A 68,274-nucleotide genomic window follows, 5' to 3' on the forward strand; every position below is an offset into this window, starting at 1 on the left:
AGATCCTTTTCCCCCTCCCTCCTGGGCCTGTGCTTTTTATAGATTGTGAAAGAATAAAATATTGAACATTGAAGGGTTGTCTAGAACTTGCGCTTGAACCGATTGAGAGATTAAAGATGTACTGTGCTATGACGTAAGCGGAACAGGATAGAATGGATTCAAAAATGATGAAAAATAAAGATTAGTTAAAGATAAGAAGATAAGGAGGATCGAGCTTGGCTAAAAATGAGGGGGAGAGAAGGAGGAACTGTGCAAAAACTGGTGAAATGGATATCAGGAACTAAGCTAAAAAGGGGTAAGTGAATATCAGGAGAACCTGAACTAGGACGGGTTTTCGAGGTGTTCTGCAGGATACCAGCCGAGTAAGGAGGAATTCTTAACCATGAGAGATTAAGAGGTATTCAGCTGGTATGGGTTGACAGGATATCAGGAGGAACTGAACTAGGACTGGATGAGCGGATATCAGGAGGAACTGAACTAGGACGGGGTAAGCGGATATCAGGAGGAACTGAACAAGGACGGGCTAAGCGGATATCAGGAGGAACTGAGCTTGGACGGGTTGAGCAAATGTCAGAAGGAACTGAACAAGGACGGGGTAGGTGAATATTAAAGAAACTGAACTAACACAGGGTGAGCAGATATTAAGAGAAACTGAGCTTGTACCGGTTGACAGGATATCAGGAGGAACTAAACTGACATGAGTTGACCAGATGTCAGGAGGAACTGAACTAGGATGGGGTTAACCAAGATATCAGGAGGATCTAAAAATGCCCAGGTTGACAGGACTTCAGGAGGAACTGAACTAGGACGGGGTTAACCAAGATATCCGGAGCAGGCGTGTACACAGGGGGGTCAGAAATCCTCTGCTCCCTGGAAAATACAAAATTAAAAGGAAACTACGTTTTGAAAGTATCACTTAACATGACAAAGACTAAGAATTTGTCTAAATTCACTTTCATACAAAATTTTAAGATACTTTAAACTAAATAAGATAAAGACAATTCTTTTGAAAGAAAGATAAAGGTAATTTTAGAATTCGAAAAAACAGAAGAAATTTTGTTTATTAGTGAAAATATAGTTTTTTTAATGATTCTGTGATTATTAATCTAGTTAGCTGTGATGGAGTCAAGTGATAAATTTATAAAGTTAAGTTAAAGTAAGTTTTTCGAGCAAAGGAATAATTTTTAGACTCTAAGGTAAGTAACACCCAAAAATTTAGTCTTTTTGGTGTATTTTCATGGTGTTAATTGACTTTTTGAACACAATAATTCCAGGGGGGGGGGGAAACAGCCAGGGAGGCAAAAAATCTTGCCCCCCCCCTTACTAAAATTCTGTGTACGCGCCTGATCCGGAGGAACTGAATATGGACGAGTTGACAGGATTTCTGGAGGAACTGAGCTTGGACGGGTTGAGCAGATATCAGAAGGAACGGAGATGACGGATTGATTGGATACAGGAGGGAACTTACTGGGGCGGGTTGAAGAGAATATCAGTAAGAACTAAAGGTACTAAGCAGCAAGAACGGGTTAAGAGGATAAAAATGATACGTGGATGAACAGACCAGGAAGTAGGATTTAAAAAGTGATAAACTTCAAATTTTCTTATTTTTATTTAATCTGAATATTACAACTTAAGAGTAATAGGACAGTTTTTAATAGAATAAAACATAAAATTTAGTTTACACATAAACAAAGGACTCATCGATAGTTTCAACTCTCTCTGATGTGCAAACTTTCTCAATGATTATCTTCTCTGCCTTGTAGCAGTATTTCTTCTTCTCCTCCTTGCAGGTCTCTACAGGGGTGTAGCTGCATACGTTCTTCTGTACCTTGTCACACACAGGACGAAGAGCTTTTTTATCACATTTATCACAAACCTAGAATATTAATTTTCTAGTAAGAAGGAATATTAAGACAAGCTAGAACTTACCTCTCTATTAACCGGTTTACACTCCTTAATGTAGTTGTACACTTTAGCTTTCTTAGGACGGGTTCGGGTCTCTGAAGAAAGAACATCAGTTAAAGCAGGAAATAAAGCAACTTGACAATAATGCCAATCCAAAAGATGAATCAAGAATAATAAGGAAAAATTATCCTTTTAAAAAAAATTCCTAAATAATTGTTTTACCTAATTCACATTTCTTCATAGGTTCACTGTGACAGTTCTGTTTCTCCACTGGGAAGGGGAATTCGTTGGAGAGCTTCTCACAGTACTTATCAGACCTGGGTACACAGATCTCTTCTCGAACCTGAAACAAAATTATAAATTCTTAATTTTAAAAGGACCTATGAGTTCTGGTTTTGAAAAAAAAAATATTTAAAAGCTTGTATTATGGAAATAAAATGGGATTAATTTTTAAAAAATCGAGATTACATTTATAAATCGTTTACTTTGTGTACATCATGCTAAATTGAAATAAAAAAAACATTCGCTGGAAAACCAAGAAGTACTTTAATATTCTCTTTCCTACCATGAACAGAAAATACCAACCTTACGAGGAGTATCATAACACTTCTTAGTTGGAACCTTTTCACAAGTTACAGATCCTTTTCCATCCTTAGGTTTAAACTTTCCACACTCATGATTAACAGAGAAGATACAAGTTCTATCCTTGACAATCTTCTCCTCAGCCCAACAGTACTGATAGTTAACATCCACACATTGATATTCATCCTTGGTGCTCACCTAGTTTACAAATTATTATTATCATGATAAATCAAATATTTAAATGAATATTAATAATATACTTACAGAAAGATCGTAAACAGTATCACAGACCCTATCCGAAACCTGTGTACATCTTTGAACAGTATAGGTTTCATCAACCATCTCATATTGAACGTTCTCTGCCAGTTGACACAATAGCTCGGTCACATTAAAACAAACCTTTTCTTCAAACTGATCAATTACAGCAGTACAATTCTTCTCAGACACGTCCTTACACATCTCCTTTTGCTGAGTAAAACAGGTTTTCTCTACATATGGAAGACATTCATCTACATATATAGTCTTCTCTACCGGATGACAATCCTTCTTATCTCCCTGCTTCCGGATTTCATCTGGGGTGTAGTAATCCGGATCTATCGTTTCATAGGTGGAGCGACCAGTTCCGGTTCCAAGAGGAACCACAGGTTTATCATTGTCTGATTTATAATCACCAGCTCCGTCCCAGCTTGCATCATAACCTGCATCCTGATATGATCCAAACTGTTGTTTAACAGGACCTGGAGCAGAACCAGAATAGGAATCAGGAGTCCCTGATATAGGAGCCGCAGCTTTAGGAGCAGGAGGCACAACAGCCCCCAGAGCCACACAAGGAAGAAACAGCAAGGAGTAAAACATCTGAAAAACGATGTTTCATTAAATTTATTTATTTATCAAGAAAATGACGTCTTGTAATTCTCATATTATGTGTCGCTGGAATTTTTGGAATTAGTTCTTTAACTAACTAACACTAACGGAAGATAAACTTCAAGGGACCAAATATTTTACATGTGGTGAATTTTAAGGTTTTAAGGGTGAATCAGTTACGCCCCTTTTTATTATTCAAATTACAAAAGCAATGTAAATTGCAATTAAGACCTTTTTACTCCGAACATTAAGGATTCAAAAGAAGTTTCTGCCACAGACTTAATTTTCTAATCCCTATATTTTAGCACCATTTGATATTTAACTCTAAACTTTATTTGATTTAATAGAATTCATAGTTTGAAATAAGGTCCACGATAATGGGTTGCCAAGACGTAGGGATTAGAAAATCAGAGTGTGTGGCAACAACCAAAGAGAATAGATATTAAAGTGGAATTTAGAAAATCCTTCGGTATGAATTTCGTTAGTCCCTTTCAGCCTGAAAGGGAGTTCAAAGTGTACAAATCATGTAAATGTTCACAAATTATATGCAGTAGAGTACATTAATACAGTATGTTCCCAATGACTATCCATTTTTTAAAGCTGTTAAATAAACTATATAAAATGAATTAGGTGAATAAAAAACATCATTTGATTTATAGTTATAACGGAAAATCATCGTTTGTGAAGTGAAAGGCATTCTAAGTGAAATGATCATTGGTCAATTATGAAACCAGCCTATTTCATAATTTGGTTTTCTTTTAACAATAGTTTTAGATTTTCTATAAAATGATGTTCCAGGGCCCAAAAGGTTATATAGCACAAATATGTGAAATACACCTGCAGTATGGAAACAGTACAACAAAATGGTCGTTTTATACTTTTTTCTAGTAAATTCCACTCTAATATGTATTCTATTCTCTTTGGCAACAACCCAATTTGGAACATAACTTCATACATAATTATTTCATAAAAAAATCTTAAATCTAGAATGTTTAACCGACTTTAATTTGATAAATTCTATTAAATTATATCTCCAGAGCTGAAAACTTTAGAATGAAATATCCAATTGGAAGATAACGTTGCTTCTCTGGAGTTTAAATTCATGTGGAGAACAAGCAATATTTAAACTGGATATTAAGAAAAAGAGTGGTTTAAGCCTTAATCCTGATATCCACCATTCTAAAGTTTTCAGCTCTGATCTCAGAAATTTAAATTACCTCGCTCACAACTTTCCTCAATGTGAGCTTACGCTAATCACTTAATTTTGTCCTTTCCTGTTTTTCACTTTTTAACGAATTTAACAAGTTAAAATTTAAAAATGTGATTTTTTTATTATCTCTCACATATACGCTTTCTGATATATATATAATAATTTATAAATAATTTACTCTATTCGAAACCCTATGATTTTGTTTTGCTGTTAATTTTTCGTTGTGTCGCTTAAAACTAATAAAGATTTATTTAATGATAATGATAAATGATGATTACCTCTCTCTGTCAATTAGAAATCAATCAGTTGATGACTGACTAATAATAATTTCTGTAACAAAATTATTTGTTTACTCTAAGATAAAACCAGTTCAGTACCGTCTTTATAATCATACTGCGATGTGTACTTCATTACAGGTTTTGGGGCCCTTGGGAGGGGGGGGGGGGGAGCAGGGGAAGGCAGGCGGCCATGAGCCACCACTATTTCCCCTTCCGTGCCACATATTAGCTTTTTTCTCTTCCGGCAGCCATGAGCCACCACTATTTCCCCTACCGTACCACCACATTTGACTCTTCCGGGCAAAACTACTTTATTAAATGATATATTTAGGGCCTTTAAAATGTGATTTTTAAAAATCCAGCCGCGTCACGCAAAAATATATATTTAAATATTTATATTTAAGTGTTAATATTAAAAAAGGATGATTCCTCTTAATGTAAACTGAAAAACTTTTTTTTTGCAAATAATTCTGATTTTCATGAAAAATGGCTTATTTTTGAGAGCAATATGAATACTAAAAATGAGGCATACTCTTTAGTTTTGAAGGAAAATGTGCAATGTATTAAGAGAAAATTGCTAAAAAACGTTTTTTTTATAAAATCTGTAACGCGTAAGTAATGTCAGTAAAAATTGTGATTTTAATAATATTTTCTTATTCTTCAGACTACTCTGAACAATTTTTCTCTGCTCCCACAATATGAAAAATTACTTAGTTTACCTACTAAAATCTATAAAAACGACCTCTTTTTTATGCATGAATATATTATAATCTTATGTAGAATTGAAAATAAAGGCTTGGGTTGTACTTTTTTGCGTGACGCAGCTGGATTTTTAAAAATCACACTTTAAAGGCCCTAAATCAAAATGTACCATTTAAAAAAGTAGTTTTACCCAGAAGAGTCAAATGTGGGGGTACGGAAGAGGAAACAGTGGTGGCTCATGGCCGCCTGCCTTCCCCCGCTCGAGGGCATCTTTTCATTACAAATACCACACAAATACAAATAAATTTAAATCATTTGGAAATGGTGGAAGGGATGGGGTGCAGAGACGCCATGAGGTAGCGAGAAGCGCGGAGACGGTTTTGCAGGGGTTTGAGGGCATTCTGCGTATCAGGAGGCTCCGGAGGTCATTTCGCGGGGCCCTGACCCCGCCCCCCCTTCGTGGTGGTGATTATGAAAAGACAATAAACTAAATAGCTTTCTATAATGGTTTAATTTAGGTTTACTGTCTGCTTAGTGTCCACTTTAATCAAAGAGAATATATTAATAGGGAGTGGAATTAACTCGAAAAAAGTGTAAAACGCCCATTTTGTTTTACTGTTCCCATACTGCAAGTGTACTTCACATATTTGTGCTCTATAACCTTTTGGGCCCTGGAACATATTTTCATTGAAAAAAGAGTTATTAAAAATTATTTAATTTTCTCTAAATCCTTTCATGCATACGTCGATAGAAATCATTCTAACATGTTTTTTTTAGTAAAAAACATGTTCCTTAATTAAAGGCGCGCAACTAGGGGGGCCATGGGGGCTCCCCCCTAGCCTGATTTAGGGGGAGCATTCCCCCCCCTTAAGAAGTCTTGCCCCCCCCTGTAGGGGGGGGCAAGAAATGACGACCCCCCCCCCCTTATGAAAGCTGAATTGGTAAGGTTTGCATGGACTTGAGTCTAACAAAATAAAAACCAACTGTTCTACTCTTTTATTCATAAAGATCAACGACCATTTAATTCACAAGATTCTGGGCACAGAGAATAGAATATATAGAGAGGAATTAAAAGAATCTCTCGGTATGAATTTTTTCAGTCTCTTTCAGCCTGAAAGGGAGTTCAAAGTGTGCAAATCATGTAAATGTTCACAAATTATGTGCAGTAGAGTACATTAATACAGTATGTTCCCTAGACTATTCATTTCATTTTCGAATTTTTAGGTGAATAAAAACATCATTTGATTTATAGTTATAACGGAAAATCATCGTTTGTAAAGTGGAAGGCATAGAGTCTATGTGAAATGATCAATGGTTAATTATGAAACCAGTCTATTTCATAATTTGGTTTTCTTTTAACAATAATTTTAGATTTTCTATAAAATGATATTCCAGGGCCCAACAGGTTATATAGCATAAATATGTGAAGTACACCTGCAGTATGGAAACAGTACAACAAAATGGCCGTTTTACACTTTTTTCCAGTAAATTCCTCTCTATATATTCTATTCTCTATGATTCTGGGGCTCCAAATTTTTGTGGAGGACCATTTATAAAAAAATGTGTAACTGAAGAGTTACCCAACATGGATGAAATTTTAGAGCCTAAATGAATTTATCAAAATTTTTGAAAATGTTATGCTGGACAGTTTCAGGTCTTCATTAAACTCTCATCCTTTTGTGGGTACCTCTGTAATGTAGAACAATTGCATATTCAAAAACAAGTAGAAACAGAGAGGGAGAGAAAATGGCAAACTAGAAAAACTTTAGCCAAGGGTGCATAGGGGGTAAACACCCCTGCACACAAATTAAAAAGAAATAAACGGAACTACATTGAAGGCCTGCATTAATCTTTTAACGCTGTATTAACCTGGAGAACGGAGGCTTTTTACCTATCCAGATCCAGATTTTGCTACTAGCAGCTTTAAATATACTTCTTAATAACAAGCCTGTTTAGCTGTTATTAAGTATCCGAACTCGTCGAAAGACGTTAATTCTTTCAAATTGAATCTGGTTCTATGTGTAAGCATGAAGAGAGCTCAGAACAGCTCAGGTTTTTATACATTACAACTCTCTCCAGTTTCTGGTGGCTGAACAGAACCCTGTGTGGAATAATATGTCAGTATACACCCTATACTTGGAAAAAAAGAAAATAATAGTCCTCCTCTTCCCCTTCCCTCTTGCCAGAAACAAGGAAAATGGAAGCATAGAAAGTAGAATCCTGATAGGTTGTGAACCATGCAATGATACTGGTTTATACTCTGCCGGTTTTAAGGAAAAGATTGATGTAGACGAGGCCGTATTCTAAAGCAGTGTGTGCGAGATAAACTTACAAAAATCAAGATTTTTTGTCGAAAAATATCCACTCCTTCCCTAACCTTTCTCATCCCATTTGTCATTATTAAGGCGGAATTCTGACACAATGAATATCCTCAGAATTTTCAAACCCCGCTTGGTGCAGTGACTTTTCTTCAACCTGCAAGAATATAGAGGACATTGAGTTTAAAGCTAACCTTCAATAGTCGCTGAATCAGACATTTCACAGATCAGAAAACAATATTAAAAACTGCAAATTCATCTGATATCTACTCCTCACAATTACATGTAACTTTCTATTTTACTTAATTTGATATTTCTGGCACCAAGATATAAAATTGACCGTTATAGATGACATTGTCATTTTTATAGATTCATATGTTGAATTCAATGACTAAAAATTAAAAATTGCATTTAATAAGACGATACCAAAATCGTCACTTAATTCCCATGTTTATTGGGACACCCTGTACCCACCCCATCCCAGTTAAAGCCTGAAACCGCAAATTATCATGATTGGATTCAATTTATTAATGGTAAAACATATTAGAATTCATGTTTAAACAGTGGTTTCATTAAAAATCACTAGCTCACAACTGAGAAAAGAAAACATGAAATAATTAACTAGATTTTATATTTAAATTTTTAATACTTATTTTGTATCACTTAAAACAAAAATGCTCAAATTAAAAGAAATACATCTTGCAAAAACGATTTGAAATTTAAAAGATCTTTATTTTTTTTAATTAGTTTTCATGAAATATATATTATGTATAAGTCATAGGTTAAATCAATAGAAACAGAAAGTACAGCAGAAGACTGTAAATTTAAAGATAAGTTATGGATTGATAAACTCTATCTCTGGTTTTTGGTTTACAAACTGTGCGTGTTAAGGTTCTACCAGTCTTATAGCAGTACTTCTTCTCCTCCTCCTTACAAGTCTCCTGGGGGTAGTAGATACAGGAGCTCCTCCTCAACCCTCTACACACTGGTCGGAGCACAACCTTCCCAATATTCTCACAAACCTTAATGGATAAGACAGAATAAGGTTGGAGAGAGGTATGGGGGGGGGGGTGATATCAACAAAAAAATCTCAACATATTTGCCGAATAAAAAAATCATTTCTAGAAAAATATGTGATGCAAGAATGTGAAAACCTGTACTGGGTTACCCACACAGGATAAGACTTTTAGAGACGACTGTACTTAGCCTATTCAGTCTTGTGAGTTATTGCATTGTATATCTACTCATTAAGTAACATTTAAAAGACTAATCGACAGGCAGAAGACAAACTTCAACTTTGTATATTAATATTTAAGGGGAGGGACCGGCTATGTAAGGTAGTTGAACTGAGTATGCAGTGCTGTTGAAAGCTTCTTTCGGATTCATTTGAGACATATTGAACTTTTTTAAGATCTGTAAATCCTGAGTTTGAGCGTAAATTCGACGTTCAAAACTCCTACTTTGGGGGTGTCTCAAATGAATCCAAAAGAAGTTTTCCACAACACTGCATACTCAGTTCAACTTCCTTACATAGCCGGTCACTCCCTTTAAAGCATTTAAAGTTGTCATTAAAGTCTCATTCCTTGTGGGTAACCCTGTAGGTAAGCTAAACTATGTCAAATTGTAGACGAAATCAATATTTCTGTGATGATCATAATAAATGCTTTTTGTCCTTAAAAATTAAAATATCTTAGGTTTCAGATCTTTTTGTTCGTAGTAATGTTTATTTACATGATTTTTTCAACCATATTGATTAAACGTTTAAAATCGTAAATTAAATTAAGTCAAAAAAAAAAAATTATCCCACCTTTTTTAGAACAGGTTTACAGTCCTCTGAATAAATATATGCTGCAATCCTCTCTGGGCTTGATTCAGGAGATATCATTTCAGAATCAGTAGGAGGGCTTGCCACCTTATACGGGTTGACGGAAGAATTCTCCGGTATAAAAGGAGAACTGCCAACCTTCTCCGGAATACCAAGAGAACTGTTTAAACTCTCCGATAGAGCAGGTGAACTGCCAACCGTCTCAGGGCTCGTAGAAAAACTCCCGACCTTCTCCGGGTCAACAGGAGAACGGGCACCCTTCTCAAGGTAGGAAGGAGAACTGCCATCTTTCTCCGTGTAGGAAGGAGTACTGTCAACTTTCTCTTGATAGACAGAAGATGTGCTCACCTTCTCTAGGTATCCAGAAGGATTTCCTTCCATCTCAATATCGGCGGGGGCTCTTTTAACCTTCTCTGGTTTGACTAAGGAGTCACCAGATTCCTCTTTTTCTAAACTGTCATCTCTCTCGGGATAAGATGAAGGAACTGAAAAAAAGTTTAATGGGGTTAATTCCTTAATTAAATATTGGTTGCATTGTCAAATCTAGAATTCAACCTGATAATAGTCAATGAAGTACCTAGAGAGCATAGTTGAACTGGAACCTGATAATATTCAATGAAGTACCTAGAGAGCATAGTTGAACTGGAACCTGATAATATTCAATGAAGTACCTAAAGAGCATAGTTGAACTGGAACCTGATAATATTCAATGAAGTACCTAGAGAGCATAGTTGAACTGGAACCTGATAATATTCAATGAAGTACCTAGAGAGCATAGTTGAACTGGAACCTCTCTGCAGGACTGTATCTGTGTAGGGTTGGGAATACGCTCAGTTAGTTTTTGGCAAACTCTGCTACTGACTGGTTCACATTTTTCCTGCCTAACCTAGAAAAAAGTTATAATAATAGATGTTTTCAATTATTTATTGAGGAATGAAGTATATGAAGGGTAATGGATCAAGAAAGGGGGGAGGGGGGCACGTTACAAAAAAATGATACAAACCTTTCTTGGAGTACTGTAGCATCTTGTGGTCGGTGTCTTCTCACAAACTGGTTCCTTATCTTCGTGTTTGTAAACATCACAATCATGTTCCACTGAGTAAATACAAATTTTCTCATCTTTTACCTGGTAAAAAGATTAAAATTAACAAGATTTCATGGAAATGCTTTGAGAGATTTATATATAAATATGGTTTGAAATTTGGACAAACTTTTCTGCAGACATTCCAAATTCATGATTTCTAAATCCTTGATTACACAATCCTTGATTACACAATCCTTGATTACACAATCCTTGATTACACAATCCTTGACAACACAATCCTTGACAACACAATCTCCTTGACAGCACAATCCTTTACATCACGATCCTTGAGAATACAATACTTGATTAACAATCCTTGACAACACAATCATTTTTTACACAGTCCTTGATTACACAATCCTGGATAACATAATCCTTGATAACACAATCCTTGATTACACAATCCTTGACAACACAATCATTGATTACACAATCCTTGATTACACAGTCCTTGATTACACAGTCCTTGATTACACAGTCCTTAACTGCACAATTTATATCACAAAATCATTGATTACATAATCCTTAAATACGCAATTCTTGTAAAAACAATCTTTGAGAAAACAATACTTGATTACACAATAAATGATTACACAGTCCTTGATTTAGTGATGAACCAAACCTTTCTTATACAATCTTTGATTACACTATTTTTGATTACACAATCCATGATAACACAATCATTGATTACACAATCCTTGATTACACAGTCCTTGATTACACAATCTAGATTATACCATTTTGATAACACAATCCTGGATCACACAATCATTAAATGCACAATCTATACAGAATCATTGATTAGACAGTCCTTAAATACACAATTCTTGTAAACACAATCTTTGAGAAAACAATACTTGATTACACAATGAATGATTACACAGCCTTGATTACACATTTAGTGATGAAACAAACCTTTCTTACACAATCCTTGATTGCACAATACTTTAAAAGAAACTCTAAAACTTACCTGCTCCTCTACCCAACAGTACTGTTTCTCTAGATCTACACATTGATACGTATCCTTGTTCCCCATCTTAAATAATGAAATATTCAACAAAATACTTGAATGTAATCGTTTAACTTGTAATCATGATCTGATAGTAATTCGAAACGATAAGTAAAGAGTTATATAACCTCTAGTAGAGAAACAGAATTACAAACAGTACGGGAACTGTTGGTACATTCAAAACGGGTAGATTTGTCCTGTATCTTGTACTCAACCCGTCCTATCAGCTGACAAACCAGATCAGTCACATTGAAGCAAACCTCCTCCTTAATAGTATCAATTTCAGCAGTACAGTTATTCTCCTGGATTTCACTGCATTGTTCTTTCTGCTGTGTATGACAGGTTTTTTCTGTAAAGGGAACACATTCGTCTACATAAACAGTATCCTCTATTATACGACAACTAGAATCTCTCGTCTCGTAAATTTCATTTGAAAAATATTTATCCGGGTCTGTAGCAGTGTAGGCTAGACGCCCTGTTCCGTAGATATGTTGCCAATTAATGTTCTCATAAGGATCTTCTTCATAAACATGTTCTATTTCATCACTAGGATTTGAGATCTGTGAATCCTTATCTGTTTCAGGGTTGAGTTGATCAGTTGCATGTTCTCCAGGTTCTCCTAATGCATGGTAATTTACTCCTAGTGTAGAGGCCCCTTTGTGGCCATTTGTCACTGGTAATTTAGGAGTTTCTACCGTGAAATCATTTTCTAAAGGTACTTCATGAGTATTCACTGTAAGATCATTTCCCACAATGACTCCATTAATCCCAGGTATACCAGGAGTTTCTACCAAAGGATCATTTTCTCCGGGTACTTGAGGAGTTTCTGCCGCAGGATCATTATCTCCAGGTAAAACCAGGACTGCTGATGCAAGATTATTTTTTTCAGAATCTCTAGATTCAGCTTGTGAATCAAACACTTTTGTGTTGGGAAGATCTAGGTTTCCATCTTCTACTGGAAAAAGTTCGTTGAAACTACGGACTTTGGGAATATCCCGTGTGTTATATTCTAACATTTCATTATTTCCATGTTCTCCTGGTATAACTTGAGGTAAAAACTGTTCATCTAGGTAGAGTGAATAGGCAACACAGCATATAGAGGGTAGAACTACAAGAACTGGAAACAGCATCTAATAACAAATTTAATCATCATTTAAATTTTCAATGTTAGTAATTCAAAATGATGACAAAATTAATGACTATTTTTTGAATTTTCATAGATATATTTGAAAGAGGAGATCAAAAATTGTATTGTGCTTTTAAACAATTGCATTTTGAATTGGTCTTTTAATCCACTTATCTTGTTTTATAGTCATTAAAATTTTAATTTGCTATCGCAACTTTATTGAAAAAAGAGTAGGGCTTAATCTTGCAAATTGTTTAGTACTATAGGAATTAAAAAAGGGTTTATTGTAAATATTATTCACCGATTTCAATTAAATTTCAACAATATTTGAAAAGAATCTTGTCAATTCTGAGTCATCAGAAGTTCCTTAAAAAAACAGTTTTAATTAGATTTTACCGAAAAACTAAACTTCCCCATCAGCTAACTTCGAAATTTTCACTAACTTTCCATTGCACAGTTGTACCTTAGAAATGTATAGTTTGAACTTTTATACTGTACACAACATGCAGTACACATTTCTTAACTTCTACTCATGCAGTACACATTTCTTAACTAAAATTGTTCGAATAGTTAACATAGTTAAAAAAGGGGGGCACAATGTTGCCAAGGGGGGGCACAAAAAAGTGCCCCCCTATGCATATGCTCTCGTACGCCCCTGAGGTCAGTCCTGTATTATTCAATAAACACTTACCCATAGTTTACACCAATCCAGACTTTAGATACGACTATATCAAATTATTTCGTCTTTTCTTATATTTATGGATTAATTGTTTCTTGCAATGTGAACTTTTTTACAATTCAATTGATTTACTATCTTTAAAAAAAGTATATTTAGAATATAGAATGCCAAGCTCAAAAAACAATCTCAAAGGAATTGAGTCTTTGTCACAAACTCAAATTTTCTAATCCCTATTTATTTACAACTTGATGGTGTAAACCTTTGATATTTCAAATTCATAATATTTGATCTATCAGTATAATTCATAGTTTGAATTATCTAAGCTCTACGACAATTTATAGTTGCACAGATATGGATTGGAAACTCAGAGTTTGTGACAAAGACTCAATTCCTTTGTCCGTCAATTTCCATGTTTACTGGAACACTCTGTATACCTGTGTCTTGTATTGCTCTCTAAGCAGGCTCTGACGAATAAAAAAAACCACCTACTTACAAATAACTTTTAACAAAAGATAGAAAATTACATTTAATAATTTATTTTTTCTTTCTTCGCACAATTAAATTCCCGGAGAACAATGATTCCATTTCTTCAAGAGATTTTCCCGAAGTTTCTGGAAGCACGAGGTAGAACAGGAGCCAGGCCAAGCTCGCCAGCCCACAGTACAGGTAGAATGCACCGTAGCGAGTTAACAGTCGTGTTAAACTATACACATTATTTTTTTTAGTGTTTTAGTTTAGGACTTTTATAGAAATATTTTAGTGACAAAAGCGTTTAAAAATATGATATATTAACTCTAAATAAAGCTGTAACCATGATTTCTAGTCTTAACAGCTAGTTGAACTTATTTTGGTAACAAGATACTTTTTTTAATTTGTTGACGAATTTAATAATATTTTGTTATATACCTTAGAAAAGAAATTGAGATGATGAGGTTAAAAATCCAGTTTGTTCCTGTAGATACTGATAACCAATTGCAATATTAGATTAGATTTTAATCAGAGAAATCCCAAAATAGGTTAAAAACCTGCAGAAAAAAATGAAAAGCATTTTTAAGGTTTTAAGAGATTACGAATATAAAAAAAAATGTCCTCACAACTGGTTCTGTTACGCGAGCCATGCTGCGTGTAGAAAGTCTGCTTGTCACCCCTGGGTATTTCTGAGTTCTCCCTGAAGATCTGTACGGAATGTATTGTGAAAGAACTAGTTTAGGAACTGTTTACAGTCCGACTGCGCAGACGCAAGATTTCTAGCGGAGTAGTAGTTATATTTATATTCAGTATATGTTTATTCGTTTTGCAAGTATTTTCCGTGTTCAGAATTCTGGGATCACCGTGGTAATTATTTTATATATATCTATGTTTATTGGTTGATTCTAGTATGATTGATGATTGTGTATTCGTTTATTGGTTCCTAGCCACAGTTTTTTAATGCCTGAGTGGATTATTTGTTATATGTGTATGATTTTCACTCAAAGCTTTTTCTGTGGGTTTATTAAACTTGTTTAGATTGAAGGCTCAGAGAAATAAACGTTCGGAACCTTACTATCTTCCTTTTTATTATGAAGAGCGTTGAGAGAAGGGAGTCTTACGATCCAATCCTGAGAAATACCACACGGTACATATATTAGGTCTTTAGGGAAATCGCTAAGTAGCGAAACAGGTTCTTGCATAACATTCTTGGCTAAATGATGAAAATAAATAAACTGAACTTATTTTAAATCATTTTGATTGTAAATATCTGGTTAATTATTATCTTTCACAATATACAACAGATTCCTGAGTTAGCAAAAGATCTGGCCCAGAGCGGGTAAATTTCTGAATTGACTGTCCAAGGTATTGGAGCCATACCGGCAGCAAATGCAACCAGATAACTTGTCAATCCTAGAAACATTGTTAATTATAGGTATTCTGTTAATCCTATGACTTTATTAATCTTAAGCTCGCCATTAATCACAACTATATTGTTAATGCTACATATGTTAATAATCCTAATTGTACGTTGTTAATCCTACATTTATGTTAATAATTCTAAGTACGTTGTTAATCCTACATATATGTTAATAATCCTAAGTACGTTGTTAATCCTACATTTATGTTAATAATTCTAAGTACGTTGTGAATCCTACATATATGTTAATAATTCTAAGTACGTTGTGAATCCTACATTGGTAAATAATAATATATTGTTAATCCAGGTACGTTATTAAGCCTATTTAAATTATTATTACTAGCTACATACGCTGAAAATCGTGGGCTTGTTTTCATTTTCGCATACCTTTATTTTTGCAACTTGATAATTCACAATACTACTACTATTTCTAACAGAATTATTAGTTTGGATTATCAAAGTTCAACGACATCAGGTTGCTAAGATATGTAGGAATTTTGTGGCAAAACTTAATTCCTAAAGGATTAAAACAAGATAAAACCGTATTATCTGTACTCAGAAATCAATGCTTAACACATGACTTAGCAGGAAAAATATTATTACTCAAATGTTTTTGAAAGAACAATATTCTCTTAATAACATCAAAGACTATAAATTTGTGAAGTAGAAACAAAAGTACGTTTACCTACAATGATTGTCCAGGAATAAACTGGTTTAGAAGGACAATAATCTGGAAACCAGTCACCAGCACAGCTGCTTACGTTATAGATACAGATAGACATATCTAAACATGTTGGAGATACATTTAGACATGTCTAAATATGTTGAAGATACATATAGACATGCTTAAATATGTTGGAGATACATTTAGACATGTCTAAATATGTTGAAGATACATATAGACATGTTTAAATATGTTGGAGATACATTTAGACATGTCTAAACATGTTGAAGATACACATAGACATGTCTAAATATGTTGAAGATACATATAGACCTGTCTAAACATGTTGGAGATACACATAGACATGTCTAAATATGTTGGAGATACACATAGACATGTCTAAATATGTTGGAGATACACACAGATATATTTGGTAACAACTTGCGAACTAAAGATGAGATTCCCATTTCGGCTGAATATTTTTGAACTAACCATATTATTCTGTTCCTTAGAGAACATTTTTTCTGAAGGTTTAAAGTAAGAAAATATGAAAACTGAAATCAGTACTAAGTGGTCAATAATTAATTTATTTATTGATTTTTTTTCGCGGATTTTTAAAAAATTCCAGAACCTCCCATGATAAGCTTTCCAGATCTATTTTCAAAAAGGGAATATCACAAAAAATGAAGAAGTTTCAAAACTGACTAGATTAAAGAAACACCCTGAATATGGACAATTTACATAAAGCATATACATACATAGATAAACTAAATAAAATATTCTCAATAACTCTTGACTCCAAGGATTCTATACCTGACTGGCAGAATCCACATTTATTCTCTAAACACTTAGAGCAGGACGTATATACCCCACAGCCAATATCAGGGTTGGGATTGGATACAGGAGAATTCAAATCTGCCAGCTGAAACCCAACACCAATCAGAATAAGAGAGATGATTACTCCTCCTTCAGGAAAATATTTTTTTTTGGAAAACCATTAAATCTAAATACTTTGAAAATCATGAAATAAGAAAAGAAAACTTTAAATTGCTTAAGTTTAACTTAATTTGCTTTTTTGTAAAAGAAAATAAATGCATGAATTTCTTTATGTAAAATACTATTAAATTTAAAGATGCCATCAACTTTTCCAACTTTTAAAGGGAGTGTAAGCCCAATTTCAAGTGTACCTCTCCGTGCCAAGATGATTTGCAACAGTACCCTTAAAAGGACTGATAAAAGCATAAACTAATATCAATATTTACAATTCAGAAAACTGGTTGTTTTCAATTTTGAGTTCTCTACAAAACTGGCTTGCGCATTTCTACTCCAGAAGAACATAGAGGAATGATCAAAATTAGGCACATTTAAACCTAGAAAAAACGACTATATTTTCCATATTATTATAGATAGATAAAGGTTTTAAGGATACAATTGTAAATAAGGCATTGTCATCATTGCACGGAGGGTCACTTGAAATTACACTTGAAGTCCCTTTAAACCTTTAACTGAGAGAAGATGGCATATATATTTCTCAAACGTGCAGTTAACACTTGTTACTTTACTCAAATATCAGGTTTATTGAATTTTACAAAAATTTGTCTGTTGTACAATTTAAAATTGTACATGAAATGTACATTGTACATGTCCTATGTACAATGTACAATGTGCGAGAACTGACTCTTGTACAATGTAAAGTGTATACCTGTACAATATGTACATAAAAGGAACTGATCTAGGATAGGAGAAGAAGGTTTCTCCGACCTTGTTTATTCTTAAACAATGTAAAGTATACACTGTACAATATGTACATATAAGGGAACTGACCTAGAGAAAGGATAGGAAGGTTTCTCCGACCTTGTGTATTCTTGTACAATGTAAAGTATACACTGTACAATATGTACAATGTGCGAGAACTGATCTAGGGATAGGCGAAGAAGGTTTCACCGACCTAGTTTATTCTTGTACAATGTAAAGTATACACTGTACAATATGTACATAAAAGGAATTGACCTAGAGAAAAGAGAAGAAGGTTTCTCCGACCTAGCTTTTCCACGAGAAAGATACCAATGAAGCATGCAAGGAAGTAAAGGAAGGATATTCCTAAATAATTTGAACACATAAAAAACTTCATGGCTTTGGTTGCCACCGTTGGGAGGTCCTTTTCTAAACATGTCAATGCTTTAGATTTTTGTGTTTTCAAGATAATGCAGGATTGCAAAATTAAAAATTAAATACCGCGTCTTGTAAAAACGACAATCTTTTCATGGACGGATTTTTGTAGGGATGGAAAATCATAGAATTTATTGATCCTGGGGGGGGGGGGCGCCTCTGAATCTGTTCTCCTGGATTCCCCTGGTTTGACAACTTCTCTCTGTAGGATATATTACCTGCAGAGATCCATATGGACGACTCAGCTGATCCAATCCCTGCCATCTGAACTACAGTTGCGGAGTAGTACATCAGGGTGTTAATCCCAGACAACTGCTGGAACACCTATAGAACAACTACGTTTTAGTACTGACCCGCCGATTTACATGATCGACGTGGCCTGGCCTCTTCACAGTCCGACCATGTACCGTACATATCTAACATATGGTGTAAAAATGTAAAAAAAAACATTTTCTATCTAATATGTTTTTTCTTAAAATATTTAAAATTTTGGCTGTCAGAGCTAATATTAGGTTGCAAATATAAACAAGATACACAAAAAACTTTAAATGGTCTATAAAAGGCATAACCAAAATTAGAAAAAATAAATCAAATATATGATTCTTACAGATAATTCTTAATAATCTCGTCTTTTTAGGACAAATTGTAATATTTTTGACATCTACGAAAAGACCGTCAAATATTATTATGATAATCATGAATTATAAGAACAAAATATCCCTGTAGTCCTGTTTTCGTTAATTATATTTAGATTTAGATTAGGTTTATTGTTTAGGATTGTATATCTATATATAAATTTGGCTTGTCTGTCTGTTTGTTTGTATCCAATAAACGTCAAAACGGCTGAACCGATCGGGCCCAAATTATTTGTGGGACATCTAGGGACCCCAGGGAAGGTTTATGAATGATCAAAATTTCAAATATTTGTCTCCATCAAAATTCGATCTTCATTAAATTTTTGAAAATTTTGAAAATCCACGAAATTTTTTGTGAAAATCCGCGAATTATTTTTGTTTTGTTTTACGATGTACACAAAGAGAACATGTTCACAATTTATTTAGAAGATGGGCGCGAAGCGCCCTCTAAGGCTAGTATATTACATTTTGTCAATTTTTTTATCTTCAGGACAAAAATCCACATTATCAAAATATATTATTTTCGAATTTAAAGAATATATGAAGTATAAAGTTATTCTTAAGAAAATTTCTTTTAAAAGTTTTACTTCCAAACAGTTTGCAAACCTCAAAAAAAAACACAATTTCTTGGAAATATTTAATTTTCAAATTTATTTAGTATTCGCCCTGTATTCTGGGAATCACTAATCCCAGCTCGTATTCTTTCTGGTTTGATTGTTTTTGATATTTTTATTATGTTTTTGTTTTATTTAATCTTTTTCTATTAATCAATTTAAAATTTTGTTTGAACCAGTACTAAATTTATAAGGGTTAGTACTATTACTATTGTTATTATTATTAATAAATATACAATATACATACATAATATATAAATAATATATCTTGAACCTGTAAACTGCAGCCAATAATGAGAGCCCTCCTGGTAGGCTGATGGGTCATACATCTTAGATACACCGCGAGTATTAATATTCATTTATGTATTTATATTTTTGAAAATTCATCTAAACCAAATATTATAGCGTTATTGTTGATTATACAAAAAAAGCTCACAGATAAAATCTTAAATTTAAAATAATTATTTAATAGTGGTAGGCGATTTTACCATTATAATGAAACGACTTTCGATTTCAAGTTTTATTTATATGAAGCTGTTAAACTGCATGGATACACATAACATAGAAGCCAAGAGAAGTTGTCAATTAAAAAAGCGTCTCTTTGATTACTTGTATACTTGTAATTAGAAAAAAGCTGGTTAATAATCAAAACTTAAATAAAAAGTTTTCTTCACTGTATTGATATAACCGCCTACCACTGTAAAGGGCATTGAATGCCTTTCTATTTTTATACCTAATATTGTTCTTTTATTTTTCTTTTAACTATGTTTCTCTTATATTCCGTTTCCTTGTAACTTTGTTTCTCTCTTACCGTTTTCTTGTAACTTTGTTTCTCTCTTACCATGTTCTTGTAACTTTGTTTCTCTCTTACCATGTTCTTGTAACTTTGTTTCTCTTATATTCCGTTTTCTGGTAACTATGTTTCTCTTACCGTTTTATCATGTTAAAAGTTCCAGATGTGCCTTTCAAATATCAAATATGAAAATCTTCAAAAAATTCAAAATTTCTTCTGCTCAAAGTGGTCTGAAATGATCTTAATTAAGCTTATTATGATATTTAAGGCGAAAAAAGAATCAAGTCAAAGATCATCTTAGGGACACTTCTGCAGTACGAGTTCTTTATTAGGAGTTATCTAAAAATTAAAAAATTTGTTGAAAATAAAGTATAATCTGAAATCATAACTTTTTGTTTGGGGAATCTCTGGATCAAGTATTGATCTCCATCTTTTATTACTGGGATTACTGAAATGAAGGGATCAAGCATTTTAATTAAAAGTTCCGACCTATGTTCTTTAATTAAAAGTTCCGGCCTATGTTCTTAAATTAAAAGTTCCGACCTATGTTCTTAAATTAAAAGTTCCGATCTATGTTCTTAAATTAAAAGTTCCGACCTATGTTCTTAAATTAAAAGTTCCGATCTATGTTCTTAAATTAAAAGTTCCGACCTATGTTCTTAAATTAAAAGTTCCGATCTATGTTCTTAAATTAAAAGTTCCGACCTATGTTCTTAAATTAAAAGTTCCGATCTATGTTCTTAAATTAAAAGTTCCGACCTATGTTCTTAAATTAAAAGTTCCGATCTATGTTCTTAAATTAAAAGTTCCGACCTATGTTCTTAAATTAAAAGTTCCGATCTATGTTCTTAAATTAAAAGTTCCGACCTATGTTCTTAAATTAAAAGTTCCGATCTATGTTCTTAAATTAAAAGTTCCGACCTATGTTCTTAAATTAAAAGTTCCGATCTATGTTCTTAAATTAAAAGTTCCGACCTATGTTCTTAAATTAAAAGTTCCGATCTATGTTCTTAAATTAAAAGTTCCGACCTATGTTCTTAAATTAAAAGTTCCGATCTATGTTCTTAAATTAAAAGTTCCGACCTATGTTCTTAAATTAAAAGTTCCGATCTATGTTCTTAAATTAAAAGTTCCGACCTATGTTCTTAAATTAAAAGTTCCGATCTATGTTCTTAAATTAAAAGTTCCGACCTATGTTCTTAAGTTAAAAGTTCCGATCTATGTTCTTTAATTAAAAGTTCCGATCTATGTTCTTAAGTTAAAAGTTCCGACCTATGTTCTTAAATTAAAAGTTCCGATCTATGTTCTTAAATGTTTTAATTCCATATTCGCCTGAGTTAGAGTTTACTGTATCCTGGATATCTTTCATCTCAGTTTCAACATCTTCGGTTCTGATTCCTCGGAGAACCGTCCTTGCCTGCTCAACCTTGTACCCGAAGAAGGATATTGTTAAACCCGTCTTGTTTTTGAATGGAAAACCTTTTTTTTAAGACTGTAATGTTTTGTACTCAATTATTGTTTAAAATCATTTTGCAGCAATCACTTTGATGTTCATTTCATATAAAAAATGTACGCATTTATATTCGAAGATTCTGAAAACTATTATTTTCCTAAATATAAAATAATTTTGTTTGCACGTGAGTTAATTCGGAATCGGAACAAAAATAAATAAATTAAAGAAAAAAATGTAGGAATTGAGTCTTTGCCACAAACTCTGATTTTCTAAATCCTAAATCTTTGCAACACAATGTCGAAGACTTTATATATTTCAAACTATGATTTATCTCAGATCAAATAATCTAAGTTAGAAATATCAAAGGTGTATTTCATCATCTTGCAAATATATAAAGATTTGAAAATTTTAGTTTGTAGCAAAGACTTAAAATAATTTGGGTTGCACGTGAGTTCTGGACAAAAATAAATAAATTCTAGGAAATAAATGTATTTATTATTTATCGAGTTTGGATTCCACCTTTTTATTTATTGTGTTGGTTTATTACATGGCTTTTAATAAAATCCGTCTAAAAATCTATAGTTTCAATTGAAAAGATTTTCTTTAGAAATAAGTTTATTAACATATCACGCTGATTGTTTTCATATATATTAAAAAATACTAAACATAGATTAAGCATATACAGAGGATGAGATTATAATTAGACTTAGGAATATGACAATTTCAAGGATATATCAAGTTTTCTGCCTCAATTATAGTTTATACGGTTTCTTGAAATATCATGTTTAATCCTGCCTTTCCTTTGCTTAACAACCAACGGGGAGACTCTGGCATGAAAATAAAACCTAGGTTAAAAACAACTGATCAATACAAGATCTGACTTAATATGAACATGAATCAAAAATTAATATTGTATAGCTTAAGATTAGGTTCACGAACTCAAGGTTTACTATTTACACAAATACTTGGAGTTGTAAATTATACTTTCTTATAGGAATTGTAAACGTAATTTCAAGTGATCCTTCATTTATAGAGTGACATGTCCGATTCACAATGAACAGAATATCTTCGTTTTTCCATATCTTAAAAAGTGTTGAATTCTGGCATTTTCCTTCCTAGCCTCTGCCTCTGCAGGTCAATTTCAACGAGAACCCCTAACTTAAAATAATCCACTTTTTTCTGAATAAAAAAGGATTTCTTATTTATCCTTAGTTAGACGAAAAGTTAAAATTACAATTTCGTCTATGTACTTTCAGTATCATTGAACTAATAAAAACTATTTTAACGTTCTTTCAATTAAAAAACAACATTGCACTTGAGTCTGTTCCATTTTAGTTTGTTTTCTTAAACCTAAAAGTCTACACTAAGAATTCATTGAATTAATAATCGTTCAAAAACAGGTAAAAAATGAATCTAGGAAAATTCTGCTTTGAGTGAATCCTAAATTTTAAATATAACTGTTAAATGTTTTATATTTAACTCTTAAACATTCCATACACTGTCAACTAAAATAAGATGACGTTGCCAAATACTATACTTCAAAACATATAGATCTCAGAGACAAGCTCTTCAATCTTCAATCTTCATAGCCAGGGATATAAAATGTTTATTTAACAGGGTAAGCGAGGTAAAATCAAAAGCCAATGCCGTGTGACACTTTTAAGTCGGCCCGGTCATTACAGTTACTACACAATATTCAATGTAGATCGCTCTGGCCCTATGGTTAAATGTAGATTGCTCTGGCCCTATGGTTAAATGTAGATCGCTCTGGCCCTATGGTTAAATGTAGATCGCTCTGGTTCTATGATTAAATGTAGATCGCTCTGGCCCTATGGTTAAATGTAGATTGCTCTGGCCCTATGGTTAAATGCAGATTGCTCTGTCACTCATGATTAAATGTAGATCGCTCTGGCCCTATGGTTAAATGTAGATCGCTCTGGCCCTATGGTTAAATGTAAATCGCTGATTAAATCTGTCCTTTTTATCTTTAACGTAGTCATATGCGGGATTAACTTCGCTTTTTTCAATAAAAAAGTTTAAAGATGAATAAAAAAATGAATAAATTTGATAATTTGTTTACCTATAAACTGTAGACCTGCGGGTACAGCTGCTAAACCTGAGATAATTTGACTTTTTTTAAATGAACAAAAAAATCGACTTTTTTTCTTAAATAGTACAAAAGTAAATGAATTTAGCAAAAATTCTTTAATTTTCAATTTTCTAATTTTTACATAACATAAATAACATAACAGATTTACATTTGATGTAAATAATACTTTTGCGCAAAAATTTGATGTGCAAAATAAAATTTTGCAATATTTCCAGTAAAACAAATCCTACCTAGCATATATCTCCAACCTTGATCTACGTTCACGAAAGCTCCGCAAACCAAGGTTGCAACGAACTGTCCAAAAACAACCAATGTATTGTAGGAGACTGTTAAAACTCCTGAAAACAACCAAGGTATTGTAGGATACTGTTAAACTCCTAAAAACAACAAAGGTATTGTAGGATACTGTTAAAACTCCTAAGAACAACAAAGGTATTGTAGGATACTGTTAAAACTCCTAAGAACAACCAATGTATTGCATGATACTTTTAAAACACCTAAGAACAACCAATGTATTGCAGGATACTTTTAAGACTTCCAAAATATCTAATTTTTCTACATTCCATTAAAACTGGTATAAACAGCAGGTGTATTTTAGGAAACCGTTAATACTGCTTAACACAATTAAAACTGTATTTATATTATTTTTATAAGTTTATGTTTGTATTGAAATAAAATATGAAAACTGAACTATGGATGATGCTGTACCTCTTAAATCAGGAGGAGCAGCTTCAGATATATAAACAGGAACAGACATGGAGGCCAATCCTATACCAGATCCAACTACAATCCTTCCAACTAGAATATTTAGATACTGATCCTATACCAGATCCAACTACAATCCTTCCAACTAGAATATTTAGATGCTGATCCTTTAATTTCGACTTCCTATTCCACAGTTTTCTGGTTATCACTTTATACAGTATTGTTATTTTCACCATCGGACTTATAAAAGAACAGTATTAATTTCTTATATTTATCCTATGGATAATTAAATCTTAACTTTCTGATTTATTTAGTCAATTTCCTTCTGAGTACTTATAGCAAATATGTATCGCGCCTCTTTGTTAGTAAAAATTGTAATTTTTAGCTTTTAACTGTTTCTTCTTAAGTTTTTTCATCGTACTCTGTAGACAAAAACTTTCACGGATTTTTTTTTTTGATTAGTGCAGGTTCAAAAATAGTAGATGTCGCCAATTTTTTCTTGGCAAAATTCTTTAATTTCAACCGTTCACTGGGCCCGATCGGTTTAGCCGTTTTGGTGTTTTTTAGATACAGACAGACAAGCAAAGTATATATTTAGAAGATAAATATACTTTTCAATATTGAGACCTAATTAAAATTAGATTTAATGGAGATGTCTTTTTTACTATCTCTTCAAAGCTTCGAAAGTTTCATCTATAAGATAAATGATAAATCGGCTAAACGTATTAATTCCTCCTAGCTATTCAAAAGTTTGAAGTTCAGACCCTTTGAAAAAAGTCTTTGATAACCATCTGGTTCTTAACCCTAAACAGGCTTGGGGGCGTTTGGCGCCCCCCCCCCATAGTTTATTTGTCCTAGCACTCTCATTTTTGACACTATCTCCATGAAATTTTGTGACTTCTAATGAATATTATTTTAAAGGATTTTTCGTTAAAAAATATTTTTTTTAATTTATTAAGTAGAGTACAGGGCGGAAAAAAGTCTAGTTTGTGAAAAAAAATCTAAAATAGCCCATAACTAAACAAAACTAATCTAAACAGCCAAGAGCTATTTTCCACCTAATTGCTTTATACTTGTACTGTTAATATAATCATCAATTTTGTGATTGTAAACTCTATCTGTATACAGATACATTTATTTTAGCAATAAACGTTATCTAACTTTTTTGCGACTAAAGCTATAGATCTAAAAACTATATTTTTGAAAGCCCTTGAAAAATGCATGTAGAAACATGTGTCGTATTTTTTTAAAACAAAAAATATTATTAAATTTTTTTTCACCGTTTTTTAGGCATTTTTCCACCCTCCCTAGCACCCAAACAATTAAAGTTATCGGTCTAACTTTTTTTTCTGGCCATGAAAAATTGGGCTATGAACATGCATTTCAACCATATACCTATTCCCTAAGGCCTTTTTCTAGGGGGCGGGCGCCGAACGCCCCCCCCCAATGCTATACGTAGATTCAGACCCCCCAGCCTTTATAGGATTAATCCAGAAATATTTAATCAATAATTACAATTTTAAAAAACATTCTACAGAAATCAGAATTTTTAATAAAAAGATTTTGCAAGAATTTGTCCAACTTAAATTTTTTTTGCAAAGGAACTGCATAGTATCGCTGAATGGTAACAATCTCCGAAAATTCAGATTTTTTTTTAAAATCCATATATAATTGCAACCTGAAGTCAGAATATTTAATAAAACAGAATCTATATGAAAGGTCAAATAAATTACAGGTTGTAAAGATAAAGGGAAAAGAAAATAAGAACTTATGAATGTTTACCTAGCAGTAGTTCTTTAGATGAAGCTATTCCCATAATAACGCTTCCAGCGACAAATACAACACTAGCGGCGAGAATAGTAAGCTTCCTGCCGAGTGTTTGTGTGAGAATACCTGCCAGCAGGGCAAACAGAGCAGCTGACCCTACTGTGCTCGCAACTATCAACTAGAAGTGAGAAACTGTTCTTAGCCAAGACAATATGGTTTCCTGTGATTTTTTTCTCGTCTTTGTAAATATGAACTACATTCATGAAATTATACAAAAATACCATTGTTTTTGTAAGACCAAATATTTTTCATTTATGTCAAATGTTCAATATTAATGTTTAAAATGCCCGAATTTTTAAAATACCGAGAGGGGATTTGATTTGGAATTTGATATCCTTAATCCCGATTCCCGATCGGTTAATTAATCTGGAGATTAATGACAAGAATAGAGCTTGCATTATTTAATCTGGAGATTAAGAAAAAGAGGTGATCAAGCATTGATCTCGATATCCACCATTCTAAAGTTTTCAGCTCAGAGCTGGAAAGTCTTGCATTGTGAATATCGAGATCTCCTCTCTTTATTTATCTGCAGATTAATTTAATCCTATACATCAATAACAGGAAATTGTCTAAAATTCAACCAATCAGAGTGTCAATTGCAGAAACCAAACAACCAATCAGAAGAAATTTAGCACGCAATCCATTAGAGCTGCTCTCATTGGTCGGAACCCAGCACTGATATTCAAAAGAGAGCAGAAAATCACTGTGGATATTTAGAACTCGAACAAGAGTTTTCAGCTCTGTCAAGACAATGTTTTGTTCCTGTGATTTTTCGTATTTGTAATTTGTACTACATTCATAAAAACTTCTAACATGTAACATGTATAACATCTAACATGTAATATGTATAACATATAACATCTAACATGTAACATGTATAACATATAACACAGCTTTTGAAAAATCAAATATTTTTCATAATTTTAAAATACCAAGATCGGATATTATTTATAGGAATAGGTAGTTCAACGAGTTAAAGCACTTTAATAATACACTTTCGGCCCAACTAAAAAGTAGTCTAACCATCCCCACGTACTTCAACTACTTCTCCCTAAATATTAAATTTGTCAAATTTATGCTATTTTATGACTACATACAGGAAGGTAAGGATTGATGAGGACGGGTGAGTCAGGGAAGATAGGAGATTAGTGTGAGGCCAGATAAACTTAAAAATACCGATCAAAGCCAGGTTCCCATTTTCTGTATGTGTATATTACCTCATGCCAAAGATCTCTATCTGTATCTGATAAACCTGCCAATATTCCATCCTTCTCCTCTACGATTACTCTCATAGCTCCAGAGATTACTCCGGTATCATAGCCGAACAGAAATCCACCAATACCTTCACAATCAAGATGTTTAACGTACGTTGTCTATTGTTAGAATTTCAAGTGTCTCTCCATTCATGAAGAGACATGTCCGATTTACAACAGTACTCTTAAATACTTTTGCTTATCAAGAATGCATGAACTATCCATCATCTTTGAACATTAATTTGCTTGTGGTTTCCATTTGACTTGCGCATTTCAGCTTAGAAACATTTGAGGAAATTTTCAGAATTTAACAACGATATCTCACACTTTATTGATAAGAAAAATATTTAAATTGTTGTGATTCAGGAATGCTGTTTTTTAATTTTTTTTATGAAAGTTTACTTGAACTTACTGCGATGCAGTCTCTTTAATCGAAAGATTGTCATTAAAAATTCAAGACGATGATCTTTTTAAAAATGGCTGACGTTTTCTATTTAATCTAATTTTAGAAAACTGTAATAAAATTGTTCTTGTTCCTATGAAAGAAGACAAGTTTTCATAATATTTTCTATGATGAAATGTTTTAAACATACTGCTGTGAATTGTAATAGTGACACTTTTAAAATAAAGGTTTACTTATACTTAGAGTTAGACAGTTGATGATGATGAACTAGTTTAGGAACCCGGCGCTGCCCAGGCTATTCATAATTACTCCCCCCGTTTACCCGCACTCAGTCGAAAATCATGGTTTCAGATATTTTTCCCTTTTTAGAGTAGACCCACTCAATTTAGAATCTCAAAACCAAGAAAATTCTCGTTGGTTTCCTGAGTGTCCCAATCAAATCGGTGAAGGGTTCAAGAGTTATGATCGAACATCCAACCAAACAGAGATTACTACTTTATAAATATAGATACAGTGGATACCTGAGAGAAAGGAGAGAAGGTAAACGGCAATTTTTCCTTTCATTGTCTCCACTTATTTCTAGAGAAACAGTCGCTTAAAGATTTATATCCTGAATGTATAGAAAACGAATTGAGTCTTTGTCAGAAACTCTGATTTTCTAATCCCTATATCTTTGCAACCCATTGTAAATATTTCAAACTATGAATTCTGTTAGATCAAATAATAATAATAAAGTTTGACATATGAAAGGTTTACGCCAACAGGTTGCAAAGATATAAGGTTGTGACTTTTTAATTGTTAAAATATTCACAATCCATATGTTTTGTAATCGACTTTAAAAAAAACTTGTTTCATGTATTTATCTTCAAAAGTTTGACTAATCAGAAATCACAAAATAGCTGATCTTGACCAATGAGAGATCGCAAAACTACGAGTCAGCTGATTTTTATGGCGGAGTCACTCAAAATTATAAGATAAATTTAAGCCGCGGCTCAAATTCTTTAAATTCGGCCTCTAGGTTTTAATTAAGTACTAATTAGTTTATGAAATTTGAAGAGGATCCCACATAGTTTATCAGTTAATACAAAAGATAAGACACGGCACAGAGCGAATACAGAATTACAGAGATAACGCAGTATTATTTACTGACATACCTAAATATTTAGTATCTTTATAAAAGCTCATAGTTGCCTTTGTTAAGTTGTATTGTTTGGATGACCTTATTCTGGTTCCCTAGGACCAATTTGCCTCAAATTTTGATAACTCTCAGTAGAACCACTAAAATGTTCTTAGCCCGGTTTAAAAAATTCTAAGTTGAGTGGGTCTGATTTTTATAAGGAAAACTCCAGGCAACGTATACTATTCCAGCTTTACGTGAAAACTAACCTTACCTTTAAGAGACCTTCCAATCAACTTCGAATTTTCCCACCAAACTAAGGACATTTCCGTTCCAAGCTCCCACAATCATAATTGAAAGCAGATCAGTGAAGGGGTTCATGAATTATGATCTGACATACAAACAAACGAACAAATAGACAAATAGAGACTACTTTTATATATATATGTATATACAACCCGATCATGCCCTGGAAAAAAAATATAAAAAATAGTTTTATAAAAGCTGAACATAATTTTCAACCTAAACAGGTCTTGGTTCATAACCCTGGAAATAGATGAATTTTTATTGAAAGTTCTGGTTATATCTGCCCCTGGAAGCAGAGTAAAGAGGAGGAGGAGAGAGATATATAAACACCAATCTAGAAAATATTCGGCACTCCGTCAAGTTTCTCCGGAGAAAATAATGATTCCAATCCTTTCTCTTCTTCCTCTCTTCGCCAGTTCTAATCATGTGAGGCCCTATGTCGCAAAGGCACAAGGTTTGTTTTATTAGGATCTGTTGTAATCCCTTTCTGAAACATTTTACGAGGCGTCACAAAAACATATCATGGCTGAAGAAAATCAAAACTTTATTTTATTTAATGAAATTATGAAAAACGAAGCAAAATCAATCGTTTTTTAACCTTTGAAAAATCGTTCAAGATTAAATCTTTTGCCAGAGCCAAGAATTTTCATTTTCAACAAATATTTAGAAAAAAACTATTTTGAAATTTTTAAATTTTTAAACTTTTGTGTAGTGTCCGGATAGTTTAAAAAACTGTAAATAACGATGCTTAACTCTAGTTTACGTAAATTAAAATAAAGAATATTTCAAATATTTGTTCTATTTTGAGAAAACGTAACAAGAACCAAAACATCATGCTCATTGTCGATGGTTTAGCCAAGAACGAAGTACTTATTTTTTCAACTCAATGCCGTAGATCTTTTACATTTGAATCTTTTATCAAATAGTCTAAGTTTAAAATATCACACCATCAGGTTTCAAATTGGATCAGAAAATTTAAGTTTTTTCCTTTATGTTCAGTTTAATTTTATTTTTTCCACGTTTTACCAATAAAATAAGTATCTAAAAGTTTCGATGAACTATCTGAACCACTGATATAAAGTCTCATCCTTCTTAGATGTTAAGGACGAAAAAACTCTTTCAACCAACAATTTGAAGGATCAATTTGTTTTTCTACTTTTAACAAGTCTTTAAATCATAATGTGAATTAATTTACCAGTAAAGGAGCAAGTTTACATTTTCAAAAGAAGAAAGATTTATTTACAAAACAAAGATAAACATAAATTAATGGAGTAGTTTAAATTTGTTTCCAACTTTTTTTAATTACATTTTTATTACTGCTCCATACTCATTACACAACATAGTTATAAGGTCAGAAATAACAAATTAGTATCGAATCCTTCAACATAAAAATTGTCATTCTTGTTTTTGGAAGTTCTTGTAAAATGGGACCTCCATATATTTCCACTACGCATGATAATAATCCTTATGGACTGGAAACAATTGATTTATTAGATCTTTAGTTTAAGGGTAACAAGTTCCAAAATTCTTGGATGTGAAAATTGGAGCAAATTCATTCCATTTATATTTTTTTAGATGTCCAGAGACAAGAGCTCCTACCTATGTTAAACCACCGAACCCGGTGGCTGGAGAGAACTCCGTTATCAAGCATCCCCACGAAAGATCCGCTCCAATACGGATCTCTGAAGAAGTTCCAGGAAAACTACGCCTTACGTCCAAGTCTGCAGGATGAGCCACAGGCCTTTAAATCTCGGGAGCAACGAGCCTTTTTATCCCCTCCGGGAAGACAAGAAGGGTTGGGTCGGGACCAGAACAGATTCTACCAATCCACCCCAAGGAGTATGGCCACTAGTCAAGAATCAGGAAACATGAATTTATTCCGGGAAGAAGAAGGGAAAAGAAATATCCAGGAAAGAAAAGGTAATGAGGAAGAACGGAGTGATAGGAATGAGAACAGGAATATCAAGGAAGAAGAAGGGAGAGATGAGAAGTTTGCCAGTATAACGATGGTTGATCCAACCCCAAACCTGTTCAGGATGTATCTAAACTTCTGCCACTTTTATGGCAAGGATGCCCAAACTGCGTTTCAAGATCCTTTCCTCCGAAAAATAATCCAAAAAGCAAGAAACAAATATAAAAACCTGGTGGTCAGACTTTAGAAAATACGCAAAAATATGACTTTATCCTAAAGATAACAAATAGTCAAATTTAGTAAAAACTTTATTTTAAGTTTTAAGATCGAATATCATGAATATCATAGGAGAGAGATTCGGCTGTTTTAAACACTTATTCTTTTTTCATCTGTAAATTTAATTTATTATTTTTCGAGATTCGAGTAAATTATTTATTTCTCTTTGTTTCTGATACAGTTTATATATTCACAAATAATTGATTAAATATATATCTTTGTCTGACAAATAGTAGTTTATTATTAAATTCATGAGACAAGACATTTAAACATTTGTTTTTAAAAACATGAGAGAGGTTCAGATTGTATTAATATGGATTTAGTTTAAGAAAATTGAGCAGTTCTAGAACTAACAGAAAACCAATTTTTCCCTATTTGCACCCTATGCAATAAAACCTTGATTTTTAATATTCTTGCTTTTAAATTTCCTTGTATTACTAGGGACAACGATATGCAATCAAAACATAAACAAAAAATACAGACTCAATGGCAGACGAAAATTCTGCGGATTACAGCTTTCTCAGTGGGTATCATTTATAAAAAATCATTTGAAGAAGACGATCTCGAACTTGTCACTTAATTCCCATGTTTTTTGGGACACCCTTTAGCAAGGCCAGAGTTGTTTATTCAAAATTCCACGGGCAATGCTGGGCACTTCAGCTAGTATATATATAATATATATATACCAGAGTGCTCTATACAAAGAGAATAGAATATATATTAGAATGGAATTTAGAGAATCTCTCGGTATGAATTTTTTCAGTCCTTTTCAGCCTGAAAGGTAGTTCAAAGTGTACAAATTATGTAAATGTTCACAAATTATATGCAGTAGAGTACATTAATACAGTATGTTCCCTAAACTATCCATTTCAATTTCGAATTTTTTAAAGCTGTTAAATAAACTTTATAATGAATTAGGTGAATAAAAAAACATCATTTGATTTATAGTTATAACGGAAAATCATCGTTTGTAAAATNTACAGCATGCCATCTTCGTCACTTGAAAATACAGCATAGCATCTTCGTCACTTGAAAATGCAGCATGCCATCTTCGTCACTTGAAAATACAGCATGCCATCTTCGTCACTTGAAAATAAAGCATGCCATCTTCGTCACTTGAAAATAAAGCATGCCATCTTCGTCACTTGAAAATGCAGCATGCCATCTTCGTCACTTGAAAAATGACAAATATTTCTTCGCAATTTTTAAATTTAAATCTAGATCAAATTTTGTTTGTCCCAGATTAAAACCTCCGAAGGCTCCACAAAGAAACTGAGTTTTTGCCACAAACCCTCTTAGCAAACGAATGTTGTAGACCTTTGATATTTCAAACTATAAATTCTGTTAAATCAAATAGACAATGTTTGAAATATTAAAAGTTTACACCAATTTTACCTACAAAAGTTTAATCTAGTAAAAGGATAGTATAGTTAAACTCTTGCTTTTATCATTCAAGATAAAAAACTGTTGTTTATCAACAGGAAAACTAATTGATTAGGCCATTCTCAAATTTCTTTTTACAGTAGGATTTTATTTCACCTCTTGTTGTTTTCACATTATTGTTCTTCGATTAATTTTTAAGTTTTTTTTAATTACTAACCTTAACTGATTCACATATATATATATATCATTAGAGGTTTGTAATTCAATAAACTTTAGAAAATTAATCGAAGAACAATAATGTGAAAACAACAAGAGGAGAAATAAAATCCTACTGTAAAAAGAAATTTGAGAATGGCCTAATCAATTCGTTTTCCTGTATATACAAGAATACGATCAGGAGAATTGATCAAAGAGAGAGATAAAATCCTAAAAATTTTCAGAAATGTTTTTAAAAAGCGTTTTCAGCGAAAAAAATTATTTTTAAACAGGATGAGTAATAAAAAGTGTGATTAGCATGTGTCCTGTACAATCTATTATTAAAGCGGTAAAAACGAGATCAAAATCTCGATTAAATTAAAACAAAAGTTTTATAAATCGTTTAAAGGGATTCTTGACTTAATTTCAAGCGTATCCCCATTTAAAGAGACACACGGCTAAATCAAAACATTACCCTTTAATCCTTAATCGGAGTAACAATGAAAAATATATTTTCGTATTCCTATCTTGAAATGAGATAAATTTTGTCAAATTCCTTCGTTGTCTTTATTGAAATAATCTATTTTTACAGAGAAACCGCAATTGAAAATTTTCAAAGCTCAGATATTGATTAAGAAAATATATGCATAGGTATACAAATCACTAAAACTTGTCTTATGTTTACACGGCAATGAAAAATTATATAAAACCGGGAAATGAAAATAATTTGCTAAATTACCAATAGACTAATGGAGTATCCATTTCAATTTCGAATTTTTTAAAGCTGTTAAATAAACTTTATAATGAATTAGGTGAATAAAAAAACATCATTTGATTTATAGTTATAACGGAAAATCTTCGTCTGTAAAATGAAAGGCATAGAGTCAATGTGAAATGATCATTGGTCAATTATGAAACCAGCCTATTTCAAAATTTGGGTTTCTTTTAATATTAATTTTAGATTTTCTACATAATGATTTTCCAGGGCCCAAAAGATTACATAGCATAAATATGTGAAGTACATCTGCAGTATGGCAACTGTACAACAAAATGGCCGTTTTACACTTTTTTCTAGTAAATTCCCCTCTAATATATGTTCTATTCTCTTTAGCTCTATACTTGGATAAGTAGAGCTTGAATAATAAATTAATTATAATATATATATATATTTAAAGATCTTCAAAAACAAAACGCAATTTAAATTGAATTGAACTAAATTTCCAACCCGGAAACAGGGATGTACGTTACAAAGAGATGTGATGAGGGCAACCCCCACTACCCCCTCCCCAAATTTCTATTATATAGTCGTTGACTCCCCCTCCCCTCGGCGTGCAGCTGCCCCCCCCCCTCAGTATCCAGGTGGTAGGAGGAGCTAGAGAAGTGTGTCCGGGGTATTTAAATCTATTATCTACATCTCATCATACGATCTATAGGATATACACACCAGTTCATACAGAGAAATACATAAAAAATGAAATATTATCTGTAGTTCATACAGAGAAATACATAAAAAATGAAATATAAAATTAGTATTTTCGATCCATTTGTTTTTTTTTAATTGATTAAAACATTATATCTTGCCACGATACATGACAGGGTGTTTACGAAGATCAGACTGAACACACTAAAAATTTAAATTTTCTAAATAACCTTTATGTACTTGCAACATGATGTTCTAGACTTTTGACATTTTAAAACTAGGACTTCTGTAAAATACTTAGGTAAATGTTTGAACTAACATATGGGGCTCGAAAATTATAATGGTTTAGCAAGAGTTTAGCTCTATTGTAACTTTCAAGTTAGCTATAGTATCCATAAACTATAGTATACATTATATGTATATATAGCTATAATATCCATAAAAAGAAGTTTTTGAAAGAGGTGTTTAAGGAAATATTTAGAGTAAACGTCAAAGTCCTATAACGTATCCTTCTATAAAATACTCGACACTTGAGAGACGGTTTTAAGAACGCTTCATAAACCTTGGCTAGCTATTTTAACAAAAAATTTCAAGGCTGGGTTAACTTTAAAGTTTCAGATTTTAACTCACTTTTACTTTTTTCTCAAAAGCTTTCGAAAATGCAGCATGCCATCTTCGTCACTTGAAAATACAGCATGCCATCTTCGTCACTTGAAAATACAGCATAGCATCTTCGTCACTTGAAAATGCAGCATGCCATCTTCGTCACTTGAAAATACAGCATGCCATCTTCGTCACTTGAAAATAAAGCATGCCATCTTCGTCACTTGAAAATAAAGCATGCCATCTTCGTCACTTGAAAATAAAGCATGCCATCTTCGTCACTTGAAAATAAAGCATGCCATCTTCGTCACTTGAAAATAAAGCATGCCATCTTCGTCACTTGAAAATAAAGCATGCCATCTTCGTCACTTGAAAATAAAGCATGCCATCTTCGTCACTTGAAAATAAAGCATGCCATCTTCGTCACTTGAAAATAAAGCATGCCATCTTCGTCACTTGAAAATAAAGCATGCCATCTTCGTCACTTGAAAATAAAGCATGCCATCTTCGTCACTTGAAAATAAAGCATGCCATCTTCGTCACTTGAAAATAAAGCATGCCATCTTCGTCACTTGAAAATAAAGCATGCCATCTTCGTCACTTGAAAATAAAGCATGCCATCTTCGTCACTTGAAAATAAAGCATGCCATCTTCGTCACTTGAAAATAAAGCATGCCNCCCCCCTCCCCACGGCCCACTTCTCTTCACTCGATTCACTTGCCCTCCTCTTAATTCTCTTCCTTTTCACTCTCCTTTTCTCTTTTTTCCCCAACACTCTATTTTTTCTCCCCTTTCATTTACAACTTCTTACTCCCCTAATTTACTCTTACTCTCTCCACCTCTCTCTGGCGTCCTTCTTTCTCATTTCATGTTTAAAGGGAGTGACCGGCAATGTATGGTGAATAGTTGAACTGAGAATGTAGTATTGTGGAGAAATTTTTTTAGGTTTTATTTGATACTTTTAAAACGTTTTAATGAAGTATAACTACTGAGTTTGAGCGCGCGCAAATTTGACGTTAAAATTCATCCATTTGGGTGGTTACGTTTTGAGAATCGATTTTTTTTAATTATGAAATAACGACGAAGAAAATGTATAAAAAATTCTACAGTAAAATAATTAGATGTTTAGGAACATATTTCTCAATAGAAATTTGTCAATAAATCAATGTTAGAATCAACTATTTCTTATTCTTTACGAATTTGTTCTTAGATTTCTACGAATTCTTCAAATGATGTCTTTAAAAAATTTACAGAAAATCTACAGTGAACAATGAGAAACTAATAACTGAATAAGAAAAAGAGTTAATTTTTATTTTCTCAACATGTTCCTAAACAACCAATTAGTTTACTGTCGAATTTTTGTTACATTTTTTGTCGTCGTTATTTCATAATTTAAAAAATCGATTCTCATTATGTAACTACCCAAATGGGTGATTTTGAAAGTCGACTTTGCGCTCAAACTAATGAATTTCAAATCATTGAAACGTTATATATGTCTCAAATTAATCTTTAAAAATTTCTCCCCAATACTGCATTCACAGCTCAACTATCATACATTGCCGGTCACTCCCTTTAATACTTTATTTTCTTCTCCTCCTCACACCCCTTTTTCTTTCTTCCTCCCTCCTCCCCATCTACCTCCTATTCGTAGATCTGTGTTCTCTGTACTCTGAATGGCATACGGAGCAGATGGTTGAAACTGGTCTTGGAGCAGATGATCCCCCCCCCTCTCTCCCCAACACTAGCATTCAAACGGAGTGGGGGGGGGTGTAGTGGAGGGAGGAGGGGGAATTCACAGCTTTAAGGGGAATAGGAGCGGTTTAGTTATTTTATTTAGAAAAGCTGGGGATTGAAGTGGAATTAAGTGCAGTCCTTAAATAAACGAGTTGAAATATTTACTAGTTTAAACTGGTTTAAACTGGATTTTTTTTTTTACAAAATATCAACAGTTTCAGAATTAATATAACTATTAATTACTACTTAACTGGGAGATTAAGGGAGGATAATTAAATTGAGTGGAAAACCACTTAGCCGAGGGCCTCCAAGACCTTTTGGGGTTCTAAACCTCACGAGCGTAGAATTAATAAAAATCAATAATTAATAAAAATCTGAAAATATCAACTTAACGTTTTCAATTAAATTAAAAATATTAACTATCTAAACATTTTACTATTCATAATCAAAAATATTTTGACATGTGTTAATTGGTTAATTGTATTAAAATATCATCATTTTTCTTTCTTGCAATTTATCATCTATTTATAGAACGTAATTTGCAGAATGCAGCACTTTTATAATTAAAAAATGATATTTTCTCAATTGTTGCTATGAAGATTTAAAGAGTGCATTTCTTTCATATACAGTACCCCTTTAAATATACAGTCCCTTTAAATATACAGTCCCTTTAAATATACAGTCCCTTTAAATATACAGTCCCCTTAAATATACAGTCCCTTTAAATATACAGTACCTTTAAAAATACAGTCCCTTTAAATATACAGTACCCCTTTAAATATACAGTCCCTTTAAATATACAGTCCCTTTAAATATACAGTCCCTTTAAATATACAGTCCCTTTAAATATACAGTCCCTTTAAATATACAGTACCTTTAAATATACAGTCCCTTTAAATATACAGTACCTTTAAATATACAGTCCCTTTAAATATACAGTCCCTTTAAATATACAGTCCCTTTAAATATACATTCCCTTTAAATATACAGTCCCTTTAATATACATTCCCTTTAAATATACATTCCCTTTAAATATACAGTCCCTTTAATATACAGTCCCTTTAAATATACAGTCCCTTTAATATACATTCCCTTTAATATACAGTCCCTTAAATATGCAGTCCCTTTAAATATACAGTCCCTTTAAATATACAGTCCCTTTAAATGTACAGTCCCTTTAATATACAGTCCCTTTAATATACATTCCCTTTAATATACAGTCCCTTGAATATGCAGTCCCTTTAAATATACAGTCCCTTTAATATACATTCCCTTTAATATACAGTCCCTTAAATATACATTCCCTTTAAATATACATTCCCTTTAAATATACAGTCCCTTTAATATACAGTCCCTTTAAATATACAGTCCCTTTAAATATACAGTCCCTTTAAATGTTTTTACTTTCCATATATACAGGTGTGCATGAGAAAATAAATAAAAATCATTGTGACCGTTATTTTCAACTGCCATAATCTACCCTGACTCATACATTTTATACAAAATTCAATATTCATAGTTCATATAATTTTTAGATTTCTCTGAAGATTACACTTGCTTTAATAAAAAATCCGGCTTACAGTGATAACCAGAAAACTGTGGAATAGGAAGACGACATTTGTGCAATACTGAAGGGCATGATGTTGTTACAAAGCAAATACCCTTACCAGTAAGTTATTAAATCACTAATTAAGTGAAATGGGTCTCCTTACACTGAACAATTGCTGTGCCTCATGTTCATTGGACTATTTAAAGTCATATCTTGAGTTTAAAAGTCGTCTTTCTATTCCAGAGTTTTCTGGTTATCACTTTATTTGAAGTGCCGGACTGACTTTAAAGCTTCTAGAGCCAGCTGTACAGTACAGTATGACTATGTCCCCTTCAAGAGAGATTAATGTGGCATGTGACTGTTCATTTAGTCAAAAATCAGTCAAAAAATGTTTGAGATAAATAAAATTTGATTTATCTCTTTGTTCTTTGTAGATCGTAAATAGATCAATTTCAACATTATATCATTTTTTTTTTTACTTTTTGTAAACTCTTTATGTTTTTCAATCTCCCTTTTTTTTGATTTGTTTTGTTTCATTTTGAATGATGTATCTATAAAGATATTTTTACCTCTTCATGAAAACTTTAAATATTTTTGTTTCAGGGAGTGACTGGCTGGAGTGTACTTTGATTCTCCCTTAAACATAAAATATTTTTCACTTCTTTTCAATTGTTTTTAGCCAATCAGAAGCGAGCAGTAAAAAATCAAAGAGAGGCGATAGTGATACAAATCCAAATTGTTTTTAAATTCTGCGTCTTCACTTTAATATCCCATTTTGCCGTTCACTCCCTTTACAGACTGAAAAATTAAAACACAAAAATAAAACATGAATTAATGATCCATGAATAAACTGTTACAGGAATTTGGATTTTAAAAAGTCTAAATATTCAAACTCTTTTTTTGCAAAGTAGTTTGATCAAATTCACATTTGCAATATAAAAAATGTTAACTATTAAACTATATTTTGTACAATTTTTTCAGTTTTGGTTGATTCTTTTATATGGCTTTACATTCAAAGTACAATCTACTTTGCAGTACGTTGCATTTTGAAATAGTCTATACTTTTTGTTTGCATCAGTTTACTCCAGTTAATTCCATTTCAGGAGTTTTCTGTAGATTTACAGGTTTAAGCTCATTAACCTTATCTTCAAGCAACACCATATTCTCCGGTTCTACAATAGTAAAACAATTTAAAATATTTAAATTCATTTGGTTGCAAAACAGTATATTTAAAATCTGGGTTCTCATGTCTGTATTAAACGTATGCCTTGACTATATCTGAGTTCTCATGTATAAAAACGTTACACCTAAAGTATATCCGTGGGTTCTCCTGTATCAAATGTATATCCAGAGTATATCTGTATTCTCCTGTATTAAATCTATATATACCTAGAGTATTTCTGGGTTCTCCTGAATTAAATGTTTACCTAGAGTAAACCTGGGTTCTCCTGTATTAAATGTATACCTAGAGTAAACCTGGGCTCTCCTGAATTAAATGTATATCTAGAGTAAACCTGGGTTCTCCTGAATTAAATGTATGCCTAGAGTAAACCTGGGTTCTCCTGTATTAAATGATCTGGGGTCTCCTGTATTAAATGTATGCCTAGAGTATATCTGGGGTCTCCTGCATTAAATGTATGCCTAGAGTATATCTGGGGTCTCCTGTATTATATGTATACCTAGAGTTTATCTGGGTTCTCCTGTATCAAACAGTTTATTCGGGTTTATCTTGTATTAAATGTATACCTAGAGTAAACCTGGGTTCTTCTGTATTAAATGTATACCTAGATTATATCTGGTCTCTCCTGTATTAAATGTATCCCCTAGAGTATTTCTGGGTTCTCCTGTATTAAACGTATACCTCTAGAGTTTATTTGGGTTAATCTTGTATTAAATGTATATCTAGAGTATATTTGGGTTCTCCTGTATTAAACGTATATCTAGAGTTTATCTGGGCTCTCCTGTATTACATGTATACCTAGAGTATTTCTGGGTTCATTCTGTATTAAACTATATCTAGAGTATATCTAGGTTCTCCTGTATTAAACATCTACCTAGAGTATATCAGGGTTCTCCTTTATTAAATATATAAGTAGAGTATATCTGGGTTCTCCTGTATTGAATATATACCTGGAGTATCCGAGTTCTCCGCTTCTTTATCTAGGTTCGACCTAATGAGTTGTGAGACGTGGTTGCGTGATTTTCTGTACATGAGTGAAACCCCAACTATTCCAACTTATACCAATTCAGTTCATATTGGACAGAAAATATTGTTGAGAAGGATTAATGTTAAGAAGGTAGGGTTATATATTTACATCTATAACTAGTTAGGGAACCCAGCATTGCCTGTAAACTTTATAAATAAAATTCAAGCACCTCAACAGAGATTACTGCTTTATACATATTGTTTATTTGTTGTTATAAACTATCCAGGAACCCCTTATGCCTCAAATTTAGTTTGGTTAACTTGGAAAACAACGAAAATGTCTTGTAATAAATATCCCCGAGTACTATATCAGGGAAACCTGATACCTTATCTATATTCCTTCTAATAACTATTATCCTCATTTTATGCATATCTCGTGACCAAATAAAAGATTTACATTATCGTTCATGAATCTTGTAAATATATATATATATATATATGTACTAGTTGGGTGCCCGCTGGGAACACGTTTTTTCATAAATATGATTTTTAGTGAACTGAACCTAGAAGCACCACCACTAGAACACTCAGGGTTACCACTATACCAGAGGAAGCAGAGAGAGGAGGACCTTAGAAATAGTTTTTATTGAAGGTACTTTAGGGGTATTTCATTAAAAAGAGTCCCTCAATACCTATACCCTTTAAACCTATAACTTAATATTAATGTAGGATTCGTCTTTGTTATAGCATGAAGAGGGGTTCATTCTGACAGTTCTTTAATCATTTCTTTATCATAAATCACTTTATAGGGATCTGCAATTAAAAATATTCAATTCTAGACGAGAAAAATGATAGATTTATTATGTATTCTTCAAAGTTTTAAAGACACCATTGTGAAAAGGATTTAAAGGCACCATTGTGAAAAGGATTTGCCATTTTTAATTGAACGTCACTGGATATTGCGCATAAACGTTCTTAAATATACGGCATTGTTAGCAATTTTTATTGTTTTTACCCTCATTATCTTGCTAATTATACCTGGGAGACATTGGCAGGTGTAAACTCCGTCATATGAGAACCCTGTATTACATTCCTTCCACTCCTCTGGTCTACATCTACAGAGGCATCTCTCCCCGTCCCAGATCTATAGGGTTAATAGTTTATTTATCTAGGTATCCCAGATCTATAGGGTTAATAGTCTATTTATCTGGGTATACCAGATCTATAGAGTTAATAGTCTATTTATCTAGGTATCCCAGATCTATAGGGTTAATAGTTTATTTATCTAGGTATCCCAGATCTATAGGATTAATAGTTTATTTATCTAGGTATCCCAGATCTACAGGGTTAACCTATATAATAAATTTTAAATTATAATATAATTTGTAGGTAAATGAAAGCTATAGCTGGCCAAAAAGCTGGAACAAATTGGCTGATTTTTTAAAAGTAACAAAGGCCTAAAAAGATTCCACGGGCAACGCCGGATACTTCAGCTAGTACTTTATATATCCAGGTATCCCAGGTCTATGGGGTTAACAGTCTATATATTCAGGTATCCCAATCCGATGGGGTTAATAGTTTATATATCCAGGTATCCTAGACCCATAGGGTCAATAGTTTATATAATAAATAGTATCCCAGATCTATAGGGTTAATAATTCATATATCCAGGTATCCCAGATCTATAAGTTTAACAGTTTATGGAATTGAGATTTTATATATACTGGCTTTATACAGAAATANGCTCCTCACCCAATCCTCATCCTCATTCTGCTCATAAACTTCTATCCTTCCTTCCATCCTTCCATCTTACATTCTTCTTATTCCCTCTGTTCTTCAAATTCTGGCCCCCTGCCTTCTCTCTTTATTATCTCATCCTTCTATCCTTCAGTCCTTTCTGCAGTATGTTTGTTTACTTAAAATTAACGAATCTGATAATTTCCAAAAAAAGGACCGCCCTGACCATTCCTTTACCCATGCTTGATGTGGCGTGATTATCATATTCTATATAACCTGACCTGGAATAGAGGATGTACATCATGGGAGTAAGGAATAGAAGGGAGATATAACTGACGCGGTTCGCCCTACCATATGATTATATATGCTTTGTATTCCTTACTCCCTGGTGTACATAGACCGGGGGGGGGGGGGGGCTAATTCTTGAGTTCACGTATTAATTCTGAGCAACGAATTTTTGTAATACTAATGTGGTAATCAGGGTTAATACTTTTATTTAAACAATAAAAAATATTATTTTCTCTAGTTTTTATTTACCTTGTTATACTGCACTAAACACTGTCCCATAGCTCCTGAATTTAACAAATAAAAACATAAGGATCCCTACTGCACATAGATTCAGCCTGCTTATAAATAGTCTCATCAATTTTTAAGACAGGATGGGCTTTGAAGTGTCGCAATGCCTTGGGCTTAGATTTTACCGCTCTAACTTTATAATGCTTTACTGTAGCCCTTTACATGTACATTTTAGCACTGTAAAGCACTTGTTCTTAGCTTTGGTTTATAAGAAGTAATTTGCAAAATTTTCATCGATTTTTGATTGAGAGCGTGAGACCTATCACAGTGAGACCTTTAAATCACGTGTATACTGCTGCAATTGGTATATTCTCGCCGATTTTGCGGGAGATCTTGCAAACTTTTAATCTCTATGAATTTGGCTCTACTCTAGGGATATACAAATCTTTTGAAATAAAATTCCTGATGCTCTAACCTGCATCTTTACATCTGCAAGAACAGGACTTCTCATTAAATTCTTGGTTTCCATGACATGTTTCTTTTCTACAACCACAGTTACAAGATCTAGAGAATATTAGTAAAAGTAAAAGTAAAAAATTATTTATTTATGAAATGTAACAAAACATACAAAATTAAGTGTTTCAGGAGAAAATATTTAAAAAACCTCTAAAAGTAGAGGTTGTGGCAATATTTCCCCCCAATTCTAAAAAATATTAAAAAAGAAATAAAAGGAAAAGGAAAGGAAAGGATAAGGAAAGTTACATATTTATTGTTTACACTTTATTTAATATAAATTGGTGGTGGATTGTTAGTATTTTTCGACGATGAACTAACAACTTATAGAAAAAAAAATTATAGATTTATTTGTAAAGTTAAAAAAAGTAAAAAAAGCTTTATGGAGTGTGAAAGAGATATAGGTTCTATGAAAAACGGGCATTATTGTGATAAAATTATACTATTTGAAAGTCTTGAATTGAATACATCTGGTTAAACAGACTTTGTCATTTTTATTTTAAGCGACACGCCAATGAAAATATTTGTCTGAGCATAAATGAAGTAAATATTTTTGTTTTTAAATCTTAAAATTTATCATTGTCAATTGAGACTTGCGGATGTAAGCAGAAGAAATAAAAAAGGAAAACTGACGCATCTAACTCTTTTCAAAATATCTTCTTACTGCAGAGCAGATAAAGGTTTCAAGTGTGTCTTTGTGAAGCGAACATCTTTTATAAGTAAAAAGACTAAAATATTTTAATTTAATTAAATCTACGCATTCAATTATCTTGAAGCAAGATTTCTATGACTCATCTAGCTCTGTACATCTAACAAACTATGACCTAAACTTACAGATGAATTTCAACCTTGACGGTCGTACAGATCTCCTCTGTGGTCTGACCGGAAACACGCTCAATTATAACTGGAATCTCACGCTGAGAAGTCTCATTGGCTGCGCACCTAAAAATAAAACGTGTTGTTCTAGGGAATCATGGGATTTAAAGGATTTTTACTTTTCTTTAATTAAGGATTCATTATCTTCTTTAGGTATGAATGATTTATTTCATGGCTTTGATCAAGGAGTTGAAATCTAAACAAAATTCGTAATATTTTTGGTTAATTTGTAAAGGAAAAAATGAGAGACCACATTTTGGAAATTGCAGGACTAAGGCAAGTTTGTGATTATTGTTTCATGAAAATTTCTTGAATTAGGTTACCAAATTAAATGCCACAAACTATTTCTAAAGTGAAAAACGACTTTCAAGTCTACAATCAATTAATAAACTACCCCGCTTTATTTAGAACAGAATTTCTGGCACCTGTGGTAAAGTAAAAAGTTGACCTGCTATCTGTGGTAAAGTTGACCTGCTACCTGTGGTAAAGTTGACCTAATAACTGTGGTAAAGTTGACCTAATAACTGAGGTAAAGTTGACCTGCTACCTGTGGTAAATTTGACCTGCTACCTGTGGTAAAGTTGACCTGCTACCCGTGTTAGAGATGACCTGATACCTGTGGAAAAGTAGACCTGCTACCTGTGGTAAAGTTGACCTGCTACCTGTGTTAGAGATGACCTGATACCTGTGGAAAAGTAGACCTGCTACCTGTGGTAAAGTTGACCTGCTACCCGTGTTAGAGATGACCTGATACCTGTGGTAAAGTAGACCTGCTACCTGTGGTAAAGTTGATCTAATACCTGTGGTAAAGTTGACCTGCTACCTGTGGTAAAGTTGACCTGCTACCTGTGGCAAAGATGACCTGCTACCTGTGGTAAAGTTGACCCTCCTGGTGACAGGTTCCAGCGCATCTAGGAACCTCCACTAGACTCGGAATAAACTAAAAAAGTTGAATGATCGTATTTATATCTTCTATATATATAAAATGTAATCTCTCTTTGTCTTTTTGTTTGTTTGTTTGTCCAATCATAACTCAGGAACCCCTAACCAATTTGCCTCAAATTTTGATTGGGGGACTCGAAGACCAACGGGAATGTTCTTAGTTTGGTTTTGAGATTCTAAGTTGAGTAGGTCGATTTTTATAGCAAAATTTAGTTTCCAGGTAAAATCGTTCAAGTGCGGGTAAACGGCGTGAATAACTTTTAGTAACTGAGCAGCGCTGGGTTCCCAAGCTAGTCTAAATATAAAATAAGTATTCAAATCATGTTTTAATACTTATTTTCTTATATTGGCTCCTGATCTCTACGAGGTTTTGAGAGAGCACTCTTACTCGTTTCAGTCTACATCAACGATGTACCTGGATAGTATCCTTGTTTAAACTAAACCTGGATAGTATTCTGGTTAGAACTGTACCTGGATAGTATCCTGTTTAGAAATGTACCTGGATAGTATCCTTGTTATAACTGTACCTGTATAGTATCCTGGTTAAAACTGTACCTGGATAGTATCCTGGTTAGAAATGTATCTGGATATTATACTGGTTAGAACTGTATCTGTATAGTATCGTGGTTAGAACTGTACCTGGATAGCATCCTGGTTAGAACTGTACCTGGATAGTATCCTGGTTAGAACTGTACCTGGATAGTATCTGGATCTGGAGGGAATGGAACCCGAACCAGGATATTACGGGGTGTACATTCAGGAAGAGAATTCCAAACCTTCTCCTTCTCAGTATCCGTACATACTTCGTCCTGTCCGATCTCAGACCTAAAAAGGGATTGTAAAAAAACGTAAAAAAAACATTCTGGAGCTAAGTGATGCTGCCGGAAAAGCGTAACTAAATACGCGAAAAACACTGTATTTAAAATCAAAAACTCTTACAGGGGCTGCAGGGTGCACTTAATAATTACACATTACAATGACATAAATAGATATTAAAAATATTAAGTTATCCCTAAAAAAATTTCAATTCCGAGTAGAGCAAATAAAACAACAGAACTGTAAAAATTGAGTTTGATATTATATTTGTCATCTCTCTATTTTTAACTGAATATGTTGATATAGAGTCTTTGTGTTTCAGCACGTTTTTGGATAGTACAAACTTTAGAAATACTAGATATGTTATAAAAGAAGATAAATTAAACAATTTTATACAAAATGAATACAAATTAAGCTGAACATTATTTTCATTATTTTGTATTATAAAATATCTTAAATTGAGGAATAATAAGAATAATTTCATGAGATTATAGGCCTAATATCATAATTACATTATTAAATCCATGTTTTACCTATCCAAAACATAATTTGATGTGTGTAACCAATTATACTCAGTATCGTTAAACTTACCAAGTATCTGGAAGAATATTTAAAGTCTGATGATCTATGAATAACCATGACTAACTCACCAAGTATCTGGAAGAATATTTAAAGTCTGATGATCTATGAATAACCATGATAAACTCACCAAGTATCTGGAAGAATATTAAAAGTCTGATGATCTATGAATAACCATGATAAACTCACCAAGTATCTGGCAGAATATTAAAAGCTCCATCAACGGATCCTATTCCTTCTCTTTCCCATCTAAAATCAAAAATTTATTTTTGAATAAAAATAGACATGAACAAAACTAACTTGTTGTCTCTTTTCTTAATTATGATATTTACAGAAATCTTTGTAATTTTCACTTAAGTACCACTTCTCCCCCCTCCTCCTCCACACGTTTTACAGATGTAATAGGTTGGGTGATCATTATATAATATTTAACTCCTGATCAAAAGGTAACTTAGAGCGGTAAAATCAAAGCCCAAGGCGTTGCGACACTTGAAAGTCGACCCTGTTTTAAAATTTTTAATAAGCAGACTGAATTTATGTGTGTGTGTTACATCAAAAGTAGAGGAGCTACGAGGTCACAAAGTCGTATCTCCTTCTGTTTATAGTGTAGTGTCAAATTTGTCGAGGGGTGAGGGGCAATTTACTCCCTCCTCTTAGCTTAGTTCCTGAATCGACACCCCAGGATCCGGGAGATTAAATATAAATCTCCCTTTGAGAGTTTTTAATCTTGTTTTCTGACGTAGAAGTTTAATTAGACATTTCAACATATTGTTATTTAAAAAGAATAAAAACAGATGAACCCAGGAATATTAAATCAAAATCAAAACTGACACTTTTCAACGAGGATAATTCGTCCCTAAAAATTAATGAAAAAAGGATTTAAATCGGTGTAGTCATCTCTGATCGAAGTCTCATCCTTTGTTGAAAACATGTTCTGCAGTTTAAATGATATTTGTTTGATTTAGTTGTTAAGTTGCACGAATAGAAAGATTCAGATAAAATGAAGACTTTTTCACATATCGTCCTTGTAGTCCAGCCTTTATTTACCTGTGTGAAGGATATAGAAGGAGAAGAGCGTATGTGGAGATTGCTAGAACAGTCATACTCATCAGCATGGAGATACTGCTCACCTAGCTCGAGGTTAGGTCTCTAGAGCTGAAATAAAATTTATATTAAGAACTTTTGTTTGAGATAGTGCTAAGCTACTTAGCTTAAATCGATATCGAAACTTTTAAATTCACTGGATTTTGAAAGTTAAAAACCTGTACGTAAACCCCACAGGGTTATCCTGACAGGAAAAGACTGTAATGAAGACCTGAAACTCTTCAAATAAGACAATTTCAAGGTTAGATTAAGTCTTCTGGCTCAAATATAGTCTTATTTAATGATTTGTCAAAGAAAAAAAAAGTTTAAAGTTGTAGGGACTCCCGAATATAAGGAAAAATACAGTATTAACTCCGTACAGTCGTCTCTGAAGTCTCATCCTTTATAGGTAACCCTGCATATTATGTTCTGAATTTGAATAATAAGAGGAATTATATATATATACATAGAGGTCTGCGTGGGAACGTATAATTCCAGTTCTAAAAGTAAAAATGTCTAAAAAGGTGATCGGCAAAGAGGTGACCGGTAAAGAGGTGACCGGTAAAGAGGTGTGTTTTTATGTGAAAATTATGTACTACTGTCGTCATCGTGTTTATTTATACAATGAAGACAACTTTCGATTTAAATTTTGATTTCTAGAAATCCTTCAAACAGCATGGATACACATATAAGCATGGAAACGGTCGAACACTTTTTGAGAAAATGTTCGGATTTTCAGATTTTTTTGAACCCAGGCTTGAGCCCTTTAACCTTGCGTTCGGTTCATCCCGCAGCACTACGTTCACACAAAGTTCAGCGCTTGCCTGCTGAACTTTTTGTGTGAACGTCCAGATTTAGGTCAGACATCTTGGAGTAATTTGGCGCCAGTCCCAACAGTTCCAACCGTCACACCCAGTAAGAAGTTGTAAATTTATATGTTATCGTGTAATTTAAAATAATCTTTTAAGAAATTAAAAATAAAATAGAAAAATCGTCTTAATTGTATTGTTATAAACGCTGACCACTTTATCCAAATAATTAACGAGTTTTTGTAATGCTTCAGACCTACCTTTGTGAATTGAGAACTTAGGATTAAAAACTCTCATCTATCGATCTCCCTCACACATGTATTTAACTTTAATTCTCCGCATTCACATCTGAAAAAGAAAGGAACTGAAAAACTTACCCCAGACTCTTATTTTTGAATCCTTATCTTTTTACCTCTTCATACCTGTGGTCATGCACAAAAAACCTGATCACATTTTGGAAATGCCAGGACTAGGGGTATTATGAGATTACTAATTCAAGAATATAACTTTTAAAATTTTTTTTGATGAATCCTGCAACTGAATTAGAGACGACCTTTAAGTTGTATCCTGTATTTTTTTAGTTGGACATCCGGATTTGAATTGTTCGATAATTAATAACTTTATGTGATAACTACCACTTACCAGTAGTGTTCTAAACTTTTGATAAAACTTTCAATAAATGAAAACTGTCTTAAGTTAATGTTTGCTTTTATTAAACTTTATATCGTTTTTATCATTTAAAAAAATGAAAACGATCGTTATAACACGATCGTTTTTAGATCGTTTTTGGGTCGTTTTTAGATCGTCTTTGGGTCGTTTTTTGTTAGTTTTTTACTTTTATTTCCTGTCAGGGTCAAAATTTGGCAAGATGTAAGAAAAGTTTACAATTTGCATAAAATAAATAATTTTGAAAACATTTGTTATTCTTACACAAATGTGGATCATGAATGAAAATGAAGGCAAGAAACGAACGAACGTAATGAACATCTTACTGATAATAATCACTACTTATGATAATTCATTAAACTTAATCTGTCCAATGGCGTAGTTGGAAATATTTAAAAGTAGGATGTATACGTTTTTCTAATTTGACTGGAAAACTGTGATTGTTTTGCACTTTTTAACTAAACTGTAATATATGTTTACGTTAAATTCAGATATAAACTTGTCTGATAGTCATCGAGCCTTTGCTTTTAGCCAATACTTTTACATAATAAATGTAAATTTAAAAAAACTGTATATCTAGCTTTCTGTGCGGGGTCTTATCAAATTAGACCTTTTGGCCCCAATTTTTTTTTTCTTAAAAATAAACTTGATAAAACTTGGGAATCTGCAGTTGTCTTGTCCTTTAAAATGTTAATCTGTGAATTCCAGCAGATAAAACTATTCTGGTAGATAAAATTATTCTGGTAGATAAAACTATTCTGGTAGATAAAACTATTCTGGTAGATAAAACTATTCTGGTAGATAAAATTATTGTCGAAGTTTGAAATATCAAAGGTCGTCATCATCAGATTGCAAGGATATTTGGATTATGAAATTAGAGTATGAGGTGCAATAATCAGTTCCATTCCATTAAATATGCATAGTGTGGGGACTACCTAATAGTGTAGGGACTACCTGATAGTGTGGGGACTTCCTAATAGTGTGAGAACTACCTAATAGTGTGGGGACTACCTAATAGTGTGGGGACTACCTAATAGTGTAGGGACTAACTAATAGTGTAGGGACTACCTAATAGTGGGGGGACTACCTAATAGTGTGAGAACTACCTAATAGTGTGGGGACTACCTAATAGTGTGGGGACTACCTAATAGTGTGGGGACTACCTAGTAGTGTGGGAATACCTAATAGTGTGGGGACTACCTAATAGTGTAGGGACTACCTAATAGTGTGGGGACTACCTAATAGTGTGGGGACTACCTAATAGTGTGGGGACTACCTAATAGTGCGGGGACTACCTAATAGTGTGGGGACTACCTGATAGTGTGGGGACTGCCTAATAGTGTGGGGACTAACTAATAGTGTGGGGACTAGCTAATAGTGTGGGAATACCTAATAGTGTGGGGACTACCTGATAGTGTGGGGACTGCCTAATAGTGTAGGGACTAACTAATAGGGTGGGGACTACCTAATAGTGTGGGGACTACCTAATAGTGCAGGGACTGCCTAATAGTGTTGGGACTAACTAATAGTGTGGGGACTACCTAATAGTGTAGGGACTACCTAATAGTGTGGGGACTACCTAATAGTGTAGGGACTACCTAATAGTGTGGGGACTACCTGATAGTGTGGAGACTGCCTAATAGTGTGGGGAATGCCTAATAGTGTGGGGACTACCTAATAGTGTTGGGACTACCTGATAGTGTGGGGACTGCCTAATAGTGTGGGACTGCCTAATAGTGTGGGGACTACCTAATAGTGTGGGGACTACCTAATAGTGTAGGGACTACCTAATAGTGTGAGAACTACCTAATAGTGTGGGGAATACCTAATAGTGTGGGGACTACCTAATAGTGGGGGGACTACCTGATAGTGTGGGGACTGCCTAATAGTGTGGGGACTGCCTAATAGTGTGGGAACTACCTAATAGTGTGGGGACTACCTAATAGTGTAGAGACTACCTAATAGTGTGGGGAATACCTAATAGTGTGGGGACTACCTAAAAGTGTGGGGACTACCTAATAGTGTAGGGACTACCTAATAGTGTGGGGACTGCTTACTAGTGTGGGGACTACCTAATAGTGTAGGGACTACCTAATAGTGTGGGGACTACCTAATAGTGTAGGGACTACCTAATAGAGAGGGGACTACCTAATAGTGTGGGGACTGCCTAATTCAAATATTTTTTCCTCTCCTTAACATCATTTATCTTATTTAAATTATTAAAAACTATTAATGAATAATGATAAAATAAGGAAATTGATACCTTATACAAACTGAAAGATAATTTCTAAAACTCTGAAAGAAAATCATGAAAATGATTAAATTTAATGAAATTGACTTTTTAAATCATCCTAATTCCTAGATTTTATGATTTAGGCGCGCAATCCCACCAGTTAAACAATAGAGATATCAACGTTTTGATTTTTCTAGATTTTATTTTTCGTTACGATAGTGTTCATCAAAAGTATTAATGTTTGAAACGTTACGTTGCACATTATGAATTTTTATGGCATAGAGTAACGTTACGTAATGAATTTTCTGCACTTGAATATCTCATACAACGTTAAGCTTTAGTAAATGTTAGTGAAAAAACAGTAAGCTCCGTTACGCTTTTGCATTTCCCGTTTTAAAAAACCTTTCCAACGTTGCGTTAAAGCTTATGTAATATAACCACAATTTTTTAACGTTCCACTTTCGTGCAAGGTAAATATTTTCAAAGACCTTACGTTACACTTTCACTTGGTTTAAGATCTAAAAGATGACAAACGTTTTGCTTTAATAAAACGTCATTGAGGCATAGTTCTGTACGTTACAATGCATTTCAGTGCAAAGAATTTTTTTTGTTAGCATTACGTTTTATCTTAACTTTTCCAAAATAAACTCTATTAATTACGTTTAGAAATTTTACCAAAATGCACCTTACTTTACTATTTATCGAAACGTTATTGTGAAAAAAATTTTGTTACACTTTTTTACAACTGACAATCAAAACTGTTTATTCGTTTCGTTTTTAAGAAAGATTTGAAAAAATGTTCTATACGTTGCGTTGTATTAAAATGTTCAAGCCTTAAAGTTTCTAACGTTACACTTTATTTAAATAATATTGTTTGTAAATGAAAGCATTTCAAGATTTTTTCCGTGATAATTACATTTTTTTACTGACCCTGTATGTTGCTGTTGTATTATTAACCTTTTTATAGAATGTGTTAGAGAATATGCATTATGCAATATAAAAATGCTATAATATTATTATTTTTAACGATTTTTAAAATTTGTAAATGAAAGTTTTTAGCATTAGACTTTCAACTCAAAGTGTGTCTTTAAGGGACTAGAGACGTAATTTCAAGTGACCTTCCATTTATGGAGTGGCATGTTCAGTAAGGGTGATCAATATTGGAATAGAGCCAACCGCCCACCGGAAGTCATTGCGTTTTCACCGGAAGGCCACAAAAAAAATTTATTTTTTATTTTCATGTTATACATCATTTTCTTGGAAATTCAATGCTAAATTCAAACCTGAAAAGCATTTAAAAAAATTGAAAATATAGTGAGTCAGAGCTAAAAACTCATCATTAAAAGATTAAAAAGTTTAAAAACCGGAATTTAGTACCGTTATTTGGCCATAACTTCTTTAGATTTTAATATATTTAAAAATGGGTTTCAAATCTAAATTCAGCATGAAATTTCCAAGAAAATGATGTATCATATTTATTTTTTGAAATATTTTTTTAGGCCTTACGGCGATTTCTCCAATATTAAATTGTCAATTCGCAACCCAATGGACGATTTTGAAATTTTTTTTTATTACAATATTTATATTAATTTAAAACACAGCGACCTCAGGTGGGTGGCTGGCTGCAAGTTCTAAAAAAAGTCACAAATCAATCTTCCTTAACATCCAGCATACATTTACTAGATAGGAAAACACTCCTAATTTTCAAATCATCAATCAGATAAAGGTATACATGTTATCATTGTATTTGGCGAGCTTAAAAAATGGACATGTTTTGGGACACTACATAAAATGAGTTAAAATTCGGCTAGGCAAACCACTTTTGTGTATGTGGAACAGTATTTCTAAATTATTTTAGATTAGTTTAGGGTTATTTTTTTCTTTTTTTACGCAATGCAGACTGACCCTTTTCTTCTATCTAACAGAATTCATAGTTTAAAATATGTAAGGTCTACAACATTGGGTAGCAAAGATATAGGGATTAGAAATATAAGTTTGTGAACAACTCTATTCCTTTAGACATTCTTATCTAACAGAAGTCATACCTCGAAATATCAAAAGTCTACAACACCAAAGATGTAGAGGTTAGAAAATTATAATTTGTGGCGAATTTTTAGTTTTTATAGTGTTTTTTATGTTACTTTTAAAGTGAGTAAAAAAGCGGCATTAGCTTTAGTTTACAAACCACAATGAAAATGTTTTCAGAGTTCAAGTTTGGGGTTAAAAAATATCAAATATAGTAAAACAAGTGCTAAATTTTTTTTTAACACAAACAACGTGAAATAAAATTATTTAACATTTTTTTCTTTTTAAAAAAAATCGATTAAAAAATCATTTTTTTTTCTATTCTAAAGTTTCATAAAAATCTATTGATGAATAAAACATAACACGCATTTTCCATTTGATAAAATATTGTTGCATTTTAGTAAGTATCTACATTTCTATAAAATTGTTCAACCTAAAACATGAACCATGCCAACTGAAGTTATGATTTCAAGTAGTCAAATAAACATAAAACCCAGCAATTGCGTTTGTTCACAGACCCGTACCACTTAATGAGTTGATTTTTTTGCAATTAGTAAATCATTTGCTTTATAACAGAAAATGCGTATGTAAAACTTCTAATGTCGTCTTCCTTTTCCAGAGTTTTTGTGGGTTTCATCAAACAATGGCAAATGTCCAAGAAACATTTATAAGATTTGAATTTTCACTAATATCATGTTACAAAAAAACTCGTTTACACTTTAGAAAGGAAGAAAGGTTTTTTACTCAAATTTACTAATCCCTATACCTTTCCAACCCGATGGTTTAAACCTTGTATATTTCAATATTAATGGTCTACGACATCGGGTTGCAAAGATATACTAAATGAAAATTAGAGTTTTTGGCATAAACTCATTTTCTTTAAATTTGAAATGAAAAACCATAAGTCTTTGCTCTTATAATCATCAGTCGAACCTCTTACATTGATATATTAGAGACGTTTTGAAATGTTTGATTGACAGAATTATTGTTACACTTTTGAAATTAAAACTCAGCCCTAATAGTCTAACGTTTTATGAACAACATTTTCATCAGACATATATCTAACATTAGACTAATCAATTTAGTATTCAGAGAAAAGTTATGAAACGTTTTGATTTACAGAATTACTTTTTTTTAATGTTATTCGTTACATTATTGAAATTTTACTCTGTAAAAAAACTTTCGTTTCCTGATTATTAAAATAATAACCCATTTCTGCAACGTTGAATTGTTCATTATACAATAAGGGAAAAAGTTTCAAAACGTTTTCATAAACAGTAATGCATTTTTCAGTTATACAACGTTACACTTTTTTAAGTTGAATTTTGAAATAGAAATCCTTTCGTTACGATATTCAATCAAATCACAATTAATTTTTCAAACGATAGACTTTCAAGCTCCCCTTGGAAACAAAACATTCCTTTACGTTATGGTCAAGTTGTAGATATTAGAAACATAACGTTACATTTTCACAAAACGCTAACGTTGGGGGCATGTTCCTCTAACGTTAACGTTTAACGTTAACGTTAGGTATGAGCTCCTATAACGTTAACATTTAACGTTCACGTTATATAGAATATATCCAAACGTTACACATTATTGTAACGTAACGTACAAAAACGTACATTTTACGTTACGTTACACTATCGTTGACATCTCTATTTAACATTTTATTTTTCCTTAACCACCAAATTTTATCCTCAGAGTAAGTAATTAAAGAGACTGTATGCGTAATTTCAAGTGCTCCGATACACAACGATACCCTTGGAACCTTTATCTGATCAATAATGTGAAAATTTTTTTCGATTTATTAGGTTTAAAAGTATTTATTTATTTATGCTATCCTGCAGTAGAAAAGCACGTCCTTTTTGTAGAGAAACCACAATTGAAAATTATCAGTTTTTAATATTATAAACATTGATATCTAACTTTAATGGACAAAACTTATTTTCTACTCTAACAAATATTGAATTTGATTCCTAAAATCATTGATTAAAAATTATGAATCACAGAATCACTTGATGCGGTTCAATATAATGTTTTAATATAAAAAAAATAAGAAACCTCTATTTGTAACAATAGAAAAATAATATGATAAGTGTATTCAACCTTGTCTTATTGTTCAAATTTTAATAAAAACAAACTAAAATAGATTTTTTATCTATATCCCGGGCCTTGATATTACACAGAACTGATGAACGCCTAGCCTACAGTTCTTGATGAGAGATAAGAGTTTAGTTTAGTCATTTTATTGAGATATTTGTTTCAATTAAACTACCTGTGTTCTTACATTCCACAATACTCTTATCATTCATTCGTTTTTATAGGAAAATTGTGGAGGAAGTATATATTTGGGAAAATTTTTAAATGGTTCTATTTTTATTAGAATTTTGTTTTGTTACCTCAAAAGTGGTGATATTAGTGCATATTCATTCCACTAAAGGAGATATTAAAGCATATTCTTTCCACTAGAGGAGATATTAGTGCATATTATTTCCACTAGAGGAGATATTAGTGCATATTCTTTCCACTAGAGGAGATATTAGTGCATATTCTTTCCACTAGAAGTGATATTAGTGCATATTCTTTCTTTCTAGAGGAGATATTTGTGCACATTCTTTCCATTAGAGGAGATATTAGTGCATGTTCTTTCCACTAGTGGTGATATTAAAGCATATTCTTTCCACTAGAAGTGATATTAGTGCATATTCTCTCCACTAGAGTAGATATTTGTGCATATTCTTTCCACTAGAGGAGACATTAGTGCATATTCTTTCCACTAGAGGAGATATTTGTGCATATTCTTTCCACTAAAGTTGATATTTGTACATATTCCTTCCACTTCCTATACCCCCCCCACTCCCTAACCTCTTTTATGGTGCAAAAAAACTTTTTATTTGTTTTAAATTCCACATAAATTACTTGTTAAATACAATTTTTATTTGTGAATTGTTCCAGGGAACAATACTCTGTAAATTGTTGAAGTACGTGAGGAAGGGGGGGGGGGGGAACTGAAAGGTGAGGCTCCAATGGTCATAGTTTTTAATCAAACATTTTCCGTTTTACTAAAATGAATGGAAAAAATGTGATTTTAATTATTGTTGAAAGAAATCGCACATTTCTAATTGAAATAGCTTTTATGATTGAAAAACAATGTTTGTTGATTTTTCATTATAAAGTAAAATATTTGTTTGTTTTCTTCTTTGATTCATAAATGTGATTATGAATTTCGAATATTCCTTTATTTTTGGTTAATTTGTATGAATAAATAAATCAGTTAATCATTATTAATCATTTTTGTTCACGGTTCAGAAGAATCTTCAGATTTGGTCGCTAAAGCGTAAATTTTGGTGAAAACACGCATTATTAGAAAAAAATAATTAAAATTCAAAGGTTTTTAATATTTTCTTAATTAAATGAAAAGTTTTCCTATTTATTGCTAAATTGTTAAGGTATCAAAATAACCTTCATCCCTTGAAGGGTGTAAAAAAAATTTAACACGTTTTTCTCTCAAAGGTTTGATTATCATCTAATATCTAATTAAATCTATATATAAATTTGACTTGTCTGTCTGTTTGTTTGTATCCAATAAACGTCAAAACGGCTGAACCGATCGGGCCCAAATTTTTTTGTGGGACATCACGTGACCACAGGGAAGGTTTATGAATGATAACTTGATTAGTCAATGCTCACCCTGAACTAAGGTTTCTGTGTGTTCTAAATGAATCTGCAGTAATCTGACCGAAGATAAAGTACCGTTTAGTGGAGAGTGAGCTTTTAAATTAGGCATTGACATTTTTGCGTGGAGTGTCATCTGAAATGACGCTTTCAGTCCCTTTAATCCTTCCCTGCCACCTATTTAGTACATATCCATGTGTGCTGATTATCACGATATAATCATGTCACTGCTCACAATACTGAAAACCTTTGATATCTTATTTAGATAGGAGCACGCAACATCTAGATATTGGAACCGGAGACAGATACATTTCAAACCCGAGACAGAATTGAATGAATTTGAGCTATATCACTGAACTAACTACCCGCCGGTTCAAATCTTAAATCACCGATTCAAACTTGAAAATTTATGAGGTTTGAATCGGTGATTTAGGATTTAAACAGTTCATCGACCATGTCAATTCATTCAATTCGGTCTCGGACCCCAATCCCATCAATTTAAAAGCTGAAACGATTTGTCTTGAGACTAAACTAAAATTAGCATTATGCTTCTATATATATATATATATATATATATATACTTTGCATGTCTGTCTGTGTGTTTATTTGTATCCGATAAACGTCAAAACGGCTGAACCGATCGGGCCCAAATTTCAAAATTTGTGTTTCAAAGTTATTTATTTTTGTAAAATTTTAAAAATGCGCGATAAAATATAATGAAATCCGCTTTATTTTTTATACTGTAAGAAAGAGAAGATAAAGATAAAGCCAGATAAAGCCACAGTTAAAAGTTGAAAAAGAAAATGGGCGCGAAGCGCCCTAGAAGCCTAGTATTGAATATTGGGACTAAACTAAAAACCATTCGTGTCAGAGTTTTACGTCAAAAATGTACTATCAATAGATTAACGAATATTTGTTTATTTTCCAAAAGCTCTCATTCAAACAGGATTTTTTCAATTACTTCTGTGAAATTGAAATTAGAAACAAGCATATTAGTTTTAAAATGCTTTTGTAATACAAGAATGAGTGGGTGAGGTAAATACAAAGCTCAAGGCTTTGCGACACTATTTAGTCGATGTGGCATCAAAATATTTTCTATAAATATATCTGTGCTCTTATTAAACCTCTAAATAATATTTTTTGAATAAATCCTCTTAAAGAATTTCCAACAGTATTCTCATAAAAAGTATATTTCTGCAAACATGTTCTCTAGCTTAGTATCAGAATACAGGGCGTAGTACAAACATGTTCTCTAGCTTAATACCAGAATACAGGGCGTAGTATAAACATGTTCTCTAACTTAGTACCAGAATACAGGGCGTAGTACAAGCATGTTCTCTAGCTTAATACCAGAATACAGGGCGTAGTACAAGAATGTTCTCTAGCTTAATACCAGAATACAGGGCGTAGTACAAACATGTTCTCCAACTTGGTACCAGAATACAGGGCGTAGTACAAACATGTTCTCTAGCTTAGTACCAGAATACAGGGCGTAGTACAAACATGTTATGATAGAAAAATGTTTCCGGCCTTAACACATTTGTCGTATAATAGATGAGATATACAAGTTTTATTTTTAAACTAAAAGATGTTTTTTAACTTACAAGATTTTAAAGTTTTTTAAACAAAAAGTTTGTTTTAAACTAATAGTTTTTTTAGCTTAAAGTTTTTTATCTTAGAGTTGTTTTTTAAATTAAACGTTTTTTTAAAACTAAAAGTTGATTTGTTTTACTTGTTTCTCTGTAAACGCCACTTGCAGATTAGTAGAGAAGAGACAGAAAAGAACATTGTCAAGATAGAAAAACGAAGATATCTTTCTTATTGTTACTCAGATGAAGGTTTAAATGGTACTTTAATGAATCGGACATGGAGGATTCCTTGAAATTGCGTTACACTCCAGCTGTTAGCATAAAATTGGGCGCAAGTAAAACCGTTATTTACTTATATAGATGATACATTTTTTTCAATCCACCGTTTTATCAATAGACTTAGATACTATGATACTTGAATTTTATCTTATATTTATTCAAAAATGTCAAGTTATATGTAAATATGGTATTCCAGCTTATATTGATCTTGGTCAAACAAGAGACAGAACTAAAATTAAAACCATCACAAACTTTTATTATTTTCAAGATAATACAGAGAAAGATCCAATTTATTCAGTTTCTTAGAACCAGAAATACGTGTTTAATAAAATAGAATTTAGTCTAAAAATTAATCTGCACTCTCCTCACTTGAATCTAGCATGATCATGATTGTTGACCATCTTTCATCAAATTTTGCAAATTAAGAAAAAATACTTAAATTTTTCTTTGGCGCTTCGCATATCGAATTTCTATAGAGAATTTCTAACAATTTTCTCGTTTTCGACTTTAAAAAAGGCAGTTATTCCTTATTTATTATCTGAAAAAAACCTGTATATATGTTACTTCTCATGAATATTACATATACCATTTAAGGTTACACAAACCTGACAACTCTAATACCACGAAATATGATAGGGATTATATCGGACTTTTAGGACTTTTGCAGACTATAAGAGGAAAACATGGATAAACCTCTTACTGGCAAAACAGGACTTAGGGATTTCTATCAGAAGGACTATTATGTATTATAGACAGACGAAAGAGAGTCAAGTACTGCCAGGAACAACTATTAACTACTAAGGATTGCACAGACCTACGATTAAGGAACTATAAAGTGGAAAAATATGACTAGTGGATAAATAACAAAAATATGACTAGTGGATAAATAACAAAAATTGCTGTTGACTGTAATACGGGACTTTATATACATAGTGAATATGAATCAGCCTGAAAACAGCGCTTTCTTTTTAAGAAAAAAAATTCGACAGGGGGGGCTAGCCCCCCACCCACCAAGCCCACAAAATCTAATTTCGCCCCCTCCCCTTCACAAAAGTACTAGTTGCGCTATTGAGCATATGATCAATGTAAGAAACAAACTCGTTTAAAAATATTGAGTTATTGCCACAAACTTCAATTTGTTTAGCCCTGCATCTTTGCCACCCGATGTCGTAGACCATAGATATTTCAAAGTGTGAATTCTTTTAGATTTAAAAGTCTAATTATGAATACAATACAATACAATATCAGGTTCCAAAGATATAGGAAATGGAAAATTTGAGTTTGTGGCAAAAATTCAGGTCTTTTTTCGTCTGGGAATTTTATGTTCGAAAAACTAAATCTAAACTTGGAAATGCTTTCTTATTTTTAAAACTAAGAATTTTCTGCCCAGAGACACTCTTATTTTATCATCCCAATCTGTAATAATGTGTTTAAAACTCTGGAAGAAAAAATGATTTGCAAATTAAATATTTTTTAATAATTTTTTTATTATCAATTAAAGGGCTTTAAAGTGCCTCCACTTGGTTGCGCCACAATTTTTCCAGAGAGAAAAGATTAGATTTCTACTACATCGAAAATTTTATTTTTACAATTCCAGAATTTATAATTGGTGAAAGATTTACCTAGAACAAATAATTAAAATAATTAATTTTCAATAAATTTAACCTACTGGAAATCAGAAGAGTGTAGGATGATGTTTAAATTCATGTTTATTGGGACAAACTGTATCATCTTCTCTAATAATATGATATCATAACTCTGATGTTTCTACCGCGCATTTACATAATGATCCAGGGGAGCTCGTTGCCAGCTCTCCCCCCCCCCACGCTCTGGAGATCTGAGCGCGGTTCAGAACTCACACGGCTGGAAGACAGGCAGGTTCTCTGTCTGTAGTTCCAACATGGAGAAATTATATTCGTCTCTAATCCTCATTCTACTAATCTCTTCTGTATCCGCGCAACATTTTATATCTGCAGAATGGCAGGCAGACCCTTTTATTGTTCGATCTGCCAGATACAACAGACAGTTTCAGAATCCTGGTAGCCATTGCTCCCCCTCACCCTGCGGGGAGAACACAGAGTGTATGGTCAACAACCAGGGGAACCCTATTTGTAGTTGTATATCCGGGTACGTGCCTAAACCTAGTCCTGTGGATGGATGTTGTCCTCCAGAGCAGAATTTAGGTTCTCCGGTTATACTTCAGAACAGGCTGGGAGGAGGTCCAGCACATCTTTCTCTAGGAGCTAGACAACAGTCCGATCCTTGTAGTCCTTCTCCATGTGGGCCTGGAACCACATGCTCCGTGAACCGGGATGGGAACCCAGAGTGTAGATGTCAACCTGGATACACCCCCAACCCTGACACTATCACCGGATGCAAACCAGAGTGTAACATCGACCCGGACTGTCGGATGGGTTTCGTTTGCAGATCCAATAGTTGTGCTAAGAAACCAGATCCATGTCAACCCAACCCATGTGGTCCTGGAGCAAGGTGTTCGGTTAACTCTGCAGGGAATGCTATATGTCAATGTGAGCCTGGATTGATCCCAAAACCTGATACAATTACTGGTTGTGGTCCAGAGTGCACCAGAGATCCAGACTGTCAAAGAGGTTTTGTTTGTCAGAGCCAAAGGTGTGTAGAAAAACCAGATCCCTGTGACCCTTCTCCATGTGGACCTGGAGCACAGTGCTCTGTCACAGGAACTGGAAATGCAATTTGTAGATGTGAATCAGGACTAATTCCAAACCCGGATACTATTACTGGTTGTAAACCCGAATGTATCCGGGATCCGGATTGTCAGTCTGGCTTTGTCTGCCAGAGTCAGAGATGTGTTGAAAGACCAGATCCTTGCTTCCCCTCTCCTTGTGGACCTGGAGCTGTGTGCACTGTAAACTTTGGTGGAAACCCAATCTGTAGATGTGAACCCGGATTAATTCCTAAACCTGATACTATTACAGGATGTGGACCAGAATGCATCCGGGATCCAGATTGTGAATCTGGATTCGTCTGTCAGAGCCAGAGGTGTGTGGTCAGACCTGATCCTTGCAACCCTTCTCCATGTGGACCAAACACCAACTGTATGGAGAACACTCTTGGAAACCCGATTTGTCGATGTTTACCAGGGTACCTACCCATGCCGGACACCATCTCCGGTTGTAAACGAGAATGTGAGGTTGATCCAGACTGTAGGAATGGATTTATCTGTCAGAGCTACCTGTGTGTAGAGAAACCTAATCCCTGTGATCCATCTCCTTGTGGTCCAAACACTGAATGTTCCATCACCTCCTCAGGAAACCCAATTTGTCGTTGTCTGCCGACCTATATTCCTAAACCGGACACTATTACAGGTTGTTCTAGGGAGTGTGAGACGGATAGGGAATGTAACGGAGACAATATTTGCCAGAACTATCAATGTGTTCCTAGACCAGATCCCTGCCAACCTACTCCATGTGGTCCCAATACAGAGTGCAATGCAAACAGACAAGGCAACCCTGTATGTACTTGTCTACCTGGATACTCTCCTCAACCTGACACAATCACAGGATGCACCAGAATTGAGGCTAGAACTCCACCACCAGATCCATGCAGTCCTTCTCCATGTGGTAGGAACACTAGGTGTGAGGTAAATAGGTTGGGAAACCCTGTTTGTCAATGTCTCGTTGGATATATCCCAATGCCGGATACAATCACAGGATGTGAAGAAGAACCAAATCCCTGTGATCCTAATCCTTGTGGTCCTGGAGCTGATTGTAGAGCTCAGGGTAGGCAAGCTGTGTGCTCGTGTCCTGCTGGATATAAAGGAGACCCCTATGCGTTCTGTAAGCGCGGAGACTGTGAATATGATCGCGAATGCTCCAGTAGCCTCGCTTGCTTTGATTACAATTGCCGAGATCCTTGTATTGGAACATGTGGACGTAACGCAAACTGTGAGGTTCGAGATCATCGTCCTATCTGCTCTTGTCCTCAGGGGTTCACCGGAGACCCACTTTCATCCTGCGACCGTCAGATTGTTGTTGGAGGCCGTCAGACCGCACCCGTTAGACAAGAACCTCGTCAAAGTATAGTGATCGGTCAGCAGTATAGTCAACTGAGAGATGAGCCGGTCAGTCGGAGTGTGGTTGGAGGCAGGTATACTCCAAAGATAGAGGAACCATTAGCTAGACATGTAGTAGGGAGCAGATACACCAGCTCAGGGGGCTCAGGTGGACCTTGTGGTTCGTCCTGCAGTCAGGGACGATCAGCTCCAAGCTCCGTGGTTGTGGTCGGATCAGGAGGAAGAAGAAAGAGAGATTTGAGAGCATTAGCTACTATATTTCAACTTACTAAGTTTTTTGCAACAGTAGGCAGATAAACAGAAGAAGAGATATAACACAATAGACAATTAATACTTTCAGCGCCTCACCACCCCCCTCCCGTTCTTTGGGAAGGGTCTCTTAATAATAATATAATGTGATATGAATGACAGTAGATTAATGCCGAATATGAATTCACTAATATTGCTCACCGAACCGAACTAGAAAAAATAAAAAAAGCGTATAATTATTCATCCTGTTTTTTTAGCACGTGTTTCCTGTCATGCTTCTGATTAATTGTAGTTCTTTACAATTTTCACAATTAAAATAAATTTGCATTGTCTTCATTCAGCCAAGGAAACTAAACAACTAAATACAATGAGAACCAGAAAAATGTAAAAAAAAAAGACGACATTAGGCTTACTTCTAACTTAATTAATCACTTTTTAAGTGAAATGGGTCTGTTACACTGCACAATTGACGTGTCTCGTGTTCATTGGACTAATTAAAGAGTCTAACAGTCGTCTTCTATAACTTTCTGGTTTTCACTGTATTCCTGCAAAGGATTTTAGAATGTTGTTTATAGAAAAAGTAAGTTTCACTAAACATGATAATACATTTTTCTATCTGATTAAATTTTTTGAAATAAAAATCAATTGTTTTATCATCAAATTATAAATCTTTGTCATTACTTTGAGATACAAAGAAGTAAGACCTAATTATGGAAATCACAAATGTATATAGAAAATAAATATCAAAGATTCATCTCTCCGTTCTCAGGTTTAGTTGGACATTCTGCAGTTTTTAATTGTATATCTAGGATGTTTAGATGAATACTAACTGGCAACAAGACAGGGTCGAAACTAGAACTTTTTAATGGACGGGGAGGGGNATAGGAGAAATTAAGCTTTTCATATTCCCTGAGAGGGGTTAGTCATTTCAATATTTGAAAAGAGGAAAAAGTAAGATTTTATTTGAAATTATGAGAGAAGCTCGAAAATAATATTTAAGAGATTATGTAAAACTATTCTTAGCAGAGCCGAGAGGGGGTAAATTAGGTTCGCCCCGCCATAGTTGCACCACTGCAACAATCTTTTTTTCTTTATTATGTTCCAGCAAATTCTATTTGGTTAGAATTTTAAAAACTCGTTTTCCGCTTTACAGAGAATATCAGAAATAGATTTTTATTTAGTTTTCTCTGAAAAACTACTTTAAAAATTTCCAAAAATAATCAAATATAATGATTTATTTTTTTTCATTTCACTAAAAATGATATTCCAATTGTTTTAATTTTGTGATGTGTTTCTACTAGAACTTTAGTACAGGGATACCCACAAATGATGAGACTAGAACTTTAGTACAAGGATACCCACAAAGGATGAGACTTAAACTTTAGTACAGGGATACCCACAAAGGATGAGATTTTAACAACTATCTAAAACTTGTTGTTTGAAGTTCAATTCAATGATGAATTTGCTAATTATAATTAGGCCAAGAAAGAAACAAGTTTGACATATAAAAAAAAAGTTTTAAATGTCATAAAGTCGTCGTTGAAGTCTCATATTTTGTACGTATCCCTCACCGTCAAGCAAGCACTAATCTGTATTGTTCTCAGTTCGATCATTTTCCCCAGCAAGCTGTCACTTTCGATCCCAATTTGACTTATTAAACAAACAAAAAACAATTTTATACTTTGTCGTTTCTGGTGCGTATTTACATTAGAAAGATAAAACACTGTAAGATTCACGCTTGTTGAATCATAGATCAAACGCGATTGAGTTGAAATTGAAGAAACCAAACGCATCTAGCTCGGGTTAAACTAGGGTTAAACTAAGGTTAAACTAGGGTGACAGATAAAGTTAATTTCAATTGGATATGTTTAAAGGTCAGACCACAAAATGTATGAGTCTAGGGCTGGGCGCTTTCCGACTTTTTGGAAATCGTTCCGTTCCGTTCTAGAACAAAGGCCTTTAGCTAGATCGTTCCGTTCTCGTTCCTTTTTTCACTGGTTCTGTTCTCGTTCCGTTCCGTCCCGTTCTAAGTCAAAGAGAAAAGAGGTTGTTAGATGTTGATTTTAAGAAAAATAAAGTTCCTCACGACCGAAAAGGATCATTTCTGGTTTGTGCAATGTATATTTTTTGTAAAGAACGCGTTCCTGATTTTAAACGTTCTTTTAAGCTAATATCCGTTCTTTCCATTTCGTTCCGTTCTTCTCCGTATCATTCCAATATTTTTAAGAACGCGTCTTTGCGTTCCGTTCTTTTTTTAAAACGATGGGATCGTTCTTGATAGTTCTTTTCGTTCTTGTGAAAGAATGATTGTTCTTCAAGAACGACGTCCACATCTCACAAGAAACACTGAAACTTTAGAAAAAATCCTTCATGTATATTTTAGAGAGAAGAAACCATAAAATGATGACATAAAAATATTTTTTACTTGAATATCCAGAGCTCTTTTTTAAATTAAAAATTCTATTTTATTGTTTTAATTAGCTTCCATGATTTGTATTTTTTCAAAGTTCTTGTTGTACAATGTACAAATATAATTGTACAATTATACTTATTAAGAGATCAATGGCGGCTATTTCTGTATTTTGAGGAAGGACTAAATGGTAATCAAACATTTATTTATAAACGTTATTTAGAATTGTTCTATACTGCAATCTCAGAAATATCATGACCTTTCAGAGGGGTATAGTACATATACCCCTCTACATATACATAGATATGCAAACAGGTAGAAACCTTCTTCCTAAATATTTGTCCCTTTACTACAGGGAGAAAGAAGAGACATCTGTATTAGCTTAATGTTTACTTTCTATATTCCTGCTGCCATCTGTAGGAAATATGTATTTTGATAGTTCAAATTCTCTACTTATGGAGTTGCTATCTGAGACAGGTTGATCAATTAATTTAAATTGTTAGGTAGGTGCCAAGGTATGATTTATGCATGAAGAATTCGTCGTTGTCTATAATAACCAACCAAACGATAGAATATTTGTTAAAAACATAAAAAAAATATTATTATCAGAAGAAAAAACTTAATGTACAAATTATATCTTTGTCTTGTCAATTCCCCACCATTGTTTTATTTGTATTGGCTTTATTACGTACAATTTTCAATTTACATTGTCGATACTATATGTACACATATTGAGTTTTCATGCATAAACAATTCCTGGAGAGGATAAACATGTGTAAAACTATAGATGGTTCTGCTAATCAACCTAATATAAGATCTCAAAATGTCTACCTACTTTCAAATCTACGTAAATTTCATCTATGATTGGAGCATTTCTACTTTATTCGCTTTAAATACAGGGTTACCAACAAAGAAAAATAAGCCATTAAAGCAAAATGAACATGGATTCATATGTTTGAAACTCGTGGTTCGTCTTGAGTTCTAGTTTTAAGAACATAAAATTTACAATTTACAACTTCACAGAAGGTGGTATAGTTGATTTTTAGCAATCAACCTTATTTTATGAGTTAATGCTCGTTCTCATGAAGGAATTATTGACGTAATGTTAAGATACAGGGTGTCTCACGATTCATGACAGTACCAAATTCAAATAATATAAATTTAATGGGACACCCTGTATTCCTATCATAAAGTGCAAACACTCTGCAGTTGTAATGAATTCTCGACGAACTTTTGTAAAATGCACAATAATGCATATTTAAGAAATACCACCAAATTGCAAGTGCATAATGCATAAAAAACATCCTTACCGGCATAATATCCGCTTCATATTGATGTATCCTACACTAATATATTTCCTACTTCGCTGTATCATACTCCTCTGTATCCTACTCCTCTGTATCCTAACCCTCTCTATCTTTACTCCTCTGTATTCTACTCCTTTGTATCCTACTCCTCTTTATTCTTCTCTTCTGTATCCTTCTCCCTTGTATTCTGCTACTCTGTATCCTACCTTTGTATCCTACTCATCTGTATCTCTCCCCTTTCTATCATACTCCTCTGTACACTACTCCTCTGTATCCTTCTTCTCTGTATCCTACTTCTCTGTTTCCTACTCCTCTGTTCCAACTTCTCTCTATTCTACTTCTCTCTATTCTACTTCTCTCTATTCTACTTCTCTGTATCCTACTCCCCTGTATTCTGCTCCTCTGTACCCTACTCCTCTGTATCCTACTTCTCTGTATCCTACTACTCTATATCCTACTCCTCTGTATCCTACTCCTCTGCATCCTACTCCTCTGTATCCTACTCCTCTGTATCCTACTCATCTTTATTCTACTCCTCCGTATCCTATTCCTTTATATCCTACTCCTCTGTATCTCTCCCCTCTGTATCATACTCCTCTGTATCCTACTCCTCTTTATTCTACTCCTCTGTATCATACTCCATTGTATCCTACTTCTCTATATCATACTCCTCCGTATCCTAATCCTCTGTATCCTACTCCTCTGTATCCTACTCCTCTGTGTCCTACTCCTCTGTATCCTACTCCTCTGTTTCCTACTCCTCTGTATCCTACCCCTCTGTATTCTACTCCTCTGTATCCAACTCCTCTGTACCCTAGTCCTCAGTATCCTACTCCTCTGTATCCTACTGCTCTGTATCCTAATCCTCTTATCCTACTCTTCTGTATCCTACTCCTCTGTATCCTTCTCCTCTGTATCCTACTCCTCTGTATCCTGCTACTCCCCAGTTTATACTACCCTACTGTATTCTACTCATCTCTATATTTATTCCTCTGTATCATACTCCTCTGTATCCAACTCCTCTGTATTCTACTCCTCTGTATCCTACTCCTCTGTATCCTACTCCTCTGCATCCTACTCCTCTGTATCCTACTGCTCTGTATCCTAATCCTCTGTATCCTACTCTTATGTTTCCTACTACCCAGTATATACTACCCCTTTGTATCCTACTCCACT

General features: G+C 33.4%; 6 protein-coding genes across 9 annotated transcripts; 2 read left to right on the forward strand and 4 right to left on the reverse strand.

The window, feature by feature from the left end:
- Positions 1 to 1,590: 1,590 nt before the first annotated feature.
- Positions 1,591 to 4,946, reverse strand: LOC111718440 (uncharacterized). Its single transcript, XM_023494032.1, has 6 exons — positions 4,840 to 4,946; positions 2,752 to 3,342; positions 2,491 to 2,685; positions 2,128 to 2,248; positions 1,930 to 2,000; positions 1,591 to 1,876 (listed from the first exon to the last, which is right to left on the reverse strand). Exons 2-6 carry the CDS (start codon positions 3,340 to 3,342, stop codon positions 1,679 to 1,681), a joined length of 1,176 nt encoding a protein of 391 aa, XP_023349800.1. The 5' UTR covers positions 4,840 to 4,946; the 3' UTR covers positions 1,591 to 1,678.
- A 3,624-nt stretch (positions 4,947 to 8,570) lies between these two features.
- On the reverse strand, positions 8,571 to 13,426 carry LOC111718420 (uncharacterized). Of its 2 annotated transcripts, none has more exons than XM_023493999.1 (7): positions 13,300 to 13,426; positions 11,906 to 12,907; positions 11,739 to 11,804; positions 10,688 to 10,810; positions 10,450 to 10,570; positions 9,667 to 10,169; positions 8,571 to 8,881 (listed from the first exon to the last, which is right to left on the reverse strand). In XM_023493999.1, the coding sequence occupies exons 1-7, from the start codon at positions 13,318 to 13,320 to the stop codon at positions 8,684 to 8,686; spliced, it is 2,034 nt and encodes a 677-aa protein (XP_023349767.1). In that variant the 5' UTR covers positions 13,321 to 13,426; the 3' UTR covers positions 8,571 to 8,683. The 2 variants fall into 2 exon arrangements, with proteins under 2 accessions (XP_023349767.1, XP_023349768.1); XM_023494000.1 differs by lacking the exon at positions 13,300 to 13,426 and adding an exon at positions 13,205 to 13,294.
- On the reverse strand, positions 13,205 to 35,575 carry LOC111718421 (proton myo-inositol cotransporter). 2 transcript variants are annotated; one of them, XM_023494002.1, is made up of 19 exons: positions 35,336 to 35,575; positions 28,618 to 28,675; positions 27,658 to 27,782; positions 26,396 to 26,558; positions 24,617 to 24,706; positions 24,139 to 24,246; positions 23,879 to 23,914; positions 22,594 to 22,643; positions 21,678 to 21,771; positions 20,484 to 20,514; positions 19,827 to 19,881; positions 18,522 to 18,627; positions 18,145 to 18,234; positions 16,948 to 17,100; positions 16,156 to 16,254; positions 15,359 to 15,463; positions 14,489 to 14,543; positions 14,107 to 14,285; positions 13,205 to 13,269 (listed from the first exon to the last, which is right to left on the reverse strand). In XM_023494002.1, the coding sequence occupies exons 2-18, from the start codon at positions 28,658 to 28,660 to the stop codon at positions 14,117 to 14,119; spliced, it is 1,572 nt and encodes a 523-aa protein (XP_023349770.1). In that variant the 5' UTR covers positions 28,661 to 28,675; positions 35,336 to 35,575; the 3' UTR covers positions 13,205 to 13,269; positions 14,107 to 14,116. The 2 variants fall into 2 exon arrangements, with proteins under 2 accessions (XP_023349770.1, XP_023349769.1); XM_023494001.1 differs by lacking the exon at positions 13,205 to 13,269 and having other exon boundaries at positions 14,103 to 14,285.
- LOC111718422 (uncharacterized) lies at positions 28,907 to 31,847 on the forward strand. Its single transcript, XM_023494003.1, has 2 exons — positions 28,907 to 29,973; positions 31,095 to 31,847. Exons 1-2 carry the CDS (start codon positions 29,898 to 29,900, stop codon positions 31,676 to 31,678), a joined length of 660 nt encoding a protein of 219 aa, XP_023349771.1. The 5' UTR covers positions 28,907 to 29,897; the 3' UTR covers positions 31,679 to 31,847.
- Positions 35,576 to 39,536: 3,961 nt separating the features above from the next.
- Positions 39,537 to 48,958, reverse strand: LOC111718439 (uncharacterized). Of its 2 annotated transcripts, none has more exons than XM_023494031.1 (12): positions 48,869 to 48,958; positions 47,764 to 47,871; positions 46,906 to 46,965; positions 46,017 to 46,146; positions 45,249 to 45,319; positions 44,338 to 44,445; positions 43,466 to 43,554; positions 43,012 to 43,046; positions 41,776 to 41,881; positions 41,301 to 41,366; positions 40,722 to 40,817; positions 39,537 to 39,763 (listed from the first exon to the last, which is right to left on the reverse strand). In XM_023494031.1, exons 2-12 carry the CDS (start codon positions 47,829 to 47,831, stop codon positions 39,666 to 39,668), a joined length of 927 nt encoding a protein of 308 aa, XP_023349799.1. In that variant the 5' UTR covers positions 47,832 to 47,871; positions 48,869 to 48,958; the 3' UTR covers positions 39,537 to 39,665. The 2 variants fall into 2 exon arrangements, with proteins under 2 accessions (XP_023349799.1, XP_023349798.1); XM_023494030.1 differs by having other exon boundaries at positions 40,722 to 40,826.
- Positions 48,959 to 60,915: 11,957 nt separating this feature from the next.
- LOC111718435 (neurogenic locus notch homolog protein 3) lies at positions 60,916 to 63,721 on the forward strand. The gene has a single exon (XM_023494024.1). The coding sequence runs from the start codon at positions 60,979 to 60,981 to the stop codon at positions 63,427 to 63,429; it is 2,451 nt and encodes an 816-aa protein (XP_023349792.1). The 5' UTR covers positions 60,916 to 60,978; the 3' UTR covers positions 63,430 to 63,721.
- The last annotated feature ends 4,553 nt before the right edge of the window (positions 63,722 to 68,274 follow it).

The sequence above is a fragment of the Eurytemora carolleeae genome, unplaced genomic scaffold, assembly GCF_000591075.1.
Source record: "Eurytemora carolleeae unplaced genomic scaffold, Eaff_2.0 scaffold176, whole genome shotgun sequence".
Taxonomy (NCBI): Eukaryota; Metazoa; Arthropoda; class Copepoda; order Calanoida; family Temoridae; genus Eurytemora; species Eurytemora carolleeae.

Excerpts from the sequence above, each read along its gene's own strand:
- LOC111718420 (XM_023493999.1), bottom strand. The coding sequence starts at position 13,320 with ATGGGGAAGTTTAGTTTTTCG. Across the intron at positions 10,571-10,687 it reads GCTACAGTACTCCAAGAAAG|GTTAGGCAGGAAAAATGTGA; the intron begins GTTTGTATCATT and ends ACTTTTTTCTAG. Across the intron at positions 10,170-10,449 it reads AGTTCAACTATGCTCTCTAG|TTCCTTCATCTTATCCCGAG; the intron begins GTACTTCATTGA and ends ACTTTTTTTCAG.
- LOC111718440 (XM_023494032.1), bottom strand. The coding sequence starts at position 3,342 with ATGTTTTACTCCTTGCTGTTTCTTCCTTGTGTGGCTCTGGGGGCTGTT. Across the intron at positions 2,249-2,490 it reads GTTATGATACTCCTCGTAAG|GTTCGAGAAGAGATCTGTGT; the intron begins GTTGGTATTTTC and ends ATTTTGTTTCAG. Across the intron at positions 2,001-2,127 it reads TATGAAGAAATGTGAATTAG|AGACCCGAACCCGTCCTAAG; the intron begins GTAAAACAATTA and ends TTCTTTCTTCAG.
- LOC111718422 (XM_023494003.1), top strand. The coding sequence starts at position 29,898 with ATGATTCCAATCCTTTCTCTTCTTCCTCTCTTCGCCAGTTCTAATCAT. Across the intron at positions 29,974-31,094 it reads CTATGTCGCAAAGGCACAAG|ATGTCCAGAGACAAGAGCTC; the intron begins GTTTGTTTTATT and ends ATATTTTTTTAG.
- LOC111718439 (XM_023494030.1), bottom strand. The coding sequence starts at position 47,831 with ATGCTGATGAGTATGACTGTTCTAGCAATCTCCACATACGCTCTTCTC. Across the intron at positions 43,555-44,337 it reads GTCAAGGTTGAAATTCATCT|ATCTTGTAACTGTGGTTGTA; the intron begins GTAAGTTTAGGT and ends AATATTCTCTAG. Across the intron at positions 43,047-43,465 it reads TTGCAGATGTAAAGATGCAG|GAGCTATGGGACAGTGTTTA; the intron begins GTTAGAGCATCA and ends TGTTAAATTCAG.
- LOC111718421 (XM_023494002.1), bottom strand. The coding sequence starts at position 28,660 with ATGAAAGGAAAAATTGCCGTTTACCTTCTCTCCTTTCTCTCAG. Across the intron at positions 24,707-26,395 it reads ATCTAAAGAACTACTGCTAG|TTGGAAGGATTGTAGTTGGA; the intron begins GTAAACATTCAT and ends TAAATATTCTAG. Across the intron at positions 18,235-18,521 it reads GTCCATATGGATCTCTGCAG|GAATATCCTTCCTTTACTTC; the intron begins GTAATATATCCT and ends CAAATTATTTAG.
- LOC111718435 (XM_023494024.1), top strand. The coding sequence starts at position 60,979 with ATGGAGAAATTATATTCGTCTCTAATCCTCATTCTACTAATCTCTTCT.